We start from the raw sequence: 72089 nt of genomic DNA, 5'->3' as shown, positions 1-72089 counted from the left end.
CGACCTCCACCCGGGAGAGTGGGGACTTCATCCAGAAGTCTTACAGCTGATTGTAAACCGTTGGGAAAGGCCACAGGTGGACATGATGGCGTCCCGCCTCAACAAAAAGCTAAAAAGATATTGCGCCAAGTCAAGGGACCCTCAGGCGATAGCTGTGGATGCTCTAGTGACACCGTGGGTGTACCAGTTGGTTTATGTGTTCCCTCCTCTTCCTCTCATACCAAAGGTACTGAGGATAATAAGAAAGAGAGGAGTAAGAACTATACTCATCGTTCCGGATTGGCCAAGAAGGACTTGGTACCCGGAACTACAAGAAATGATCTCAGAGGACCCTTGGCCTCTGCCGCTCCGACAGGACCTGCTACAGCAGGGGCCCTGTCTGTTCCAAGACTTACCGCGGCTGCGTTTGACGGCATGGCGGTTGAACGCCGGATCCTGATAGGAAAGGGCATTCCGGTTGAAGTCATTCCTACGCTGATAAAAGCTAGGAAGGATGTGACAGCAAAACATTATCACCGCATATGGCGAAAATATGTTGCTTGGTGTGAGGCTATGAAGGCCCCAACAGAAGAATTTCAGCTGGGTCGATTTCTGCACTTCCTACAGTCAGGAGTGACTATGGGCCTAAAATTGGGATCCATTAAAGTCCAGATTTCGGCCCTGTCTATTTACTTTCAAAAAGAACTGGCTTCCCTGCCTGAAGTTCAGACGTTTGTTAAGGGAGTGCTGCATATTCAGCCCCCTTTTGTGCCTCCAGTGGCACCTTGGGATCTCAACGTTGTGTTGGATTTCCTAAAATCACATTGGTTTGAGCCACTTCAGACCGTGGAGTTGAAATATCTCACGTGGAAAGTGGTCATGCTTTTGGCCTTGGCTTCGGCTAGGCGTGTGTCAGAATTGGCGGCTTTGTCATGTAAGAGCCCCTATCTGATCTTCCATATGGACAGGGCAGAATTGAGGACTCGTCCCCAATTTCTCCCTAAGGTGGTATCAGCGTTCCATTTGAACCAACCTATTGTGGTGCCTGCGGCTACTCGGGACTTGGAGGCTTCCAAGTTGCTGGATGTAGTCCGGGCCCTGAAAATCTATGTTTCCAGGACGGCTTGAGTCAGAAAAACTGACTCGCTGTTTATCCTGCATGCACCCAACAAGCTGGGTGCTCCTGCTTCTAAGCAGACTATTGCTCGCTGGATCTGTTGCACGATTCAACTTGCACATTCTGCGGCTGGACTGCCGCATCCTAAATCAGTCAAAGCCCATTCCACGAGGAAGGTGGGCTCTTCTTGGGCGGCTGCCCAAGGGGTCTCGGCTTTACAACTTTGCCGAGCTGCTACCTGGTCGGGATCAAACACGTTTGCAAAATTCTACAAGTTTGATACCCTGGCTGAGGAGGACCTTGAGTTTGCTCATTCGGTGCTGCAGAGTCATCCGCACTCTCCCGCCCGTTTGGGAGCTTTGGTATAATCCCCATGGTCCTTACGGAGTACCCAGCATCCACTAGGACGTCAGAGAAAATAAGATTTTACTCACCGGTAAATCTATTTCTCGTAGTCCGTAGTGGATGCTGGGAGCCCGTCCCTAGTGCGGAATTCTGCAATGCTTGTATATAGTTATTGCGTAAGTATAGGGTTTTCTCTGACGTCCTAAGTGGATGCTGGGGACTCCATCAGGACCATGGGGAATAGCGGCTCCGCAGGAGACAGGGCACAACATTTAAAAGTTTGACCACTAGGTGGTGTGCACTGGCTCCTCCCCCTATGACCCTCCTCCAAGCCTCAGTTAGGTTTTTGTGCCCGTCCGAGCAGGGTGCAATCTAGGTGGCTCTCCTAAAGAGCTGCTTAGAAAAAGTTTTGTTAGGTTTTTTATTTTCAGTGAGTCCTGCTGGCAACAGGCTCACTGCAACGAGGGACTTAGGGGAGAAGATGTGAACTCACCTGCGTGCAGGATGGATTGGCTTCTTAGGCTACTGGACACTAGCTCCAGAGGGACGATCACAGGTACAGCCTGGATGGGTCACCGGAGCCGCGCCGCCGACCCCCTTGCAGATGCCGAAAAGAGAAGAGGTCCAGAAACCGGCGGCTGAAGACTTCTCAGTCTTCATGAGGTAGCGCACAGCACTGCAGCTGTGCGCCATTGCTCTCGGCACACTTCACACCAACGGTCACTGAGGGTGCAGGGCGCTGGGGGGGGCGCCCTGGGCAGCAATGAAAAGTACCTATTCTGGCTAAAATACATCACATATTGCCCCTGGGGCTATATGGATGTATTTAACTCCTGCCAGGTTTTCAGAAAAACCGGGAGAAGAAGCCCGCCGAAAAGGGGGCGGGGCCTATTCTCCTCAGCACACAGCGCCATTTTCCTACACAGCTCCGCTGCTAGGAAGGCTCCCAGGCTCTCCCCTGCACTGCACTACAGAAACAGGGTAAAAACAGAGAGGGGGGGCACTTATTTGGCGATATTAATAATATTTAAGCTGCTATAAGGGGAACACACTTATTGAAGGTTGTCCCTATATATTTATAGCGCTTGGGTGTGTGCTGGCAAACTCTCCCTCTGTCTCCCCAAAGGGCTAGTGGGGTCCTGTCTTCTATCAGAGCATTCCCTGTGTGTCTGCTGTGTGTCGGTACGCGTGTGTCGACATGTATGAGGACGATGTTGGCGTGGAGGCGGAGCAATTGCCTGTAATGGTGATGTCACCCCCTAGGGAGTCGACACCGGAATGGATGGCTTTGTTTATGGAATTACGTGATCGTGTCAGCACGCTGCAAAAGTCAGTTGACGACATGAGACGGCCGGCAAACCAGTTAGTACCTGTCCAGGCGTCTCAAACACCGTCAAGGGCTGTAAAACGCCCTTTACCTCAGTCGGTCGACACAGACACAGACACGGACACCGAATCCAGTGTCGACGGTGAAGAAACAAATGTATTTTCCAGTAGGGCCACACGTTATATGATCACGGCAATGAAGGAGGCTTTGCATATCTCTGATACTGCAAGTACCACAAAAAGGGGTATTATGTGGGGTGTGAAAAAACTACCTGTAGTTTTTCCTGAATCAGAGGAGTTGAATGAAGTGTGTGATGAAGCGTGGGTTACCCCCGATAGAAAACTGCTAATTTCAAAGAAGTTATTGGCATTATACCCTTTCCCGCCAGAGACGGCCGCCCTCAAGGATCCAGCTGATAGGAGGCTGGAGAATACACTAAAAAGTATATACACACATACGGGTGTTATACTGCGACCAGCAATCGCCTCAGCCTGGATGTGCAGTGCTGGGGTGGCTTGGTCGGAGTCACTGACTGAAAATATTGATACCCTGGATAGGGACAGTATTTTATTGACTATAGAGCATTTAAAGGATGCATTTCTTTATATGCGAGATGCACAGAGAGATATTTGCACTCTGGCATCAAGAGTAAGTGCGATGTCCATATCTGCCAGAAGAAGTTTATGGACGCGACAGTGGTCAGGTGATGCGGATTCCAAACGGCATATGGAAGTATTGCCGTATAAGGGGGAGGAATTATTTGGGGTCGGTCTATCGGATTTGGTGGCCACGGCAACAGCCGGGAAATCCACCTTTTTACCTCAGGTCACCTCCCAGCAGAAAAAGACACAGTCTTTTCAGCCGCAGTCCTTTCGTTCTTATAAGAACAAGCGGGCAAAAGGACATTCATATTTGCCCCGAGGCAAAGGAAAGGGTAAGAGACTGCAGCAAGCAGCTCCTTCCCAGGACCAGAAGCCCTCCCCGGCTTCTGCAAAGGCCTCAGCATGACGCTGGGACCTTACAAGCGGACTCAGGGGCGGTGGGGGGTCGCCTCAAGAATTTCAGCGCACAGTGGGCTCACTCGAAGGTGGACCCCTGGATCCTGCAGGTAGTATCTCAGGGTTACAGGTTGGAATTCGAGAAGTCTCCCCCTTGCCGGTTCCTAAAGTCTGCTTTGCCAACGTCTCCCTCCGACAGGGCGACGGTATTGGAAGCCATTCACAAGCTGTATTCTCAGCAGGTGATAGTCAAGGTACCCCTTTTACAACAGGGAAAGGGGTATTACTCCACGCTATTTGTGGTACCGAAGCCGGACGGCTCGGTAAGACCTATTCTAAATCTGAAATCTGAACCTGTACATACAAAAATTCAAGTTCAAGATGGAGTCACTCAGAGCAGTGATAGCGAATCTGGAAGAAGGGGATTTTATGGTGTCCTTGGACATCAAGGATGCTTACCTTCATGTCCCAATTTGCCCTTCACACCAAGGGTACCTCAGGTTCGTGGTACAAAACTGTCATTATCAGTTTCAGACGCTGCCGTTTGGATTGTCCATGGCACCCCGTGTCTTTACCAAGGTAATGGCCGAAATGATGATCCTTCTTCGAAGAAAAGGCGTATTAATTATCCCTTACTTGGACGATCTCCTGATAAGGGCAAGGTCCAGAGAACAGCTGGAGGTCGGAGTAGCACTAACCCAAGTAGTGCTCCAACAGCACGGGTGGATTCTGAATTTTCCAAAATCCCAACTGATCCCGACGACACGTCTGCTGTTCCTAGGGATGATTCTGGACACTGTTCAGAAAAAGGTATTTCTTCCGGAGGAGAAAGCCAGGGAGTTATCCGAACTCGTCAGGAACCTCCTAAAACCAGGAAAAGTGTCTGTGCATCAATGCACAAGAGTCCTGGGAAAAATGGTGGCTTCTTACGAAGCGATTCCATTCGGCAGATTCCATGCACGAATTTTTCAGTGGGATCTACTGGACAAATGGTCCGGATCGCATCTGCAGATGCATCAGCGGATAAATTTGTCGACAAGGACAAGGGTGTCTCTGCTATGGTGGTTGCAGAGTGCTCATCTGTTAGAGGGCCGCAGATTCGGCATACAGAACTGGGTCCTAGTGACCACGGATGCCAGCCTGAGAGGCTGGGGAGCGGTCACACAGGGAAGAAACTTCCAGGGCTTGTGGTCAAGCCTGGAAACGTCTCTTCACATAAATATACTGGAACTAAGAGCAATTTACAATGCTCTAAGCCTGGCAAAACCTCTGCTTCAGGGTCAGCCGGTGTTGATCCAGTCGGACAACATCACGGCAGTCGCCCACGTAAACAGACAGGGCGGCACAAGAAGCAGGAGGGCAATCACAGAAGTCTTCCACATGATTGTGGTCCATTGGGAAAGACCAATGGTGGACATGATGGCGTCCCGCCTCAACAAAAAACTGGACAGGTATTGCGCCAGGTCAAGAGACCCTCAGGCAATAGCTGTGGACGCTCTGGTAACACCATGGGTGTACCAGTCAGTGTATGTGTTCCCTCCTCTGCCTCTCATACCCAAGGTACTGAGAATTATACGGCAAAGGGGAGTAAGAACGATACTCGTGGCTCCGGACTGGCCAAGAAGGACTTGGTACCCGGAACTTCAGGAGATGCTCACGGAAGATCCGTGGCCTCTACCTCTAAGAAGGGACCTGCTTCAGCAGGGACCGTGTCTATTCCAAGACTTACCGCGGCTGCGTTTGACGGCATGGCGGTTGAACGCCGGATCCTAAGGGAAAAAGGCATTCCGGAAGAGGTCATCCCTACCCTGGTCAAAGCCAGGAAGGAGGTGACTGCACAACATTATCACCGCATTTGGAGAAAATATGTTGCGTGGTGTGAGGCCAGGAGGGCCCCGACGGAGGAATTTCAACTGGGTCGATTCCTACATTTCCTGCAAACAGGATTGTCTATGGGCCTCAAATTGGGGTCCATTAAGGTTCAAATTTCGGCCCTGTCGATTTTCTTCCAGAAAGAATTGGCTTCAGTTCCTGAAGTCCAGACTTTTGTAAAAGGAGTACTACATATACAGCCCCCGATTGTGCCTCCAGTGGCACCGTGGGATCTCAATGTAGTTTTGAATTTTCTCAAATCCCATTGGTTTGAGCCACTCAAATCGGTGGATTTGAAATATCTTACATGGAAAGTAACCATGCTACTGGCCCTGGCTTCGGCCAGGAGAGTGTCAGAATTGGCGGCTTTATCGTACAAAAGCCCATATCAGATTTTCCATTCGGACAGGGCAGAACTGCGGACGCGTCCTCAGTTTCTCCCTAAGGTGGTATCAGCGTTTCACCTGAACCAGCCTATTGTGGTGCCTGCGGCTACTAGCGATTTGGAGGACTCCAAGTTGCTGGACGTTGTCAGAGCATTAAAAATATATATTTCAAGGACGGCTGGAGTCAGGAAGTCTGACTCGCTGTTTATACTGTATGCACCCAACAAGCTGGGTGCTCCTGCGTCTAAGCAGACGATTGCTCGTTGGATTTGTAGCACAATTCAACTTGCACATTCTGTGGCAGGCCTGCCACAGCCTAAATCTGTTATTGCCCACTCCACAAGGAAGGTGGGCTCATCTTGGGCGGCTGCCCGAGGGGTCTCGGCATTACAACTCTGCCGAGCAGCTACGTGGTCAGGGGAGAACACGTTTGTAAAATTCTACAAATTTGATACCCTGGCTAAGGAGGACCTGGAGTTCTCTCATTCGGTGCTGCAGAGTCATCCGCACTCTCCCGCCCGTTTGGGAGCTTTGGTATAATCCTCATGGTCCTGACGGAGTCCCCAGCATCCACTTAGGACGTCAGAGAAAATAAGAATTTACTCACCGGTAATTCTATTTCTCGTAGTCCGTAGTGGATGCTGGGCGCCCATCCCAAGTGCGGATTGTCTGCAATACTTGTACATAGTTATTGTTACAAAAATCGGGTTATTATTGTTGGGAGCCTTCGTTTAAGAGGCTCTTTTCGGTTATCATACTGTTAACTGGGTTCAGATCACAAGTTGTACAGTGTGATTGGTGTGGCTGGTATGAGTCTTACCCGGGATTCAATATCCTTCCTTATTGTGTACGCTCGTCCGGGCACAGTATCCTAACTGAGGCTTGGAGGAGGGTCATAGGGGGAGGAGCCAGTGCACACCACCTAGTGGTCAAACTTTAAAATTTTGTGCCCTGTCTCCTGCGGAGCCGCTATTCCCCATGGTCCTGACGGAGTCCCCAGCATCCACTACGGACTACGAGAAATAGAATTACCGGTGAGTAAATTCTTATTTTTTGTTCTGAGCCATCAGTTTAATGAGGCTCAGTTGTTGTTCATACTGTTAACTGGGTATAGTTATCACGAGTTGTACGGTGTGATTGGTGTGGCTGGTATGAGTCTTACCCTGGATTCCAAATCCTTTCCTTGTAATGTCAGCTCTTCCGGGCACAGTTTCCCTAACTGAGGTCTGGAGGAGGGGCATAGAGGGAGGAGCCAGTGCACACCAGATGTAGTACCTAATCTTTTCTTTAAAGAAGTGCCCAGTCTCCTGCGGAGCCCGTCTATTCCCCATGGTCCTTACAGAGTACCCAGCATCCACTACGGACTACGAGAAATAGATTTACCGGTGAGTAAAATCTTATTTTTATAGGAACTGGCTTCCTGAGGGTATATGGTAGAATAAACCTACGACCATTTAGGGGCAGTTTTTTTTTTTTTTACATTTTTGTTTTTATGTTTTTATCTTTACACTTGTGTTTTTAGGGGCTGTGAATTTGTCACAATTTTGCATTTTTGCAATAAATGTCCTTTTTTGGATAAGAAAATGATGCCTCCCGATCCACATTATTCACTCCAACAACTGCGATGGTGGATTACATCCTGGATTCTGACTGAACCCGAGTGGTTATGCTGAAAAAGAAACCTTTCAAGGCACATAGGGAACAGAATGGAGGTGAGTGTCCCTTGTGAGGGATAGGTGAAAGTCCAGAAGTTGTGGTGTGAAATCACAAGAAGGGATTCAAAGAAACCTCTTGATGTACATCTCTTCCTAAGAGGTTAGTCCAGGTGCGAGTTCAATATATAAAGGAGGTGCCTTCTTGCTTGCATTTGAAAATCTCCCCTAAAGGAAAAGACATCTGGGAGACAAACTCAGAGAGAGTGATTTATACTGTCTAACAGCACTTGTGGACTACTCCAATTTTCTTTGTGCTGAGCTCACAGTGCCTGGAGGCGGGGTTATACAGGAGGCCCCAATGCATCCTGGGACAGCTAAAGCTTTAACCTATTGGTGCCTGGATCAAGATCCATCTCTACACCCCTGATGTATTCCCTGTGGAACATAGTGTACCCATACTTGCCTACCCTCCCGCATCTCGCGGGAGACTCCCGGTTGAATGCAGAGTCTCCCGCTGCCCCGGGAAGTTACATAAACCTCCCGGATTCCCCACTGCCCAGAACTAAAGTTGTGACAACAGGACACAAGGGGCCGGCCACTGCGAAGTGCGGATGTATGGGTAGCAGTGGGCGGAAGTTGTAACCCGGCGGCTCCAGCACTGTGATGATCGCGCCAGCTTCTCATCCTCCTCCTGGCATCTGTGCAGCAGCAACATTGAGTGGACGCCAGCCAGAGCTGCAGCGGCTGATTATCGGGGTCACGATGCTGTGGCTGCAGTGACAGGGCTGCGCAGGGATGTCTGGCACACCAGTAGTGGAGTAGAGCTGTGACCTACCAAGGACGTCAGCAAGGCGGAAGCACATAGAAAGATGACCAGGAAGGAGAAGGTAAGAGGTGCAGGGACTCGGGCTGGGAACTCAGCAGAGCTACAGACTTTCCTCCTCTTCTCCTACCTCACGCTGATTGACCCTGCTGCTGTCAGCCTGAGTTTCACTTTCAACTCCTCCTGCCCTGCAGTACTCCCAGTCCTCCGAGCCCTTGGTGATATCACTGGGCCCATTGGAAGCACCTCCTCCCCTCACAGTTTAACATCACAGGGAGGCTAAAACACTTAATTTAATAGACAGAGCAGGCTTGGTCAGGGGACCTCATGGGCATGTGCCATGGAACCCCCTGTCTGAAAGGCTTTCCACCTGTTGCTGTTACTTAACTAGCTGATGGCACTTTAGTTTTTATTTAGTTCTAGAAAAAATTAACATGGGCAGAATCCACAGAAGTAAACTCCCTGGTTATTGCTGTGTGCAATATCATTGACAGCCTGGTCCCTTCCAGGGATGTAGACATCTTACTGCATACAGTCCATCCCTACCCCCCTCTGTGAGTCTGTGTCCCTGCCCCCTAACAGCAACACACTCTCTCCCCCCTCTCTCCCCCCCTTCCCACCTTCTCCCCCCTTTTCCTCCCCATCTCAGTCTCTCTCACACTTGTGTGGGGACTCACACAAAAAGAATTGCACTGGGACGGTTAAAGGTTGACAGAATGGAGCCTAATCAAATCAAATTTAACAAATTGACCTTTTAAATAATAAATGAATAAAACACTACAACCTGCCATGCAGTAGCGGATTTTGCCACGGGCAAGCGGGACTTTTGCCCAGGGCGCCGCTTTCCGGAGGGCGCCGGCGCCATCACCACATGCGCCGGCGCCGCACCATGGCAAGATCCGCCACTGTGCCCCCCGCAGTGCCCTCCGCTGCGAAGGGAACCAGACACTACGCGTCTAGTTTCCCTTCGTTGAAAGGACCTTTGCTGTGCGGTGCGCGATGACGTCATCGCGCACCGCACAGCATTGTGGCACAGACGCTAGGGGTCATAATTGACCTCTAGTGTCTATGCTGTGCTATGGGAGAGAACCGAGGAGAGGAGAGAAGAAGAGCGGCGCCGGCGGAGGTCTGCAGCGGTCTGGAATCAGGAGCGGGATCGTAAGTATAATTTTTTCTTTTTTTTTTTCTTTCAGCGGCGCTTCAAGGGGGAAAAATGGGGGCGTAACTGACCACGCCCCCATATGAAGCCACGCCCGTATATTTTTGCGCCACAAGGGCAAATAGCGACCTATATCTCAAAACCATCCCCACATGTAATTTATGGAACAGGTGTCTCATTAGTGATAAACCTGCAACCCAGTAGTATTAAGCGACATACACATTTAGAGTAAATACAATATTTGGAAAGTCAATTGAAGATATGTTTGTGTCTTTTTGGTTATATACAGTAGGTTCAAGTATAATGGTTGTGTAGGATGTTTGGTTATCATTTGTGTGGAGTTTGTATGTTCTCCACATATTCTAGGGGTCTCTTCCAGGTGCTTCAGTTTCCTCACACACTCCAAAAACATACTGGGACATGTCCTCTCAATGTATTGGACAGAAAAGAGTCATTCCTCATTAGACAGAAACTACTCCATTTAACCCAAAAAAATCAGTTATTTTTTTATATACAAAGATATTGCACACTGCCTGTCATTCTCATATCAAACAATTTAGTTAAAACCCCAATGGTGTCTGAGAATTAAAACTGGGCACCTATGGTATCAGTCCTGCATTGCACACAGTATATGTGTTACCGTTATGATGGCCATCTATGGAATCACTCCCGCATTGCACAGAGGGTCTAATTCTTACTTGATCGTAAAAGCAAAACCTTCCTCTAATGAGCAAAACCATGTGCACTGCAGGGGGGCAGATATAACATATGCAGAGAGAGTTAGATTTGGGGGGTTATATTGTTCCTGTGCAGGGTAAATATTGGCTGCTTTATTTTTACGCTGCAATTTAGATTTCAGTTTGAACACACCCCACCCAAATCTAACTCTCTCTGCACATGTTACATCTGCCCCACATGCAGTGCACATGGTTTTCCCCATTAGAGGAAGATTTTGCTTTTGCGATCAACCTTGAATTAAGCCCTTGTGTGTTACCATTATGATGGCCACTGCAAGCTGCCTGTGGTATTGCTTCCACTGGGTCCATGTTTTCACACGGCACCTGCCATAAATAGACACTACGGTGTGCTGCTAGTGGACTGTCTAGAACCACTGAATGGGGTGACAGCAGGCAGGGGCGCAGAAAGTGGCCATCACAGGGCTTGCACATTGAGGCGAACACTAGTACACAAGGGGTAGGCTGATACTAGCATTTTCAATTGCTCCAGCAACAGGTACTTGAATGAATGTAGCAACGTCCATCTATAGGTCAAGCACAGAATGTTACTGAGCTAAGCCACAGCTATTTCCGGATAAATCACAGATTTTCTGATGTAGATGAGTTGTGGAATCTCATGTCTGGAGAGACACCCTTACACAAACCCCCTTTGGCAGCATGCTGCACATGAGGGTCTAGTCATGAAGCAGTGAAAAAGTGGAGAAGTGAGCTAGTGGAGAAGTTGTCCATGGCAACCAGTCAGCTGCTCTCTATAATTTTATAGTATGCAAATTATAAATGTTACTTCAATGCTGATTATTTGCCATGGGCAACTTCTCCACAGGTTCACTTCTCCACGCTTTTCACTGCTTCATGAATAGATCCCTTAGTACTTTAGTTATAACCTGCCACTGCAGGACACACCCCTTAGTGATAAGATACGCCCATAGGTGGAGTTAGACACGCCCTTTGGACGGAGCATGACGCGCCCTCTCAGCAGCGCTGCACATTTTACTACCAGTTAAAAATAAGATTTTACTCACCGGTAAATCTATTTCTCGTAGTCCGTAGTGGATGCTGGGGACTCCCTAAGGACCATGGGGAATAGACGGGCTCCGCAGGAGACTGGGCACTCTAAAGAAAGATTTAGTACTATCTGGTGTGCACTGGCTCCTCCCTCTATGCCCCTCCTCCAGACCTCAGTTAAGGAAACTGTGCCCGGAAGAGCAGACATTATAAGGAAAGGATTTTGGAATCCCGGGTAAGACTCATACCAGCCACACCAATCACACCGTATAACTTGTGATACACTTATCCAGTCAACAGTATGAACAACAACAGAGCATCAACAATGGATGCCAACATAACATAACCCATTATTAAGCAATAACTATATACACGTATTGCAGAAAGTCCGCACTAGGGACCACTACGCACCCAGCATCCACTACGGACTACGAGAAATAGATTTACCGGTGAGTAAAATCTTATTTTCTCTAACGTCCTAGTGGATGCTGGGGACTCCGTAAGGACCATGGGGATTATACCAAAGCTCCCAAATGGGCGGGAGAGTGCGGATGACTCTGCAGCACCGAATGGGCAAACTCAAGGTCCTCCTCAGCCAGGGTATCAAACTCGTAGAATTTTGCAAATGTGTTTGAACCCGACCAAGTAGCAGCTCGGCAAAGCTGTAAAGCCGAGACCCCTCGGGCAGCCGCCCAAGAAGAGCCCACCTTCCTTGTGGAATGGGCTTTCACTGATTTTGGATGCGGCAATCCAGCCGCAGAATGAGCCTGCTGAATCGTGTTACAGATCCAGTGGGCAACGGTTTGCTTTGAAGCAGGAGCACCCAACTTGTTGGGGGCATACAGGATAAACAGCGAGTCAGTTTTCCTGACTCCAGCCGTTCTGGCTACATAAATCTTCAAAGCCCTGACTACATCTAGTAACCTGGAATCCTCCAAGTCACGAGTAGCCGCAGGCACTACAATAGGTTGGTTCAAATGAAAAGATGACACCACCTTTGGCAGAAATTGGGGACGAGTCCGCAATTCCGCCCTGTCCATATGAAAAACCAGATAGGGGCTTTTACATGACAAAGCCGCCAATTCTGACACACGCCTAGCCGAAGCTAAGGCCAATAGCATGACCACCTTCCACGTGAGATACTTTAGCTCCACGGTCTTAAGTGGTTCAAACCAGTGGGATTTTAGGAAACCCAACACCACGTTGAGATCCCAAGGTGCCACTGGTGGCACAAAAGGGGGCTGAATATGCAGCACTCCCTTAACAAACGTCTGAACTTCAGGAAGAGACGCCAGTTCCTTTTGAAAGAAAATGGATAGGGCCGAAATCTGGACCTTTATGGATCCGATTCCCAACTTCAAGCCCATAGTCACTCCAGACTGTAGAAAGTGCAGAAATCTGCACAGTTGGAATTCCTCTGTAGGGGCCTTCCTGGCCTCACACCAAGCAACATATTTTCGCCATATGCGGTGATAATGCTTTGCTGTCACGTCCTTCCTAGCCTTTATCAGCGTAGGAATAACTTCCTCCGGAATGCCTTTTTCCGCTAGGATCCGGCGTTCAACCGCCATGCCGTCAAACGCAGCCGCGGTAAGTCTTGGAACAGGCAGGGCCCCTGTTGCAACAGGTCCTGTCTGAGAGGCAGAGGCCATGGGTCCTCTGTGAGCATTTCTTGCAGTTCTGGGTACCAAGGCCTTCTTGGCCAATCCGGAACAATGAGTATTGTTCTCACTCCTCTTCTTCTTACGATTCTCAGCACCTTGGGTATGAGAGGAAGAGGAGGAAACACATAGACCGACTGGAACAACCACAGTGTTACCAGGGCGTCCACAGCTATCGCCTGAGGGTCTCTTGACCTGGCGCAATACCGTTGTAGCTTTTTGTTGAGACGGGACGCCATCATGTCTACCTGTGGCAGTTCCCATCGATTTGTAATCTGAATGAAGACTTCGTGATGAAGTCCCCACTCTCCCGGGTGAAGGTCGTGCCTGCTGAGGAAGTCTGCTTCCCAGTTGTCCATCCCCGGAATGAACACTGCTGACAGTGCTTGCACGTGATTCTCCGCCCACCGAAGAATCCTGGTGGCTTCCGCCATCGCGACTCTGCTTCTTGTGCCGCCCTGGCGGTTTACATGAGCCACCGCGGTGATGTTGTCTGACTGAATCAGCACCGGTTGGTTGCGAAGCAGGGGCTCCGCTTGACTCAGGGCGTTGAATATGGCCCTTAGTTCCAGGATATTTATGTGCAGACAAGCCTCCTGACTTGACCACAACCCTTGGAAGTTTCTTCCCTGAGTGACCGCCCCCCACCCTCGGAGGCTCGCATCCGTGGTCATCAGGACCCAGTCCTGTATGCCGAACCTGCGGCCCTCGAGAAGGTGAGCACTCTGTAGCCACCACAGAAGAACACCCTGGCCCTGGGGGACAGGGTGATCAGCCGATGCATCTGAAGATGCGATCCGGACCATTTGTCCAACCGATCCCATTGAAAGATCCTCGCATGGAACCTGCCGAAGGGAATGGCTTCGTACGATGCCACCATCTTTCCCAGGACTCGCGTGCAGTGATGCACCGACACATGTTTCGGTTTTAAGAGGTCTCTGACTAGAGTCACAAGCTCTTGAGCCTTCTCCGTCGGGAGAAACACCTTCTTCTGGTCTGTGTCCAGAATCATGCCCAGAAAGGGCAGACGCGTCGTAGGAATCAGCTGCGACTTTGGGATATTCAGAATCCAGCCATGCTGTTGCAATACTTCCTGAGAGTGCGCTACGCTGATCTGCAACTGCTCCCTCGACCTCGCCTTTATGAGGAGATCGTCCAAGTATGGGATAACTGTGACTCCTTGCTTTCTCAGGATCACCATCATTTCTGCCATTACCTTGGTAAATATTCTCGGTGCCGTGGAGAGCCCAAACGGCAACGTCTGGAATTGGTAATGACAGTCCTGTACCACAAATCTGAGGTACTCCTGATGAGGCGGATAAATGGGGACATGCAAGTAAGCATCCTTGATGTCCAGAGACACCATAAAATCCCCCTCTTCCAGGCTTGCAATGACCGCTCTGAGCGATTCCATTTTGAACTTGAATCTTTTCAGATAAATGTTCAGGGACTTTAAATTTAATATAGGCCTGACCGAACCTTCCGGTTTCGGTACCACAAACATTGTGGAATAGTATCCCTTTCCCTGTTGAAGAAGGGGAACCTTTACCACCACCTGCTGGAGAAATAGCTTGTGAATTGCCGCTACCACTACTTCCCTTTCTATGGGGGAAGCTGGCAGGGCCGATTTTAGGTAACGTTGAGGGGGCATCACCTCGAATTCCAGCTTGTATCCCTGAGACACAATCTGTATAGCCCAGGGATCCACCTGTGAGCGAACCCACTGGTGGCTGAAATGTCGGAGACGCGCCCCCACCGCTCCTGGCTCCACCCGTGGAGCCCCAGCGTCATGCGGTGGATTTAGTGGAAGCCGGGGAGGACTTCTGTTCCTGGGAACTAGCTGTAAGGTGCAGCTTTTTTCCTCTACCCCTGCCTCTAGCAAGAAAGGAAGCACCTCTGACCTTCTTGCTTCTTTGTGCGCGAAAGGACTGCATTTGGTAATACGGTGCTTTCTTAGGTTGTGAGGGAATATATGGCAAAAAGTTTGACTTCCCAGCAGTAGCTGTGGAAACCAGGTCCGAGAGACCGTCCCCAAACAATTCCTCACCCTTGTAAGGTAACACCTCCATGTGTTTTTTGGAGTCGGCATCACCTGTCCACTGCCGAGTCCACAGGACCCTCCTGGCAGAAATTGACATTGCATTAATTCTAGATCCCAATAGGCAAATGTCCCTCTGGGCATCCCTCATATATAGGACGGTGTCTTTTATATGCCCCAGGGTCAGCATAATGTCCAAGGTATCCCTGTCCAAGGTATCCATTTCCTCAGACAGATTATCTGTCCACGCTGCTACAGCACTACACATCCACACCAACGCAATTGCCGGCCTCAGTAGAGTCCCTGAATGTGTATAAACAGATTTCAGGATACTTTCCTGCTTTCTATCTGCAGGATCCTTTAGGGTGGCCGTATCCTGCGACGGCAGGGCCACCTTCTTAGATAAGCGTGTGAGAGCTTTATCTACCCTAGGGGAGGATTCCCAGCGCACCCTGTCCTCTGGCGGGAAAGGGTACGCCATAAGTAACCTTTTGGAAATCAGGACTTTCTTATCTGGGGAATCCCACGCTCTTTCACATAACTCATTTAACTCATGTGAAGGGGGAAAAGTCACCTCTTGCTTTTTCTCCCCATACATATAAACCCTCTTGTCAGGGACAGGGTTTACCTCTGATATGTCTAAAACATCCTTCATCGCTATAATCATGTAACGTATAGCTTTTGTAATTTTCGGTTGCAATTTTGCATCATCGTCGTCGACACTGGAGTCAGAATCCGTGTCGACATCTGTGTCAACCATTTTGGATAGTGGGCGCTTTTGAGACCCTGAGGGCCTCTGCGCTGTAGGATCAGGCATGGGTTGAGACCCTGACTGGCCCGAGGTATCAGCTTTATCCAACCTTTTATGTAAGGAGTTTACATTATCATTTAACACCTTCCACATATCCATCCAATCAGGTGTTGGCACCGTCGGCGGCGACACGTCAGTCAACTGCACTTGCTCTGCCTCCACATAGCCCTCTTCGTCAAACATGTCGACACACGCGTACCGACACACCACACACACAGGGGAAGCTCTAAATGAGGACAGGACCCCCACAAGGCCTTTTGGAGAGACAGAGAGAGAGTATGCCAGCACACACCCCAGCGCTATATAACCCAGGGATTACACAGTAACTTAGTGTTTACCCAGTAGCTGCTGTATTATGATTAATGCGCCTAAATTTATGTGCCCCCCCCCTCTCTTTTTTACCCTTCTACCGTGATTCTGCAGGGGAGAGCCTGGGGAGCTTCCTCTCAGCGGAGCTGTGGAAGGAAAATGGCGCTGGTGAGTGCTGAGGAAGAAGGCCCCGCCCCCTCAGCGGCGGGCTTCTGTCCCGCGATTTTTTGTAAAATAAATGGCGGGGGCTCATACATATAACAGTGTCCCACTGTCTATATGCAGCTTTCGCCAGGAGGTATCAATTGCTGCCCAGGGCGCCCCCCCCCTGCGCCCTGCACCCTACAGTGACCGGAGTGTGTGGGTTAGTGTGGGCGCAATGGCGCACAGCTGCAGTGCTGTGCGCTACCTCATGTGAAGACAGGAGTCTTCTGCCGCCGATTTCAATGTCTTCTCCGCTTCTGCCGGCTTCTGTCTTCTGGCTCTGCGAGGGGGACGGCGGCGCGGCTCCGGGAACGGACGACAAGGTCAGGTCCTGTGTTCGATCCCTCTGGAGCTAATGGTGTCCAGTAGCCTAAGAAGCGCAACCTAGCCGCAGTTAGTAGGTTTGCTTCTCTCCCCTCAGTCCCACGTAGCAGAGAGTCTGTTGCCAGCAGAAGCTCTCTGAAAAAAAAAACCTAACTAAAATACTTTCTTATTAGCAAGCTCAGGAGAGCTCACTAAAAGCACCCAGCTCTGTCCGGGCACAGATTCTAACTGAGGTCTGGAGGAGGGGCATAGAGGGAGGAGCCAGTGCACACCAGATAGTACTAAATCTTTCATTAGAGTGCCCAGTCTCCTGCGGAGCCCGTCTATTCCCCATGGTCCTTCCGGAGTCCCCAGCATCCACTAGGACGTTAGAGAAATCTCCCTGAAACTAGTTTTCAAAAGTAGGCAAGTATGAGTGTATCCCGCTGCAGAATTTTTTTACATTTTTTCTGTAGGGTGTCAGGGACACGGAGCATAGCTCCAACCCAGACACCCATGAAGCCACGCCCCCGGGCTCTGATTGGCCCGCATCTACCTCAATGCTAACGTAATGGGAACCATCAATGGGCAAAACCATCGATGGTTCCCTTACAGATGGTTGCCCACCATCGAGGTTACCCACCAATGGATAACACACCGATAGCCATTCCTAGTGTTTGTGTGAAATTGCATGCAGTTGATGGAGGGGGGCCCCAAAATGATATCTTGCTTAGGACCCCATGAGATCTAAATCCGCCTCTGCACATGCGCATTAAACAGCAGCCCGTTGCTGGCAACGGCAGCAGTAGGTGGATGGTGCTGAGGAGCAGAATGTCAGTGGACCTGGCCAGAGAGGTAAGAATAATATTAAACAAAATACGCCATTAGTAATAAATATTGTTCAAAGTAGCCCTAAAATCCGCCTTTGTGAGTCTGTGTAAGTAACTGCAGCAGAGCAGGAGTCCCATAGGGGTGTATGCTGCTGAGAGCATAGAATAGATGCTTCCACCACAGTGCTGCAACACCCGGAGAGGCACAGGCTGCACATTGTGTACATACAGTAACACACTGTGTAGACTCAGGGGAGGGGCCGGGGGGGCGAGTCTCCCGCCTCCTGCGTGTGCGCAAGCGCGGGGCGGGCACAGTAGCGCCATCAGCACGGGCACACGCAGGCAGCAGGTCCCGCCTTTTATACACAGCGTCGCGTCTCTCTCACACACACACACGGGCCCAGGAGTGATTGCTGCACCGTGACTGAGGTGAGATGCATGCAGGAGATGGGGGGGACCTTATCGTGTTCAGCTGGTGGCACTGTGCGTCCATCACCCGCCACAGCGGACAGGCCGCCCGTGTGCTCGGTATCAGCCCGGTGTCGTGTGTAGGCCGCAGGCTGTGCTCTTAGCTGTGCGGCGCCCGGCTCTCTCCCACACCTCATGGGGTCGTTATTATCGCTGTTCCGTGCTCGCTATGTTTTATTGTTACCCCTGTGAGGTGCTGCTCGGGCGGGCTGGCTGCTAGGGGACGCCGCACAGCGACCGCGTCACGTCTACGCTTTATTCCGTGCGCGAGTGTAACGGCGGGGCCGCCCGGGTGTGGTAGCGAAAGCTCGTGTATCGTGGTGTTTATACATTTGTCGAGGACCGTGCTGGGGTGTCTCGGTCCGGTGGCCGCCGGGTGTTCGGGCTGCCCATTGAGGCGCGTTGCCGCCGCCATTTTGTCTTTGTGTGACGGAATCCTTCCCCGTGGTCACGTGTTTCTCCCTCCCCGCAGCCTCCAGAGCCCCGCCCCCACCAGCCATCACAGCCGGAACCCCGCCCCCCCATCAGCCAGTCCAGCCAGAGCGAGAAGATGTCGGAAGCCGGAGAGGGCTACGTGGTGAAGATCCGGGGGCTGCCCTGGTCCTGCAATGCGGATGAGATAGAGAGCTTCTTCTCTGGTGAGTGCGGGGACCGATGTAACCTCCGGTCTCTGTAATACGACATACCTAGATATAATGTAATAGTGTGTATAGAATTGGGACCCCTGGGCTACGAGTTTCACTAGCCACGTGGGCATGTTATGGGAATAGTAACCTGCGGGGAGCCAAGTTCTGAATAAGTTTAATGATCTGAAGCAGGTTAGTGACCTTAATCCAAGGGCTTCCATGTTTTGAGCTTGAACCAGCTATCTGTATAAACTGTTTAATTAAAAAAAAATATATATTTTTTTTTTGTTCCCAGAATCCAAAATCTTAAATGGCTCTTGTGGAGTTCACTTCATCTACACCCGGGAAGGGCGGCCGAGCGGGGAGGCCTTTGTGGAGTTTGATAGTGAAGAAGACCTAAATATAGCACTGAAAAAAGACCGGGAGACCATGGGACACAGATACGTGGAAGGTACAGGCTACGTATTGGGATACTGTTACTGCCAGGCTACATGATGACCTGTTTATACTAATTGTGTCTCTGTATAACACTGGAAAGATGGTGCTATTGATGAAGGTTAAAGCCAGATCCCTACTAACATACGTGTGTGTGGACAGAAGGAATCGGTTCACATTTATGTTTCCCACAAATGCATTGCAGATGCTGGGGCCACACCAAAAACGTTTCAGTATGGATCCGGCTTTACCCATGTACTTTGCATGGATTTGGCTGTTAGGCATCACCTTGTATTAGTGATACTGGAAGCTACACTCTTTGGTGCATACAGACATTGCTTGCAGTTCACTTGCTCTGTGGAAGCACCATGGGGGCGGGGGGTACCTATGACTATAATGTAACTATAATTCGATGGTTATGTAGGTGGTTGGCTGAAATTTGTGAAGAACACAAAATTGTAAAATCCACATTATGGTGATCCAATGTAGGCTTGTTAGTATGGTGGATGAATGTGCGGCCCTGGAGCTGTTGTGTAATTACACATACCAGTGTGCCCTTCCACAATTTTTCTGTTAGAGAGTGCTAAAACTGGTAAGGCATACTGAGATGTGTAATTCCACAACAGCTCCAGGGCCGTATGTCGACCATCTCTGGTTTATTGGATGATGATCAGTAACATTCATACAGTACTGAATATAAAAATTTACATTGACAGGAAGTGAAATTATAAAATGAAACTAAAAGTAATGCATGTCAGTTCCCAAAATGATTCTCTGATTTTTGTGCGGATGCACAGGCTTCTCAGACCACGTTGTATTATCCGTAGGATAGATGTGCTATGTCAGCAGCTAATAAGCCATACAATACTCTCTGTAGCAGCCAAGAAAAGGTTGCGATTAACAGATTAAAATTTTCTTTAGAATGTTAGGTTTCAGTTGAGTTTATCGATGCAGATATCAATGTACAAATCACTTATTATAGTGGTAGGATGTTTCTTGTTTTACATGGCTTTGTATCTTGCAGTTTTCAAGTCCAACAGTGTTGAGATGGACTGGGTTCTGAAGCACACTGGTCCTAACAGTCCTGATACTGCAAATGATGGCTTTGTGCGTCTGAGAGGCTTGCCATTTGGCTGCAGCAAGGAAGAAATTGTGCAGTTTTTCTCAGGTATGTGTCACAGCTAAGGATATAATAGTTGTTCGGGGCTCTTTTTTGTAACAAGTACTTTTTGAGGTTGAGATGTTATATAAAATGATATATTATCATGTGGGGTGTTTTTTTTTTTTTTTTTTTTTTTTTTTGGTGTGTGATCACTGTGATCCCACTCGTGGCATTAATTTGTTTAAAATTTTTTTTTTTTTTTTTTTTCTTGGTGGACAACTGTCTCATAGCAGTAACATCCCAAATGGCTTTTTTTTGTCTTCCCACAAACAATTTGTTTTGAACCTCAAATCTCAAATTACTTGTAGAGCACAGAGGTTCAGGTTCATTTGCACATGAAATTGTGTATGGCTTCTACAAAACCTTGCTTATTTTTGCAGTGTGAACAAAAAACAGTTTTCTTTATCTGAATTCCTGTAAGTGCACACAGCAGTAATTCAGATCTTTTCATTTAATGTAAACCTTATCCTTATACGCTTGTTGTGCCCAATTAGACTGGGTTTATCCCATGTATAGCTGCTAAACCCATCTAAACTCATGGTCAGGGTGCCCAAACAGCTGTGGGGGCTCCCGAACCATGGAAACTTTGCCCTTATCACCAACTCAAAATGTCCTCGTCAACCGTGTGGCACACGTGCCCGATGGAGCAACAATTGAATTGCTTTCTTGGGTGTCATCAAGTAGTGGCAGCTATGGAAGAAACAGTTGAATCGCACCCTTAGAGAAGAGCGCTTCTGCCTTAAAGAATACTATTGAATTTTTTTTTTGTTTTTTAGGCCTGTGATCCTATATTGAAATGTGTCTTAATGTATGTGCATTTTATTTTTTTTTTATTTTTATCCCCTCCTTTTTAGATCATTGGTTAACATGTTTATTTACTGCCGTATGATTTCTGGTGTATGAAAAAAAAAAAAAATCAAACAAAAACAAACAAACCGAAAAAGATGTCTTGTCTGGGCTTGTAAATTTTTAATGTTAACCCCCCACTGGGGTTATTTGTCCTTGGGTTGAAGGGTTGGAAATCGTGCCAAATGGGATAACATTGCCGGTGGACTTCCAGGGGAGGAGTACGGGGGAGGCCTTCGTGCAGTTTGCTTCACAGGAAATAGCTGAAAAGGCTCTAAAGAAACACAAGGAGAGAATAGGGCACAGGTGGGGATGGATGGTTGGATGTCACTTTTCTTATGGTATAGTTGCATATCATTAACAAAGAATATTCGCCTAGTTAATGTTAATCTATAAGACCTGTAAGTTAAAGCACTAAAGTGGATTCAGACTGGCTTAAAATGTATTCTAGGATTAGTATTGCCATAAGAAAATGTGATGCTTTAACTGTTTTTGTTTACTTCTAATGTGTATGGTATAAAATATAAATTGATCACTAGACACAACGCTTCTTTGCACATATGGTTTAAATGCTGTATACAGACTGAAAAAAAAAAAAAAATATTCTACTTGTGCGTTAACGTTCATTATATAAGTGGATGACATACCACGTAGACAGACCACACAATCCACAAGGTTGATTTAATAGTAGTATAACTGTTAGGCTTTAATAAATAAGAGAATTGTAATGAAATTTCGCAGTTCCCATAAACTAATGGCTTAGTGTTCTTAGGGAGTATGTATGGTCTTTGTACTTATTTAAATTACTTATATTTTTTTCATTACCCTTTTAGATACATAGAGATTTTTAAGAGCAGTCGTGCAGAGGTTCGTACACACTATGATCCTCCCAGGAAGCAATTTGGTATGCAACGCCCAGGCCCCTATGACAGACCAGGTGTTGGAAGAGGTTACAATAACATGGGAAGAGGGTTTGACCGTATGAGGCGTGGTGCTTATGGAGGAGGTAAGTCTCTGTGCTTAATGCAGGTTTGTCCCCCGTCCTGCATGTTTACTGCGTAGAAGGGAAGGCTCTTCCTGAAACTTTTCCCAATTGTATGAGTCTAAAACCTTCACCACAAAGTTTTGTATCATAACTGTACAAAAACCTACGTTTTCTCTTTTGCAGGCTACAGTGGCTATGAGGAGTATAATGGATATAATGAATATTCTTTTGGAACAGACCAGAGGTTTGCAAGAGGTATACAAGCGTTCCTGTTCTAGCTTTGTCTTGTGAGATGTGGTGTTCTCTTGACCTGACTGTGGTTTCCCCCCACAGTGTCTGACCAAAGGTATGGTGATGGCAGTAGTTTTCAGAGCACGACTGGGCACTGTGTACATATGAGAGGTCTCCCTTATAGGGCAACAGAAACTGACATCTATACTGTGAGTACACTTCTACTATCACAACTTTATATGTATTGCTCTTCTCCACTGAAGTGCTCTGATAACTTGCCTATGGGGGTCTTCCGAGTTGTTAGTTCGTTATTTTTTTGTCGCAACGGAGCGATTAGTCGCTAATGCGCATGCGCAATGTCCGCAGTGCGACTGCGCCAAGTAAATTTGCTATGCAGTTAGGTATTTTACTCACGGCATTACGAGGTTTTTTTCTTCGTTCTGGTGATCGAAATGTAATTGACAGGAAGTGGGTGTTTCTGGGCGGAAACAGGCCGTTTCATGGGTGTGTGCGAAAAACGCTATAGTTTCTGGGAAAAACGCGGGAGTGGCTGGAGAAACGGAGGAGTGTCTGGGCGAACGCTGGATGTGTTTGTGACGTCAAACCAGGAACGAAACTGACTGAACTGATCGCAGATGCCGAGTAAGTGTGGAGCTACTCAGAAACTGCTAAGAAGTGTCTATTCGCAATTCTGCTAATCTTTCGTTCGCAATTTTGATAAGCTAAGATTCACTCCCAGTAGGCGGCGGCTTACCGTGGGCAAAGCTGCTAAAAGCAGCTTGCGAGCGAACAACTCTGAATGACCCCCTATATGCGTTCAGTAACTACAGGTCTTTGGTGTGGCCACTATGCTAAATAACTTAATGATTTTCTGGGGCAGAGCATATACTCCTAATGCAGCTTGAGAGAGGTAGGGTCAGGGGAAACTTGAGGGGAATAATGACTTTGCAGAAAGTGTAGTGAAATAGCCTCCCGTCAGAGGTGGTAGAGGCTAAGATGGCAATTTTAATCCTGCTTGGGATAGTCCTAAATATTTTCCTACAAAGAAATAAGGATCTACTTGGGTTTGAGGTAATATGGTTAAACAGGGGCACATTAGATGGGCCCAAGTTTTTTTTCGTCAAATCTAGGTTTAGCAAGAACTGTGGTGACATAGCCATCATTTGTAGTAAAGAAGTAGTGTCAAGTGTATTCCTATGGGGGATTAGCACATGCAAAACAGTCCAGTGTTTGGACTGTTTGCCATTTCTCTGTAAGACTAAGTGGAATATCCTTAAATTGGTCGCACCACTGTCTATGCAGTGTATATGGGACATGATTATTAAAGAATATTTGCAGGAGATCAACTGAATGTAGTTTTTGAGTAACAGCAAATACCTTTGCATAAATGCCAATTTCTCTATCGTCCTAGTGGATGCTGGGGTTCCTGAAAGGACCATGGGGAATAGCGGCTCCGCAGGAGACAGGGCACAAAAGTAAAGCTTTCCGATCAGGTGGTGTGCACTGGCTCCTCCCCCTATGACCCTCCTCCAAGCCAGTTAGATTTTTGTGCCCGGCCGAGAAGGGTGCAATCTAGGTGGCTCTCCTAAAGAGCTGCTTAGAAAAGTTTAGCTTAGGTTTTTTATTTTACAGTGAGTCCTGCTGGCAACAGGATCACTGCAACGAGGGACTTAGGGGAGAAGAAGTGAACTCACCTGCGTGCAGGATGGATTGGCTTCTTGGCTACTGGACATCAGCTCCAGAGGGACGATCACAGGTACAGCCTGGATGGTCACCGGAGCCTTGCCGCCGGCCCCCTTGCAGATGCTGAAGTAAGAAGAGGTCCAGAATCGGCGGCAGAAGACTCCTCAGTCTTCTAAAGGTAGCGCACAGCACTGCAGCTGTACGCCATTTTCCTCTCAGCACACTTCACACGGCAGTCACTGAGGGTGCAGGGCGCTGGGAGGGGGGCGCCCTGGGAGGCAAATGAATACCTATTTTGGCTAAAAATACCTCACATATAGCCTCCGGAGGCTATATGGAGATATTTAACCCCTGCCAGAATCCGTTAAGAGCGGGAGACGAGGCTGCCGAAAAAGGGGCGGGGCCTATCTCCTCAGCACACAGCGCCATTTTCCCTCACAGAAAGGCTGGAGGGAAGGCTCCCAGGCTCTCCCCTGCACTGCACTACAGAAACAGGGTTAAAACAGAGAGGGGGGGCACTAATTTGGCGTTAGAAATATATAAAAAAGATGCTATAAGTTAAAACACTTATATAAGGTTGTCCCTATATAATTATAGCGTTTTTGGTGTGTGCTGGCAAACTCTCCCTCTGTCTCTCCAAAGGGCTAGTGGGTCCTGTCCTCTATCAGAGCATTCCCTGTGTGTGTGCTGTGTGTCGGTACGTGTGTGTCGACATGTAGGAGGACGATGTTGGTGAGGAGGCGGAGCAATTGCCTGTAATGGTGATGTCACTCTCTAGGGAGTCGACACCGGAATGGATGGCTTATTTAGGGAATTACGTGATAATGTCAACACGCTGCAAGGTCGGTTGACGACATGAGACGGCCGACAAACAATTAGTACCGGTCCAGACGTCTCAAAAACACCGTCAGGGGTTTTAAAACGCCCGTTTACTTTAGTCGGTCGATACAGACAGGGACACTGAATCCAGTGTCGACGGTGAATAAACAAACGTATTCCTTATTAGGGCCACACGTTAAAGGCAATGAAGGAGGTGTTACATATTTCTGATACTACAAGTACCACAAAAGAGGGTATTATGTGGGATGTGAAAAAACTACCATAGTTTTTCCTGAATCAGAAAAATTAAATAAAGTGTGTGATGATGCGTGGGTTCCCCCCGATAGAAAATTATGGGCGGTATACCCTTTCCCGCCAGAAGTTAGGGCGCGTTGGGAAACACCCCTTAGGGTGGATAAGGCGCTCACACGCTTATCAAAACAAGTGGCGGTACCGTCTATAGATAGGGCCGTCCTCAAGGACCAGCTGACAGGAGGCTGGAAAATATCATAAAAAGTATATACACACATACTGGTGTTATACTGCGACCAGCGATCGCCTCAGCCTGGATGTGCAGAGCTGGGGTGGCTTGGTCGGATTCCCTGACTAAAAATATTGATACCCTTGACAGGGACAGTATTTTATTGACTATAGAGCATTTAAAGGATGCATTTCTATATATGCGAGATGCACAGAGGGATATTTGCACTCTGGCATCAAGAGTAAATGCGATGTCCATAACTGCCAGAAGATGTTATGGACACGACAGTGGTCAGGTGATGCAGATTCCAAACGGCACAAAGGTGTATTGCCGTATAAAGGAAGAGGAGTTATTTGGGGTCGGTCCATCGGACCTGGTGGCCACGGCAACTGCTGGAAAATCCACCGTTTTTACCCTAAGTCACATCTCTGCAGAAAAAGACACCGTCTTTTCAACCTCAGTCCTTTCGTCCCTATAAGATCATATCTGCCCAGGGATAGAAGAAAGGGAAGAAGACTGCAGCAGGCAGCCCATTCCCAGGAACAGAAGCGTTCCACCGCTTCTGACAAGTTCTCAGCATGGCGCTGAGACCGTACAGGACCCCTGGATCCTTCAAGTAGTATCCCAGGGGTACAGATTGGAATGTCGAGACGTTTCCCCTTCGCAGGCTCCTGAAGTCTGCTTTACCAAGGTCTCCCTCCGACAAGGAGGCAGTATGGGAAAAAATTCACAAGCTGTATTCCCAGCAGGTGAAAATTAAATTACCCCTCCTACTACAAGAAAAGGGGTATTATTCCACACTATATTGTGGTACTGAAGCCAGAAGGCTAGGTGAGACTTATTCTAAAAAAAAAAAAAAAAAAAAAAAATTTTTGAACACTTACAAAGGTTCAAATCAAGATGGAGTCACTCAGAGCAGTGATAACGAACCAGGAAGAAGGGGACTATATAGTGTCCCGGGACATCAGGGATGCTTACCTCTATGTCCCAAATTTGCCCTTCTCACTAAGGGTACCTCAGGTTCGTGGTGCAGAACTGTCACTATCAGTTTCAGACGCTGCCGTTTGGATTGTCCACGGCACCCCGGGTCTTTACCAAGGTAATGGCCGAAATGATGATTCTTCTTCGAAGAAAAGGCGTCTTAATTATCCCTTACTTGGACGATCTCCTGATAAGGGCATAGTCCAGGGAACAGTTGGAGGTCGGAGTAGCACTATCTAGGATACTGCTACAACAGCACGGGTGGATTCTAAATATTCCAAAATCGCAGCTGATCCCGACGACACGTCTGCTGTGCCTAGGGATGATTCTGGACACAGTCCAGAAAAAGGTGTTTCTCCCGGAAGAGAAAGCCAGGGAGTTATCCGAGCTAGTCAGGAACCTCCTAAAAACAGTGCATCATTGCACAAGGGTCCTGGTAAAAATGGTGGCTTCCTACGAAGCAATTCCATTCGGCAGATTTCACGCAAGAACTTTTCAGTGGGATCTGCTGGACAAATGGTCCGGATCGCATCTTCAGATGCATCAGCGGATAACCCTATATCCAAGGACAAGGGTGTCTCTCCTGTGGTGGTTACAGAGTGCTCATCTTCTAGAGGGCCGCAGATTCGGCATTCAGGATTGGATGCTGGTGACCACGGAGCCCAGCCCGAGAGGCTGGGGAGCAGTCACACAAGGAAAAAATTTCCAGGGAGTGTGATCAAGTCTGGAGACTTTTCTCCACATAAATATACTGGAGCTAAGGGTAAATTTATAATGTTCTAAGCTTAGCAAGACCTCTGCTTCAAGGTCAGCCGGTATTGATCCAGTGGGAAAAACATCACGGCAGTCGCCCACGTAAACAGACAGGGCGACACAAGAAGCAGGAGGGCAATGGCAAAAACTGCAAGGACTTTACGCTGGGCGGAAAATCATGTGATAACACTGTCAGCAGTGTTTCATCCCGGGAATGGAAACTGGGAAGCAGACTTCCTCAGCAGGCACGGCCTCCACCCGGGAGAGTGGAAACTTCATCGGGAAGTTTTTTCCACATGATTGTAAACCGTTGGGAAATACCAAAGGTGGACATGATGGCGTCCCGTCTGAACAAAAAACGGGACAGGTATTGCGCCAGGTCAAGAGACCCTCAGGCAATAGCTGTGGACGTTCTGGTAACACCGTGGGTGTACCAGTCGGTGTATGTGTTCCCTCCTCTGCTTCTCATACCTAAGGTGCTGAGAATTATAAGACGTAGAGGAGTAAGAACTATACTCATGGCTCCGGATTGGCCAAGAAGAACTTGGTACCCGGAACTTCAAGAGATGCTTACAGAGGTCTTATGTCCTCTGCCGCTAAGAAGGGACTTGCTTCAGCAAGTACCATGTCTGTTCCAAGACTTACCGCAGCTGCGTTTGTCGGCATGGCGGTGGAAAGCCGGATCCTAAGGGAAAAAGGCATTCCGGAAGAGGTCATTCCTACCCTGGTCAAAGCCAGAAAGGAGGTGACCGCACAACATTATCACCACATGTGGCGAAAATAAGTTGCGTGGTGTGAGGCCAGGAAGGCCCCACAAAGAAATTTCAACTCGGTCGTTTCCTGCATTTCCTGCAAACAGGAGTGTCTATGGGCCTCAAATTGGGGTCCATTAAGGTTCAAATTTCGGCCCTGTCGATTTTCTTCCAGAAAGAATTGGCTTCAGTTCCTGAAGTCCAGAAGTTTGTCAAGGGAGTATTGCATATACAAACCCCTTTTGTGCCTCCAGTGGCACTGTGGGATCTCAACGTAGTTCTGGGATTCCTCAAATCACATTGGTTTAAAACCAGTCAAATCTGTGGATTTGAAGCATCTCACATGAAAAGTGACCATGCTCTTGGCCCTGGCCTGGACCAGGCGAGTGTCAAATTGGTGGTTTTTTTCTCAAAAAAGCCCATATCTGTTTGTCCATTCGGACAGGGCTGAGCTGCGGACTCGTCCCCAGTTCTCTCCCTAAGGTGGTGTCAGTGTTTCACCTGAACCAGCTTATGGTGGTGCCTTGCACCTACTAGGGACTTGGAGGACTCCAAGTTGCTAGATGTTGTCAGGGCCCTGAAAATATGTTCCAGGACGGCTGGAGTCAGGAAAACTGACTTGCTGTTATCCTGTATGCACCCAACAAACTGGGTGCTCTTGCTTCTAAGCAGACTATTGCTAGTTGGATGTGTAATACAATTCAGCTTGCACATTCTGTGGCAGGCCTGCCACAGCCAAAATATGTAAATGCCCATTCCACAAGGAAGGTGGGCTCATCTTGGGCGGCTGCCCGAGGGGTCTCGGCTTTACAACTTTGCCGAGCAGCTACTTGGTCAGGGGCAAACACGTTTGCTAAATTCTACAAATTTGATACCCTGGCTAAGGAGGACCTGGAGTTCTCTCATTCGGTGCTGCAGAGTCATCCGCACTCTCCCGCCCGTTTGGGAGCTTTGGTATAATCCCCATGGTCCTTTCAGGAACCCCAGCATCCACTAGGACGATAGAGAAAATAAGAATTTACTTACCGATAATTCTATTTCTCGGAGTCCGTAGTGGATGCTGGGCGCCCATCCCAAGTGCGGATTATCTGCAATACTTGTACATAGTTACAAAAATCGGGTTATTATTGTTGTGAGCCATCTTTTCAGAGGCTCCGCTGTTATCATACTGTTAACTGGGTTTAGATCACAAGTTGTACGGTGTGATTGGTGTGGCTGGTATGAGTCTTACCCGGGATTCAAAATTCCTCCCTTATTGTGTACGCTCGTCCGGGCACAGTATCTAACTGGCTTGGAGGAGGGTCATAGGGGGAGGAGCCAGTGCACACCACCTGATCGGAAAGCTTTACTTTTGTGCCCTGTCTCCTGCGGAGCCGCTATTCCCCATGGTCCTTTCAGGAACCCCAGCATCCACTACGGACTCCGAGAAATAGAATTATCGGTAAGTAAATTCTTATTTTCTCTAACGTCCTAAGTGGATGCTGGGGACTCCGTAAGGACAATGGGGATTAGCGGCTCCGCAGGAGACTGGGCACAAAAGTAAAGCTTTAGAACTACCTGGTGTGCACTGGCTCCTCCCCCTATGACCCTCCTCCAAGCCTCAGTTAGATTTCTGTGCCCGAACGAGAAGGGTGCACACTAGGTGGCTCTCCTGAGCAGCTTAGTGAAAAGTTTAGTTTTAGGTTTTTTATTTTCAGTGAGACCTGCTGGCAACATGCTCACTGCATCGAGGGACTAAGGGGAGAAGAAGCGAACTCACCTGCGTGCAGAGTGGACTGGGCTTCTTAGGCTACTGGACATTAGCTCCAGAGGGACGATCGCAGGCCCAGCCATGGATGGGTCCCAGAGCCGCGCCGCCGGCCCCCTTACAGAGCCAGAAGACAGAAGAGGTCCGGAAAATCGGCGGCAGAAGACGTCCTGTCTTCAACAAGGTAGCGCACAGCACTGCAGCTGTGCGCCATTGCTCTCCGCACACTTCACACTCCGGTCACTGAGGGTGCAGGGCGCTGGGGGGGGGCGCCCTGAGACGCAATAAAAACACCTTGGATGGAAAAAAATGCATCACATATAGCTCCTGGGCTATATGGATGCATTTAACCCCTGCCAGAATACTTAGAAAAACGGGAGATAGGCTCCGCCCCCTTATCGGCTGCCTTATCTCCTCAGCACACTGGCGCCATTTTCCCTCACAGCTCCGTTGGAGGGAAGCTCCACTACAGTACAGAAAGGGTTAAAAAAGAGAGGGGGGCCACTAATTACGCGCAGTATAAAAGATACAGCAGCTATAAGGGGAAAAACACTTATATAAGGTTATCCCTGTGTGTGTGTGTATGTATGTATGTATATATATATATATATATATATATATATATATATATATATATATATATATATACACACACATATATACACACACATATATATATATATATATATATATATATATATATATGTGTGTGTATATATGTGTGTGTATATATATATATATATATATATATATATAGCGCTCTGGTGTGTGCTGGCAAACTCTCCCTCTGTCTCCCCAAAGGGCTAGTGGGGTCCTGTCCTCTATCAGAGCATTCCCTGTGTGTGTGCTGTATGTCGGTACGTTTGTGTCGACATGTATGAGGAGAAAAATGATGTGGAGACGGAGCACATTGCCTGTAATAGTGATGTCACCCCCTAGGGGGTCGACACCTGAGTGGATGAACTGTTGGAAGGAATTACGTGACCGTGTCAGCTCTGTATAAAAGACAGTGGTTGACATGAGACAGCCGGCTACTCAGCTTGTGCCTGTCCAGACGTCTCATAGGCCGTTAGGGGCTCTAAAGCGCCCGTTACCTCAGATGGCAGATATAGACGCCGACACGGATACTGACTCCAGTGTCGACGGTGAAGAGACAAATGTGACTTCCAGTAGGGCCACACGTTACATGATGGAGGCAATGAAAAATGTTTTACACATTTCTGATAATACGAGTACCACCAAAAAGGGGTATTATGTTCGGTGAGGAAAAACTACCTGTAGTTTTCCTGAATCTGAGAAATTAAATGAAGTGTGTGATGATGCGTGGGTTTCCCCCGATAACAACTGATTTCTAAAATGTTATTTGCATTATATCCTTTCCCGCCAGAGGTTAGGGTGCGTTGGGAAACACCCCCTAGGGTGGATAAAGCGCTCACACACTTGTAAGGGCTCTACCCTCTCCTGAGATGGCTGCCCTTAAGGATCCTGCTGATAGAAAGCAGGAGGGTATCCTAAAATGTATTTACACACATACTGGTGTTATACTGCGACCAGCAATCGCCTCAGCCTGGATGTGCAGTGCTGGGTTGGCGTGGTCGGATTCCCTGACTGAAAATATTGATACCCTAGATAGGGACAGTATATTTTTGCCTATAGATCATTTAAAAGATGCATTTCTATATATGCGTGATACACAGCGGAATATTTGCCGACTGGCATCAAGTCTAAGTGCGTTGTCCATTTCTACCAGTAGAGGGTTATGGACACGACAGTGGTCAGGTGATGCGGATTTCAAACGGCATTTGGAAGTATTGCCTTATTAAGGGGAGGAGTTATTTGGGGTCGGTCTTTCAGACCTGGTGGCCACGGCAACAGCTGGGAAATCCACGTTTGTACCCCATGTCGCCTCTCAACATGAGAAGACGCCGTATTATCAGGCGCAGTCTTTTTGTGGACAAGCGGGCAAAAGGTTCCTCATTTCTGCCCGTGACAGAGGGAGAGAAAAAAAGGCTGCAGAAATCAGCCAGTTCCCAGGAACAGAAACCCTCTCCCGCCTCTGCCAAGCCCTCAGTATGACGCTGGGGCTTTACAAGCAGAATCAGGCACGGTGGGGGACCCGTCTCAATGAATTTCAGCGCGCAGTGGGCTCACTCGCAAGTAGACCCCTGGATCCTTAAGGTGATATCTCAGGGGTACAAATTGGAATTCGAGACGTCTCCCCCTCGCCGTTTCCTAAAATCGGCTTTACCGATGTCTCCTTCTGACAGGGAGACAGTTTTGGAAGCCATTCACAAGCTGTATTCCCAGCAGGTGATAATCAAGGTACCCCTCCTGCAACAGGGAACGGGGTATTATTCCACACTGTTGTGGTACCGAAGCCGGACGGCTCGGTGAGACCGATTCTAAATCTAAAATCTTTGAACACTTACATACAGAGGTTCAAATTCAAGATTGAGTCACTCAGAGCAGTGATTGCGAACCTGGAAGAAAGGGACTACATGATGTCTCGGGACATCAAGGATGCTTACCTTCATGTCCAAATTTACCCTTCTCACCAAGGGTACCTCAGGTTTATGGTACAGAACTGTCACTATCAGTTCAGACGCTGCCGTATGGATGGTCCACGGCACCCCGGGTCTTTACCAAGGTAATGGCCGAAATGATGATATTCCTTCGAAGGAAGGGAATTTTAGTTATCCCTTACTTGGACGATTCCCTGATAAGGGTAAGATCCAGGGAACAGTTGGAGGTCGGTGTAGCACTCTCAGGTAGTGTTGCGGCAGCACGATTGGATTCTCAATATTCCAAAATCGCAGCTGGTTCCGACGACTCGTCTTCTGTTCCTAGGGATGATCCTGGACACAGTCCAGAAAAAGGTGTTTCTCCCGGAGGAGAAAGCCAGGGAGTTATCCGAGCTAGTCAGGAACCTCCTAAAACCGAGCCAAGTCTCAGTGCATCAATGCACAAGGGTTCTGGGTAAAATGGTGGCTTCCTATGAAGCAATCCCATTCGGCAGATTCCACGCAAGAACTTTCCAGTGGGACCTGCTGGACAAATGGTCCGAGTCGCATCTTCAGATGCATCAGTGGATAACCCTGTCACCAAGAACAAGGGTGTCCCTCCTGTGTTGGTTGCAGAGTGCTCATCTTCTAGAGGGCCGCAGATTCGGCATTCAGGACTGGGTCCTGGTGACCACGGATGCCAGCCTGCGAGGCTGGGGAGCAGTCACACAGGGAAGGAATTTCCAGGGCTTATGGTCAAGCCTGGAGACATCACTTCACATAAATATCCTGAAGCTAAGGGCCATTTACAATGCTCTAAGCTTAGCAAGACCTCTGCTTCAAGGTCAGCCGGTGTTGATCCAGTCGGACAACATCACGGCAGTCACCCACGTAAACAGACAGGGTGGCACTAGAAGCAGGAGGGCAATGGCAGAAGCTGCAAGGATTCTTCGCTGGGCGGAAAATCATGTGATAGCACTGTCAGCAATTCCGGAAGCAGACTTCCTCAGCAGACACGACCTCCACCCGGGAGAGTGGGGACTTCACCCAGAAGTCTTCCACATGATTATAAACCGTTGGGAAAAACTCGACAGGTATTGCGCCAGGTCAAGGGACCCTCAGGCAATAGCTGTAGACGCTCTGGTAACACCGTGGGTGTACCAGTCAGTGTATGTGTTCCCTCATCTGCCTCTCATACCCAAGGTACTGAGATTGATAAGATGGAGAGGAATAAGCACTATATTCGTGGCTCCGGATTGGCCAAGAAGGACTTGGTAACCGGAACTTCAAGAGATGCTCACGGAGGATCCGTGGCCTCTACCTCTAAGAAGGGACCTGCTCCAGCAAGGACCCTGTCTGTTCCAAGACTTACCGCGGCTGCGTTTGACGGCATGGCGGTTGAACGCCAGATCCTGAAGGAAAAAAGGCATTCCGGATGAAGTCATCCCTATCCTGATCAAAGCCAGGAAGGATGTAACCGCAAAACATTATCACCGCATTTGGCGAAAATATGTTGCGTGGTGCGAGGCCAGTAAGGCCCGACGGAGGAAATTCATCTGGGTCGATTCCTACATTTCCTGCAAACAGGAGTGTCTATGGGCCTGAAATTGGGGTCCATTAAGGTTCAAATTTCGGCCCTGTCAATTTTCTTCCAAAAAGAACTAGCTTCAGTCCCTGAAGTTCAGACGTTGTAAAAGGGGTACTGCATATACAGCCTCCTTTTGTGCCTCCAGTCGCACCTTGGGATCTCAATGTAGTTTTTGGGTTCCAAAAGTCACATTGGTTTGAACCACTTAAATCTGTGGAGTTAAAATATCTCACATGGAAAGTGGTCATGCTGTTGGCCCTGGCCTGGGCCAGGCGCGTGTCAGAATTGGCGGCTTTATCCTGTAAAAGCCCTTATCTGATTTTCCATTCGGACAGGGCGGAATTGAGGACTCGTCCTCAGTTTCTCCCTAAGGTGGTTTCAGCGTTTCACCTGAACCAACCTATTGTGGTGCCTGCGGCTACTAGGGACTTGGAGGACTTCAAGTTGCTAGACGTTGTCAGGGCCCTGAAAATATATATTTCCAGGACGGCTGGAGTCAGAAAATCTGACTCGCTGTTTATCCTGTATGCACCCAACAAGCTGGGTGCTCCTGCTTCTAAGCAGACTATTGCTCGTTGGATTTGTAGTACAATTCAGCTTGCACATTCTGTGGCAGGCCTGCCACAGACAAAAATCTATAAATGCCCACTCCACAAGGAAGATGGGCTCATCTTGGGCGGTTGCCCGAGGGGTCTCGGCTTTACAACTTTGCCGAGCAGCTACTTGGTCAGGAGCAAATACGTTTGTAAAATTCTACAAAATTGATACCCTGACTGAGGAGGACCTGGAGTTCTCTCATTTGGTGCTGCAGAGTCATCCGCACTCTCCCGCCCGTTTGGGAGGTTTGGTATAATCCCCATGGTCCTTACGGAGTCCCCAGCATCCACTTAGGACGTTAGAGAAAATAAGAATTTACTTACCGATAATTCTATTTCTCGTAGTCCGTAGTGGATGCTGGGCGCCCATCCCAAGTGCGGATTGTCTGCAATACTGGTACATAGTTATTGTTACCAAAAAATCGGGTTATTGCTGTAGTGAGCCATCTTTTCTAGAGGCTCCTCTGTTATCATGCTGTTAACTGGGTTTAGATCACGAGTTGTACGGTGTGATTGGTGTGGCTGGTATGAGTCTTACCCGGGATTCAAAATCCTTCCTTATTGTGTACGCTCATCCGGGCACAGTGTCCTAACTGAGGCTTGGAGGAGGGTCATAGGGGGAGGAGCCAGTGCACACCAGGTAGTTCTAAAGCTTTACTTTTGTGCCCAGTCTCCTGCGGAGCCGCTAATCCCCATGGTCCTTACGGAGTCCCCAGCATCCACTACGGACTACGAGAAATAGAATTATCGGTAAGTAAATTCTTATTTTATCTTTGCATATCTGAGTTTTTTCATCCAGTAGCCACCGCTGTCTTCCAATGGTGTAGCCTATTGGCTTCAGATCATAATAGTTACTGGGAGAGTTTGTGAATATTGGGTCATGCTGGTGATCTTTGTCATTAAAAAAATAATAAAATAAAAAATTGAGTCTAAAACTCAATAGGCCCCTGAATGTGAAACGTGTAACTTGTGATTCTAATGTAATCTGCTAAATGCTGACTGGTCAACTATCTGCAAAATACAATTACCTTCAAAACCGCTATGTAAACAAGTAAATCTGACATGGCTTATGTGGCTGTGCATAATGTTGAGGCAGTTACAGCTATTCAGGTACTTGTTACAGCTGTTCTGAATTTCTGAAGAAGAAAAAAATAATTCTCCACATTAAACTATGGTTTAGCTGTTTTTAAGTTTTTATGTCGCCTGCTGCTCATTTGTGTGTGCTTAAAGTTTTTTTTTTTTTTTTTTGTGGGTTTAGTTCTTTTCTCCTTTAAATCCGGTGAGAGTTCACATTGAAATTGGAGCAGATGGCAGGGTAACGGGAGAAGCCGATGTTGAATTTGCAACTCATGAGGATGCTGTGGCTGCAATGTCTAAAGACAAAGCTAATATGCGTAAGAAAACTTAATACCATAGTCTGCAACTATAAAATGTCTTGTGACGTCCTTTGCTTTTGTTTTGGAAGTAATTGGTTAAGAATGTAGGTTAGTCTGTAGAGATAAAACACATTGCCAGTGAATGATTAAAAACATAGCAGCTTCTGTGCATTGCAGTAACACTTACACTCCTCCCTTAGGTATTGCACGAACGTGTTCACATAGAGGCCATTTCCAAAATGTTCAAAGGACACTACATACCAGCTTAGAAATGTATACACAGTATGAAAGCACAGGACAGCTGAGTATACTAAGAGCCCCATCTCCCCTTCTTGAGCCAGTAGTAGTCCTTTTTCAAGTTGCTAAGTGGGCTCAACTGCAATTTGTGTACATCCTTGTATTTTTAATCTTTAAAATAAATGATTTATTACAAAATACACTCCCAGATGCTGCACAAACCATTTCAGCTTTATAACACTGTTACAACCCCTATATAAACCAGGACCGTGGAGCAAGCTAAAAGCTGAAATGTCAAACAGCAGGAGAACACTCGGCAAAATGACACATGCAGGCATGCTCAAAGCAAACTAAGACCAAAATCTTATTGGGCACCTGTGTTTCAACTACAGAGATACCACTGATATCACATAGGCTGCAGATAAATGGGCTGCCTGTTGGGTAGGGATGCAGTGTAATCTGGGGGGGGGGGGGGGGGGGGGGGTAAATGAGACAGGAGGTAAGAGGAGCAAAGTCTTGTGGAAGAGTTGGGGGGAGAATGTGTGAGCAGTGTAGTCGAGACAGAAGGAACTATATGTACGAAGACCATTGTGTGGGCATTTATGATGTAGTGAAGCTTTGTTACAGGGGTGCGGCTACCTGCCAGCCATATTAATGCCTTTATGGCACAGGTGCTTTTTAGCTAAAAGTTGCCAATGGTTAAATCACCATCTACTTTGTTCCGTTTCTCTAGTTACATTCTCAAGTGTTTTGCTAGGACTCACAATATGTGTAAAATTATTTTATCACATCTTACACTTCACAGAGCACAGATATGTGGAACTATTTCTTAATTCAACAGCTGGAGGATCAAGTGGTGTCTATGGCAACCAAATTATGGGTGGGCTCGGTATGTATCTAGTTACCTTGTTTCTATCTGTCATGAATTTATAATTTGTACTGTGCTAACCTTAAAGGTTTAATAAATTACAATCCCCACTGTCACTGCAGTAAATAACACCATATTGTAGCTCTTAATCATCATGTGATCTTTGGTGTCCTCCCTTTTTTCCTTCACAGCACCCCATGAATAGTAGCTTCCTGTTTATATCACCCGAAAAACTTAATATCAAACTCTAACTTGTTCAGACCTGCCATCCTTATGTTCAGTTATGTGGTGCTAGACATTACTACACGTAGGAGAGGCTTGCAAGAGGGCTGTGGGAGCAGATGGCTGAAAGAGGAACAGATGGGATGAGGGGACAATGGGAGACAGAAGCAAACTGTTTGAAAGACCTGTTGGGACAAATTTGGGTACAGGAGTGAACAACTGAGTCTCGGTAGAAGGGACCCTGCTTATATTAAAGTGGGCCAGAAGCCTGCACTATAGAATAGGCAGGGAGTTGGTGCACAGATGCAGCCTTTCTAAATGACCATGTTTTCTCTCTCCATTTAACACCCAGTGATCTGCCTTTAACCACTTAACTGGCATGGTCAGATCTCTTGTGACTGCGCCGTCCCATCCTGTCCCCCCGTTTTTGATAAGATCCTTTCTGCAGATGTGCATAATGTTTAAATACTTTTTAAACTTTATTAAATAAGTTTTAAATTGTATTTCTCTAACGTCCTAGAGGATGCTGGGGACTCCGTAAGGACCATGGGGAATAGACGGGCTCCGCAGGAGATAGGGCACTTTTAAAAAAGCTTTGGATTCTCGGTGTGCACTGGCTCCTCCCTCTATGTCCCTCCTCCAGACCTCAGTTTTACACTGTGCCCAGAGGATGAAGGGCGCACTGCAGGGAGCTCTCGAGTTCTTTGCTACAGAAAGCATTTTTGTTTGGATTTTTACTTTTTCACAGGGAGCACTGCTGGCAACAGGCTCCCTGCATCGAGGGACTGAGGAGAGAGGGGCAGACCTACTTAGCTGATAGGATCTGCGGGGGTGAACACAGGTTCGTCCTGGGCGTCCACCCCCGGAGCCACGCCGCTGTTCTCACAGAGCCAGAAGAACAGAAGCAAGAAGACGTCTCAGGCGGCAGAAGCCTTCAGCTTCACAGAGGTAACTCGCAGCACTGCAGCTGTGCATCATTGCTCCACATCACCTCACACACTCCGGTCACTGTATGGGTGCAGGGGGGGAGCGCCCTGGGCAACAATAACACCTCTTAGATGGCAAATAGGTATATAGATGTACAGCTGGGCACTGTACATGTGTATAATTGAGCCCCCGCCATTTTACGCGATTTTGAGTGGGACAGAAGCCCGCCGCCGAGGGGGCGGGGCTTCTCACTCGGCACTCACCAACGCCATTTCTCTCTCCACAGAACGCTGAGAGGAAGCTCCCCGGACTCTCCCCTGCTTACACACGGTGAAGGGAGTTTAAAAAGAGAGGGGGGGGGGCACATAATTGGCGGAATAAAGTATAATACAGCGCTGCTGGGGAAAAGCATTCTGTGTTGGTCTCCAGGTTGTTGCGCTGGGGTGTGTGCTGGCATACTCTGTCTCTCCAAAGGGCCTTTCAGGGGATACTGTTTTCAGAAAGTTTCCCTGGGTGTGTACAGTGTGTCGGTACGTGTGTCGACATGGTTGAGGAAGGCTCGCTTAATGTGGAGGGGGAGTGCTTGAATGTCAGGTCGGCAACGCTGACACCGGACTGGGTGGATATGCTGAATGTCTTGAATGCAAATGTAAATCTCCTGCATAAAAGATTAGACAAGGCTGAAGCTAGGGATCAGTCAGGTAGCCAGTCCGTGCCTGTCCCTGTGGTGCCAGGACCTTCAGGGTCTCAAAAGCGCCCCATATCCCAGGTCGCTGACAGATACTGACTCGTGTCGATTATGAGGATGCAAAATTACAGCCGAAGGTGGCAAAAGGTATTGGGTACATGATTGCCATAAAAGAGGTTTTGCATATCACGGAGGAACCCCCTGTCCCTGACACGAGGGTTCACATGTATAAAGGGAAAAAGCCTGAGGTCACGTTTCCGTCCTCATTTGAGCTAAGCGAATTATGCGAAAAGGCTTGGGAATCTCCGGATAGGAGACTCTATGTTCCCAAAAGGATTCTCATGGCGTATCCTTTTCCACAGAAGGATCGGATACGATGGGAATCTGCGCCTAAAGTAGACAAGGCGCTGACACGCTTATCCAAGAAGGTGGCACTGCCTTCTCCGGATACTGCTTCCCTCAAGGATCCTGCTGATCGCAGGCAGGAAATTACCATGAAGCACATTTACACTCATTCAGGTACTATTGTTAGACTGGCTATGGCGTCGGCCTGGGTTTGTAGTGCGGTTGTGGCATTCTAAGCTCTAGAATAAACGCTATGTCTATTTCTGCTAGGCGGCTCTTGTGGACCCGATAGTGGACTGGAGACGCCGGCGGCATATGGAATCATTGCCTTACAAGGGGGAGGAGTTGTTTGGAGAAGGCCTCTCGGACCTAGTCTCTACTGCTACGGACGGTAAATCGAATTTTTTTACCTTATGTTCCCCCGCAGCATTCTAAGAAGGTACCACATTATCAATTGCAGTCCTTTCGTTCCAATAAAAACAAGAAGGTACGAGGATCGTCCTTCGTTGCCAGAGGTAAAGGCAAGGGAAAAAAGCTGCACTCAGCTAGTTCCCAGGAGCAGAAGTCCTCCCCTACTTTCGCAAAGTCCACAGCATGACGCTGGGGCTTTCCGGGGGGGGGGGGGTCAGATCAAGTGGGGGCACGTCTTCGTCTTTTCAGCCACGTCTGGGTTCAATCACAGGTGGATCCCTGGGCAATAGAGATTGTTTGTTTCCCAGGGATACAGACTGGTATTTGAAGACATGCCCCCTCGTCTGTTTTTCAAATCTGCTCTGCCGGCTTCCCCATCAGAGAGGGAGCTAGTGTTAGCGGCAATTCACGAATTGTCCATTCAACAGGTGATGATCAAGGTTCCTCATCTCCAGCAAGGAGAGGGTTATTTTTCATCCCTGTTTGTGGTACCAAAACCGGAAGGTTCGGTCAGACCCATTCTAAATCTAAAATCCCTGAACCTGTACTTGAAGAGGTTCAAGTTCAAAATGGAATCGCTCAGAATGGTCATCGCCAGCCTGGAGGGAGGGGATTGGATGGTGTCCCTGGACATAAAGAATGCGTACCTTCATGTTCCGATACCCCCCCCCCCTCACCAGGCGTTTCTGAGATTTGCAGTACAGGATTGTCACTACCAATTTCAGACGTTGCCGTTTGGGCTTTCCACGGCCCCGAGAATTTTCACCAAGGTAATGGCGGGAATGATTGTGCTCCTGCGCAAGCAGGGAGTCTCAATTATCCCGTACTTGGACGATCTCCTTATAAAGGCGAGATCTCGGGAGAAGTTGCTGAACAGCGTGTCTCTGTCCGTAAGAACGTTGCAGATGCATGGCTGGAATCTCAATTTACCGAAATCCCAGCTAGTACCTGCAACGCGTCTGACCTTTTTGGTCCTGATTCTAGACACAGACCAAAAAAAGAGTTTTTCTTCCGGTGGAGAAGGCTCAGGAGCTCATAGACCTGGTCAGGAACCTTTTTTAAAGCCAAAAAAGGTTTCTGTGCATCATTGCACAAAGGTTCTGGGGAAGATGGTGGCTTCATAAGAGGCCATCCCCTTCGGCATGTTCCATGCGAGGACTTTCCAATGGGACCTATTGGACAAATGGTCCGGGTCCCATCTACATATGCAGAAACGGATCACCCTGTCTCCCAGGGCATCTCTCCTGTGGTGGCTGCACAGTGCTCGCCTCCTAGAGGGTCGCAGGTTTGGCATTCAGGACTGGATCCTGGTGACCACGGACGCGAGCCTCCGAGGTTGGGGGGCTGTCGCACTGGGAAGAAATTTCCAAGGTTTCTGGTCAAGCCTAGAGACTTGTCTCCACATCAGTGTCCTGGAGTTAAGGGCAATTTACAACGCCCTACGCCAGGCGGAGGAGTGGCTTCAGAACAAACCGGTTCTGATTCAGTCGGACAATATCACGGCAGTGGCTCATGTAAACTGCCAAGGCGGCACAAGGAGTAGAGTGGCCATGGCAGAGGCGACCAGGATTCTGCGCTGGGCGGAAGGCCATGTAAGCGCACTATCAGTAGTGGACAACTGGGAGGCGGACTTCCTCAGCAGGCACGACCTGCATCCGGGAGAGTGGGGACTTCATCAAGAAGTCTTCACACAGATCGTGGATCGGTGGGGACTGCCTCAAATAGACATGATGGCGTCCCGTCTCAACAAAAAGCTAAACAGGTATTGCGCCAGGTCAAGAGACCCTCAGGCGGTAGCGGTAGACGCTCTGGTGACACCATGGGTGTTCAGATCGGTCTATGTGTTTCCTCCTCTGCCTCTCATACCCAAGGTGTTGAGATTAATAAGACTAAGAAGGGTCAGAACAAATCTCATTGTTCCAGATTGGCCAAGGAGGACTTGGTATCCGGATCTGCAAGAGTTGCTCACAGAAGATCCATGGCCTCTTCCTCTAAGGCAGGACCTGCTGCAGCAGGGGCCCTGTCTGTTCCAAGACTTACCGCGGCTGCGTTTGACGGCATGGCGGTTGAACGCCGGATCCTAGCTGAAAAAGGGATTCCGGAGGAGGTCATTCCTACCCTGATCAAGGCTAGGAAGGATGTGACATCGCAACATTATCACCGTATATAGCTGAAATATGTTACTTGGTGTGAGGCCAGAGCTGCTCCTACGGAGGAGTTCCATTTGGGCCGTCTGCTTCACTTCCTTCAAACGAGAGTGAATTTGGGCCTAAAATTAGGGTCCATAAAGGTCCAAATTTCGGCCTTATCCATTTTCTTTCAAAGAGAATTGGCCTCTATTCCTGAAGTACAGACTTGTGAAGGGAGTGCTGCATATTCAGCCTCCCTTTGTACCTCCGGTGGCGCCTTGGGATCTTAACGTGGTATTAAGTTTCCTCAAGTCACCTTGGTTTGAACCACTCAAGACAGTGGAGTTGAAATACCTCACTTGGAAAGTGGTCATGTTGGCCTTAGCTTCTGCAAGGCGTGTTTCGGAATTAGCGGCTTTATCATATAAAAGCCCATACCTGATTTTTCATGTGGATAGGGCAGAGTTGAGGAATCGTCCTCAATTTCTCTGTCCTCCATCTGGGGGACGCTGCGCCGTTACTTGTGGGTTAGAGGTGTGTGGTAGTGGAGTTTGGCACAGAATCTAAAGCTGACTCCTCCCCCCTCTAACCCCTCCCATCTCCTTCCTGCTCAGCCATATTCAGTTTTTATTTTGTGCCTGTGGAGTACAGACACAGTTTTTATTTCTCCTAGATTTTTTTTTTTTTTTTTTTTTAGTTTGTTTACAGGATGCCTAGTCCCTGTTTACGGGTGACAGGTATTGATGGAGTGGACTCGAGGATGCTGTCTAGAAAGGCCACCATACCTGGGTCACTGGGACCTTTGTACATTAACGACGACAGAGCAAGGTAACGGACAGCCACAATCTGTCACCGACAGTATTGGGCTGTCCCTATTTATTTCACTTATTTATTACACCGGCCCCCCCCCGCCCCCGCCAGCGGGAGCGGCGCCGGAGATTTCTCCCCTACAACCGCAGTGAGAGACCTGGAGGGTTGTGGGGACAGATGGCAGACTGGTCCGGGAGAATCTTCTGACCTCCCGGGGACCAGCTAGAAGCCGCCGCGGACGCTGTGAGTAGCGGCGCGCGGCGGCCCTAACTTCCGGTTTTAGCGCGGGGTGACGTCAGCAGTGCAGGGACGGCTTCCCGCCCTGCTCTGCCCGCGCACCAATCTGCCTGACGCCATCTTCTTCTGCACGGAGACAGGGGGACGCTGTGCGCTTCACACACGGAGCCTGCCAGGGGGAGAATTTTAACATAATCGCAAGTATAGAGGGGGCTGATCAAAGGGGGGATTACAGGCCATATTGGAATCCACCTAGGGATTAACCTAATAAGGAGAGTCTCTGATTTGCACTCAGTTATCCTGGATTAGGTCCCACTCTATCCTTAATGTACATTGTTAACACAGCTCATTAGTCAGAAGGTTTAGGGTGATTTTATTTTAGTGTATACCTTCAGAATGGAAAAAGTGACTAGTAAACCGGACAGACCTACAAAGGGAAAAACGGCCTCGGTAGTTTATTTTTCCTGCTCTCAGTGTGGCTCAAAGCTGGCTAAAGGTAGTTCTGACGCAGGTACCTTATGTGCTTCATGCTCTGGTGCATCAGTGACAGATCAGCAGGGAGGTTCCGCAGATCAGCCGACGCCCCCATGGGTTAAAAACATGGTGGACGCCATTTCAGATTTACGTCAATCTAGGGAGACTGAATCTGCTCGGACTCAGGTGGAGCCTTTATGGGCCCAAAATATGGGAAAGTGCCTCACTGATTTAACTCAATCTTTGAATAAGTTTGTAAATGCTGCCAGCAGTTCGACTGCTACTAAACGATCGCAGCCGTTACCCGCTATAGCATTTCCAGGTGAGGAGGCGGACACCCTGGCATCTCCATTGGAGGAGGGGGAGGTAGATCCTGAATGGGATGAAGTTTCGGCTTGGGAAGATGAGGAACCTTCTACTAGTTCAGGTGTTAGATTGTTAATAGAAGCCATTCGTCACTCTTAATATTCAGGACACGGTGGTAGAGGAAACTCCTTCCCCCTTCTTCAAACGACAAAAGAGACAGGTTACGGCCTTCCCTTCTTATTCTCACTTTGCGGATATTTTAAAAGAACCCTGGCTTAAACCGGATTCTCGTTTTCAGGCGCCTAAAAAGTTAAGATTTCTATATCCTTTTACAGAGGAAGATACGAAATTTTGGGAGACGGCCCCTAAGGTAGATGCTCCTATTTCACATCTAGCAAAAGCTACGGTTATTCCGTCGGTACAGTCTGTGACCTTAAAAGACGCTACCGATAGAAAGATTGAAGCATTACTAAAATCTATGTTTTCTTTATCAGGTGTTTCTCTCCGTCCAGTACTGGCGAGTGCCTGGGTACTTAAGGCCGTGGATGAATGGCTTGCACAGGTGGTATCGGGAATGCAGTCGGATGATCCGTCGGAAGCCATTCACGTAGCGGAACAGATTTCGGAGGCACTCACTTATGTGGGTGAAGCCTTGTTGGATTCGGTTGCACTACAGACCCGGGTTTCAGCCTTGACAGTATCTGCAAGACGCTCTTTGTGGCTTAGAGTTTGGAATGCTGATTCTGACTCAAAGCAAACATTGACGGCTGTGCCTTTTGAAGGTGAGTTCCTTTTTGGATCAGAGTTAAAGAAGATTATTTCAGATTCTACTGGAGGAAAGAGCCCTTTCCTTCCATCTGCACCTCACAAACCAAAACCTACAAGGTTTCGGTCCTTTCGTACGCAGGGCAGAGGTAACTTCCAATCCTTTCGTGCTTCCTCCAGATTCCCAAGAAGGGGCTCTTTCAGAGGAAGAGGATATCAGGCTATTCGCAGACCGGCCAGTAAGCCTGCCGACAAACCTGAGGCATGACGTCTCAGGTCTCCTGGAGGGATCAATGAAGGTTGGGGCCCGGTTACTTCAGTTCAGGGAAGTGTGGCTCCTATCGAAACCGGATCGGTGGGTAATGGGGGTCATTTCCAGAGGATATATGTTGGATTTCGAAGAGACGGTCCCAACCCGACTATTCATAACCTCTCCCAGACGATCCCTCCAGACGGCAAGCTCTTCTTCAGGCAATCACAACCCTCTTACAGAATGGAGTAATCATTCCGGTTCCCTCTCATCAAAGGGGGCGGGGATTTTACTCAGGTCTTTTTCTTGTGGACAAGCCGGATGGTTCGTTTCGGCCCATTCTGAATCTGAAGGCTCTCAACCCGTATCTCTCAACCCAAAAATTCAAGATGGAATCCATTCGCTCAATTATCGCCGCCATGGAGCCAGGGGAATATTTGGCTTCAATAGACATAAAAGACGCCTACTTACATGTCCCGATTTGGATAGGACATCAGTCTCTGCTGAGATTTGCAATCGGGCCGGAGCATTTTCAGTTTCAAGCTCTTCCCTTTGGTCTTTCTACGGCTCCCCGAGTTTTTACAAAGGTCTTAGGCCATGTAGTCGCAGTTCTTCGTTGCCAAAAGGTCAACATCACTCCATATTTGGACGACCTGTTGGTCAAGGCACCGTCAGCGGAGATTCTCACTCAGAACCTGCAGTTAACAATGGAGACTCTACAATCGTTCGGGTGGATAATCAACTTTCCAAAGTCATCTCTACTCCCTTCTCAGAAGATGATTTTTCTGGGACTTTTATTCGACACCAACAGCCAGAAGGTGTTTCTTCCTGCGGACAAGATTCAGGATCTGCAGTCGAGAATCCGAACCCTGTTACACTTACCAGTAGTGTCGGTCCTCAGATGTATGCAGGTGTTGGGCAAAATGGTATCCTCCTTCGAGGCAGTTCCATATGCCAGATTTCATGCCCGTCCTCTTCAAACGCAGATTCTCAACTGTTGGACTCGGACGGAACCACGTCTCGAATTGCAGTTGATCCGCTTGTCGATAAAGACTCGTCAGTCTCTTCACTGGTGGCTTCACAGTCACAATTTGAAAAAGGGTGCACCGTTCACAATCTGGTCTTGGATGATGGTCACCACGGACGCAAGCCTCAGTGGTTGGGGGGCAGTTTTCCAGACTCATCACTTCCAGGGACGCTGGAGCAATCAGGAGTCAAAATTGCAAATCAACATTCTGGAACTAAGGGCGATTCGGTATGCACTCATTCGCATTCAAACCATGGTGCAGGGTCAACCAGTTCGGGTGCAGTCCGACAATGCCACCGCAGTGGCTTACATCAACAAACAGGGAGGAACTCGCAGTTGGTCCACAATGAGAGAGGTCGCTCAGATCCTCGCGTGGGCGGAACGCTGGGTTCCGGTGATCTCCGCGATCCACATTCCAGGAGTCGAAAACTGGGAAGCAGACTTTTTGAGTCGTCACACGATTCATCCGGGGGAATGGGAACTTGGACTTGGAGGACTCGGGAGTCCCTGGATGTTGTCAGGGCTTTGAAGATTTACGTGACCAGAACAGCTAGGATCAAGAAGACTGAAGCTCTGTTTGTTCTGTATGCGACCAACAAGGTTGGCGCTCCTGCTTCAAAGCAGACAATTGCTTGCTGGATCTGTAACACGATTCAGCAGGCGCATTCTACGGCAGAATTGCCATTGCCTAAATCGGTTAAGGCCCATTCCACTAGGAAGGTGGGCTCTTCTTGGGCGGCTGCCCGAGGTGTCTCTGCACTACAACTGTGCCGAGCTTATACTTGGTCGGGGTCAAACACCTTTGCAAAGTTCTATAAGTTTGATACCCTGGCTGAGGAGGACCTCCTGTTTGCTCAATTGGTGCTGCAGAGTCATCCGCTCACTCCTGTCCGTTTTGGTATAATCCCCATGGTCCTTACGGAGTCCCCAGCATCCTCTAGGACGTTAGAGAAAATATAGATTTACCGGTAAGTAAAATCCTTTCTCGTAGTCCGTAGAGGATGCTGGGCGCCCGTCCCAAGTGCGGACTTCTGCAAGACTTGTATATAGTTATTGCTTACATAAGGGTTATGTTATAGTTGGTTGGTCTTGAACCGAGGCTATGTTACTTGTTCATACTGTTAACTGGGTAGTTTATCACAGGTTATACGGTGTGGCTGGTATGAATCTCTCCCTAAGGTTACATAAATCCTTTCCTCGTATTGTTCATATCCACTGGGCACAGTTTCTCTAACTGAGGTCTGGAGGAGGGACATAGAGGGAGGAGCCAGTGCACACCCAGAATCCAAAGCTTTCTTAAAGTGCCCTATCTCCTGCAGAGCCAGTCTATTCCCCATGGTCCTTACGGAGTCCCCAGTATCCTCTACGGACTATGAGAAATAGATTTACCGGTAAGTAAAATCCTATTTTTAACAGTTTTGAAGGGAACAATTGTCAGTTAAGTAGTTAAAAAGATTCTACCCAAATTTTTGTTTAGGACGCAACGGCCTTCCCTGTTCGCACCATTTATGGGGCCACTAGTCTAAATGATTAAGCCCCTTCATTTATTTTGGTACAGTTTAGATTTCTTGTCTACATCATAGAATTAAATAGGTTTTATTCAGTGTATTGATGTCTGCAAATTAGTAATCTAAAGATAATACATTCATATTTAGTGTTTACTGAAGCAAGCAAATCCTTTTTATTCATTGCTCTGGAAACCTAAATGTAAATTATGTATGTTTTGTAAGGAATACACAAGTCTTGTTAACATTCATGATGTTGACAATCGGGTTATGGGCCCTGGAACATTCCAGATGTCGACGAGTATAATGAAACCATTTTAGTGCCAGCGCATGTGAAACGCTTTAAAGAGCATTACTTCATCTCCGGGGTCGACCTATATCAACAAGACCACTACAGAACGTTCTGTAGGTTTGAGGGTCTATAACCAGTTTGTTGCTTTCTGCTCTTGCTTGTGTTCTATCCTGATTTAAGAGCATGGTGGAATACAGGCACACAACATCTACATGGACTTCTTCCATCTAGCGTCTACTCCACTAACATGTGCCTCTGTATAAATACAAGTAGGTACCAACTTTCCGCAGATCACTTTTTCCTATAGTTTGCCCTGTAAGTGTGGCATGTGCCTCTTTCATTGAGCCCCACAATTTAAAGGTGTAACTACATGTACTGTGCCTGCCCTGGAGCTTGAGGCTAATATGAAAGTTGGTCAAGACCTAATGAATACCTGGTGTGCACCAGCATCAAAGTTATGAGAGGTCGTCTACTTTTAAACAAACCTGTATTGCTGTAATACCTCATGCAGCAATATACAAAAGCTGTGAGAATGGAAATACCCTTTTAGGTGAAATGTCTCATAGCCAGTGAGAACTGGTTACAGTCCAGGGCCATATGTAACCGGGGTCTGAGCTTGCTGGAGGTGCGGTATGCCGGACGATCTGACATTTATTTAAAGTGGCAATCCTGTACAAGGCGCGCACTATTTAGTGAGACAAGTGCAGGTTTGGTGTTTTGAGTTTATCACCTTTTTACACAGAAACAAATACTCTATTACAGGGGTATATAACACGCAGCCCTCTAGCTGCTGTGGATACCAGCATGCCTAACTGCAAAGGTGGACTGGGCATGCTGGGATGTGTAGTACCACAGTAGCTGGAGGGCCACTTGTTGAACCTGCTCTTAGTATCGGTATAGAGTTTTTCTACTACAGGTTGAGTATCCCATATCCATATATTCCGAAATACGGAATATTCCGAAATACGGACTTTTTTGAGTGAGATAGTGAAATCTTTGTTTTTTGATGGCTCAGTGTACACAAACTTTGTTTAATATACAAAGTTATTAATAATATTGTATTAAATGACCTTCAGGCTGTGTATACAAGGTGTATATGAAACATAAATGAATTGTGTGTATGTACACACACTTTGTTTAATGCACAAAGTTATAAAAAATATTGGCAAAAATGACCTTCAGGCTGTGTGTATAAGGTGTATATGAAACATAAATGCATTCTGTGCTTAGATTTAGGTCCCATCACCATGATATCTCATTATGGTATCTAATTATTCCAAAATACGGAAAAATCCGTTATTCAAAATACCTCTGGTCCCAAGCATTTTGGATAAGGGATACTCAAACCTGTACTTGTTTTTTATATTTATACGTTTTCTCTTTATTATACAGCAGGTACACAAACAAACTATGGTAGTCCTGGATCCCAGGCACTGACTGGAGGTTACGGGGCAGGATATGGAAGTCAAGCCAATTTAAGTGGTTATGGTAATTACTAAATCTCTTTCCTATGTTCATAAGTGGGCTAAATGAAATCTCTAGGATATGCTACACAGAATAGTAAGTTATTTAAAGTGAGCATGTAAAATAGAAGGTACCTACTGGGCATGTGTTTCAGTGACTCATCTACCTCCCACCTTGTCCCATAGTCCTGTTGCAGCAACTGGGCTCCAGTGTGGATGTGTAATTCATGGATTATTGTAGCCTTGTAGCCTTATTGTAGCACTATGCAGTCAAACTTGTCCGTTTGTGGCGGTTCTCTAAAATAAAAACTTGACCAATACTTTATGCAATGTAAATGGTTATGCTCAGAAATGTGTTTTCTGTGTAAAACAAGGCGTTAAAAAAAAAAAAAAAACGTAACATTTTGAACGCAATTTTTTTTCTTGTCTTTTTCTAGGTAGTCAGAGTGGACTAAATAACAGCTATTACAGCAGTGGGACACGAGGATCATTGGGAGTAAATGGAATTGCGGGGATGTCTAGCAACATGAATATGAGTGCTGCTTGGGGGATGTAAATACAGCATTTGGATTGTGGCCTGACATTGCGGGGATTTTTTTTTTATTTTATTTTTTATTTTATTTCTAAGCTGTTGCTTACTGTGAGACCATTTTTAATAACTTAATATTTCAGTATTCGAACTTTCAACAATATTAAATATTGTTATTATTAAACATGTTTAAACTACAATTTTGTGTTTGTAGGACACCTGTAAAATGGCATTTGTATTTGCTTCTGCAGTGCTTGGTAAGGGAAACATGCCAACTACTGCAGACTTGACTCAATTTGACCAGTTTATTTTTTTTTATTTTTATTTTGACTTGGAATATGTATAGGTGTTGCTCAAAGTATATCTTGTTCAATAAATCTGAAAATCAAAGCTTTAAGTCTTCTGTGCGCTCTGATCAGACTGCTACTGTACTTATCACTAGCCCCTTTGCCACATGGAGATGAGTAGTAGATCATCTTGGACGCAGTATAGCTATTCCTGGACAGGAGCTGAAAGGTTCATCAGACCACAGGCAGCCCACTTCACCAGTCCTTATGCAAAGCAATATAATGCAAATATTATAAATGCTGGGGAAGGTATGAACCTACCAGGTGCCATAGGCTAATGCTGTTCATTCCACTGTTTATCAAGATATAGCTCTTTCTTTGACAGGCAGAGGTGGTAGCTTGGCGGGATGAGGGGGAAGGGCACGGTGGTGGTTGGCTGCCGTTTTGTGAGCATGGTTTGGCCAACGCAGGTGTGGCCGGACTGTGCGGGGGGCGGGCTGCAGTGGCATGCGACGATCACAGCGATAAGTAACTCCCGGCCAGCACGCAGGAGCTGTACTGGCTGAGAGTTACTCTTAAAGTACAAAAGCATCGCTGCTTTTGTACTTGTGCGGTGGGGCCAGGCCTGACATGCTGGGCGTCCATCTGCATGTCAGTGTGGATGATTGTAGCGGTGCTGAATTTTTATAAATGTAATTAGCTGCAGTGTATTAACCGCACTCCCGTTGCTGTCTAAAATGCCCAAAATACAGAGTATCCGGAATACAGCCGGAAGATACCTCATGGAAACATAGAATTTGACGGCAGATAAGAACCACTTGGCCCATCTAGTCTGACCATTTTATTTATTTTTTATCCTTTAGGTAATCGCAACCCTCTTTGAACCTTAATTCCTTGTAAGGATATTCACATGCCTATCCCAAGCATGTTTTAAACTGCTCCACAGTCTTAGCCTCTACCACCTCTGATGGGAGGCTATTCCACTTATCCACTACCCTTTCTGTGAAATAATTTTTCCTTAAATTTCCCCTGAACCTGCCTCCCTCCAGTTTCAGTGTATGTCCTAATACTTCTCTTCCTTTGAAAAATGTTTCCCTCCTGAACTTTGTTAAAAACTTTGGTATATTTGAAAGTTTCTATCATGTCTCCCCTTTCCCTTCTCTCCTCCATACTATACATGTTAAGATCTTTTAGCCTTTCCGGTTAAGTTTTGTGATGTAGGCCATGGTGATGTAGGCCATGCACCATTTTAGTTGCCCTTCTTTGTACACTCTCATGTATTTATATCCTTCTGGAGATATGGGGGTATATGCAATTAGCGGCGAATCGCGGCAAATTATCACTGTTTTTAAATTCGACCGTCCAATTTCGGCAAGTGGTTGCCGAAATTCACCATATTCAATGGAAAACTGATTCGACAGTCCCGCGGGCAAAAAACGTCCGATTTGACGGATTTTGCCGCGATTTAAAAAAAACAGGAAAAACCCGAAAAAAAAATGTCGTGGGGTCCCCCCTCCAAAGCATAACCAGCCTCTGGCTCTTCGAGCTGGTCCTGGTTCTAAAGATCCGGGGAAAAATTGGACAGGGGATCCCCCGTATTTTTAAAACCAGCACCGGGCTCTGCGCCTGGTGCAAAAAAAACGGGGGACAAAAAGAGTAGGGGTCCTCCGTATTTCTTTATCATCCACTAGGGGTCACTGGAGTACTCTTGGGATATGGACGGGCTTCCGTAGGAACAGCACTGAATATTTAAATTTAGAAACACTCCACCCCTCCATATCCCCGAGCACTTCTCAGTGTTTTTTCTGTGCTGCACGTGGCAACAGCTTGGTAACTGAAGTCACGGTTACTTGATTTTTATTTTTCATTTTTTATTTTTTCTACTATTTGACATCCCTTTCCCCCTTCCAAAAGGCAGGGTCAGGGATAGTGCAGCTGCTGATAGCAGCACGGGCGTGTCGGGCCTCTCTGAAAGAGCTCCCTCACAGCCACACACGCACACAGCCTCCTGCACAGGCTGGCCGGCGCTTGTTTAAGAAGCCCCGTCGGAGCCTCCGCACAACTGCAGGATTCAGGTATGTGAAAGACGGGGCGGTCAGCTCCCGCTGCCGCCCCGAGGTGTGGGGACATTGTTAGTGCTTAGCGCTCCAGGCGTCTGTCCACGCCGCTGCTCTCCCCACTCAGCGCCCTCCCAACGGCCACAGCAGACCTCCGTGCAGGCGCTGATCTCCTCTCAGAGGCCGCCGGCCGCCGCAGCTCTCTCGCTCACGGGGCTGGCCGCCGCTATTACTCCGGGTCCCATGACACGCGGCTCACTCGGGCTCACAGCGCTCTACGATAACCGCGGGGGCCCCACACGCTGCGCTGCCGCAGCTCTAAGTCGAAAAGAGCAGGCAGCCATTACAGGGGGGACAAACAATAATAAATACAGGGGCATATGAAATACTGCAGCAGCAGATAAGAGGCTGCAGGGATTGTTGCATTATAATCAGTGAATGTAACCAGCACTAAGATTATATGTATAAGATAGCATGGCAGCCATGTTTAACCATGCTTCCTGTGTCTTCCTGCTGTGATTCCAGAACGTTCCTGTCCTACATCTCTACTCCACCAGAGGCGCAGGGGTGTTAGAGGGAATTTGGGATCACATTTCATAGTACTGGCCACGTGTACTGCACTTGGCCAGATATATATACAGAGACACCTTATTGCTATTTTACTGAGTCGTGCAGGTGTCTGTTTTTTGTGTATTGTCTGTCGCCATAATGAGTAAGGCACCAGCAAAAACTAAAAAACATAATTGCAAAGTATGTGGCAGTGTGTTACCGGATGCATCTACCACATGTACAGTATGTTTTGTGGATTCCGTTCAGAATACCATTTCTGCGCCAGTTTTACAACCAATGTCCTCACCGGACCCTCCGTGGGGTATGTTGGTAAATGTACTGGATAGATTACAGACAGAAATGACCGCTGCTCGTCTGGAGCGAGAAACGATAAGATCTGAGTCTAGGGTGAGACCGCCAGAACTACCGGAGGCATCTCAGCCTTGCGTAAGGTCCAAATCCATTTTGGGCAAACGGGATAATTTTCATATGTCTTATGATTTTCCAGTGTCTGCTATGTTGCATTCTGACGATTCCATGCCAGACCTCACGGAACACGATGAGGGTGAGGAGGGCGAAGTGGAGTCAGATGGCGAGGATGTTAACAGTTCCGGCATTGATGATCTCATCAGAGCGGTACGTCAGTCTCTAAGGTTTCCTGAAGCTGAGCAGCCTCTCACCAATGATCAGGTCGTATTTACTAAACGACGGAAGACGCCAGTAAGTTTCTCTATCGTCCTAGTGGATGCTGGGGTTCCTGAAAGGACCATGGGGAATAGCGGCTCCGCAGGAGACAGGGCACAAAAAGTAAAGCTTTTCCAGATCAGGTGGTGTGCACTGGCTCCTCCCCCTATGACCCTCCTCCAGACTCCAGTTAGATTTTTGTGCCCGGCCGAGAAGGGTGCAATCTAGGTGGCTCTCCTAAAGAGCTGCTTAGAAAAAGTTTAGCTAGGTTTTTTATTTTACAGTGATTCCTGCTGGCAACAGGATCACTGCAGCGAGGGACTGAGGGGAGAAGGAGTCAACTCACCTGCGTGCAGGATGGATTGGCTTCTTGGCTACTGGACATCAAGCTCCAGAGGGACGATCACAGGTACAGCCTGGATGGTCACCGGAGCCGCGCCGCCGGCCCCCTTGCAGATGCTGAAGTCAAAAGAGGTCCAGAATCGGCGGCTGAAGACTCCTGCAGTCTTCTAAAGGTAGCGCACAGCACTGCAGCTGTGCGCCATTTTCCTCTCAGCACACTTCACACGGCAGTCACTGAGGGTGCAGGGCGCTGGGAGGGGGGCGCCCTGGGAGGCAAATGTAACCTATATAAAGGCTAAAAATACCTCACATATAGCCCCCAGAGGCTATATGGAGATATTTAACCCCTGCCTGATTTCTCTAAATAGCGGGAGACGAGCCCGCCAGAAAAGGGGCGGGGCCTATCTCCTCAGCACACGGCGCCATTTCCTCTCACAGCTCCGCTGGTCAGGACGGCTCCCAAGTCTCTCCCCTGCACTGCACTACAGAAACAGGGTAAAACAGAGAGGGGGGGCAAATTTATGGCGATATTTTGATATAACAAAGCAGCTATAAGGGAGCACTTATTATAAGGCTATCCCTGATAGATATATATATATATATAGCGCTTTTGGTGTGTGCTGGCAAACTCTCCCTCTGTCTCCCCAAAGGGCTAGTGGGTCCTGTCTTCGTTAGGAGCATTCCCTGTGTGTCTGCTGTGTGTCGGTACGTGTGTGTCGACATGTATGAGGACGATATTGGCGTGGAGGCGGAGCAATTGCCAAATATGAGGATGTCACCCCCTAGGGAGTCGACACCAGAATGGATGCCTTTATTTATGGAACTACGGGATAGTGTCAACACGCTAAAGCAGTCGTTTGACGACATGAGACGGCCGGACAATCAATTAGTGCCTGTCCAGGCGACTCAAACACCGTCAGGGGCTGTGAAACGCCCTTTGCCTCAGTCGGTCGACACAGACCCAGACACAGGCGATGACTCCAGTGGTGACGGTGACGAATCAACCGTATTTTCCAGTAGGGCCACACGTTATATGATTTTGGCAATGAAGGAGGCGTTACATTTAGCTGATACTACAGGTACCACTAAACAGGGTATTATGTGGGGTGTGAAAAAACTACCTATAGTTTTTCCTGAATCAGAAGAATTAAATGACGTGTGTAATGAAGCGTGGGTTGCCCCTGATAAAAAGCTGATAATTTCAAAGAAATTATTGGCATTATACCCTTTCCCGCCAGAGGTTAGGGAGCGCTGGAAAACACCTCCTAGGGTGGACAAGGCGCTAACACGCTTATCTAAACAAGTGGCGTTACCCTCTCTTGAGACGGCCGCACTTAAAGATCCATCAGATAGGAGGATGGAAAATATCCAAAAAAGTATATACACACATGCAGGTGTTATACTACGACCAGCTATAGCGACTGCCTGGATGTGCAGTGCTGGGGTAGTTTGGTCAGAGTCCCTGATTGAAAATATTGATACCCTGGACAGGGACAATATTTTACTGTCATTAGAACAAATAAAGGATGCATTTCTTTATATGCGTGATGCACAGAGGGATATCTGCACACTGGCATCATGGGTAAGTGCTATGTCCATTTCGGCCAGAAGAACTTTATGGACGCGACAGTGGACAGGCGATGCGGACTCAAAACGGCATATGGAAGTTTTGCAGTATAAAGGGAAGGAGTTATTTGGAGTCGGTCTATCAGATTTGGTGGCCACGGCTACAGCCGGGAAATCCACCTTTCTACCTCAAGTCACTCCCCAACAGAAAAAGGCACCGACCTTTCAACCGCAGCCCTTTCGTTCCTTTAAAAATAAGAGAGCAAAGGGCTATTCATATCTGCCACGAGGCAGAGGTCGAGGGAAGAGACAGCAACAGGCAGCTCCTTCCCAGGAACAGAAGCCCTCCCCGGCTTCTACAAAAGCCTCAGCATGACGCTGGGGCTTCTCAAGCGGACTCGGGGACGGTGGGGGGTCGTCTCAAAAATTACAGCGCGCAGTGGGCTCACTCGCAAGTAGATCCCTGGATCCTGCAGATAATATCTCAGGGGTACAGGTTGGAATTAGAGACAGATCCACCTCGCCGTTTCCTGAAGTCTGCTTTACCAACGTCCCCCTCCGAAAGGGAGACGGTTTTGGAAGCCATTCACAAGCTGTACTCTCAGCAGGTGATAGTCAAGGTACCTCTTCTACAACAAGGGAAGGGGTATTATTCCACTCTTTTTGTGGTACCGAAGCCGGATGGCTCGGTAAGGCCTATTCTAAATCTGAAGTCCTTGAACCTGTACATAAAGAAGTTCAAGATGGAGTCACTCAGAGCAGTGATAGCGAACCTGGAAGAGGGGGACTTTATGGTATCCTTGGACATCAAGGATGCGTATCTCCACGTTCCAATTTACCCCTCACACCAGGGGTACCTCAGGTTCGTTGTACAAAACTGTCACTATCAGTTTCAGTCGCTGCCGTTCGGATTGTCCACGGCACCTCGGGTCTTTACAAAGGTAATGGCCGAGATGATGATTCTTCTTCGAAGAAAAGGCGTATTAATTATCCCATACTTGGACGATCTCCTAATAAGGGCAAGGTCCAGAGAACAGCTAGAGATGGGATTAGCACTGTCTCAAGAAGTGCTAAAACAGCACGGGTGGATTCTGAATATTCCAAAATCCCAGTTAATGCCGACAACTCGTCTGCTGTTCCTAGGGATGATTCTGGACACGGTTCAGAAAAAGGTTTTTCTCCCGGAGGAAAAAGCCAAGGAGTTATCCGAGCTTGTCAGGAACCTCCTAAAACCAGGAAAGGTGTCTGTACATCAATGCACAAGAGTCCTGGGAAAAATGGTGGCTTCTTACGAAGCAATTCCATTCGGCAGATTCCACGCAAGAATTTTCCAAAGGGATCTGTTGGACAAATGGTCAGGGTCGCATCTTCAGATGCACCTACGGATAACCCTGTCTCCAAGGACAAGGGTGTCTCTTCTGTGGTGGTTGCAGAGTCCTCATCTATTGGAGGGCCGCAGATTCGGCATACAGGATTGGATCCTGGTGACCACGGACGCCAGCCTGAGAGGCTGGGGAGCAGTCACACAAGGAAGAAACTTCCAGGGAGTATGGACGAGCCTGGAAACGTCTCTTCACATAAACATATTGGAACTAAGAGCAATATACAATGCTCTAAGCCAGGCAGAACCTCTGCTTCAAGGAAAACCGGTGTTGATCCAGTCGGACAACATCACGGCAGTCGCCCATGTGAACAGACAGGGCGGCACAAGAAGCAGGAGTGCAATGGCAGAAGCTGCAAGGATTCTTCGCTGGGCAGAGAATCATGTGATAGCACTGTCAGCAGTGTTCATCCCGGGAGTGGACAACTGGGAAGCAGACTTCCTCAGCAGACACGATCTTCACCCGGGAGAGTGGGGACTTCATCCAGAAGTCTTCCACATGCTGGTAACCCGTTGGGAAAGACCGATGGTGGACATGATGGCGTCTCGCCTCAACAAAAAACTGGACAGGTATTGCGCCAGGTCAAGAGATCCGCAGGCAATAGCTGTGGACGCGCTGGTAACGCCTTGGGTGTACCAGTCGGTGTATGCGTTTCCTCCTCTGCCTCTCATACCAAAAGTATTGAGAATTATACGGCAAAGAGGCGTGAGAACGATACTAGTGGTTCCGGATTGGCCAAGAAGGACTTGGTACCCGGAACTTCAAGAGATGATCACGGAAGATCCGTGGCCTCTACCTCTAAGGAGGGACTTGCTTCAGCAGGGTCCCTGTCTGTTTCAAGACTTACCGCGGCTGCGTTTGACGGCATGGCGGTTGAACGCCGGATCCTAAAGGAAAAAGGCATGCCGGAAGAAGTCATTCCTACTTTGATTAAAGCGAGGAAGGAAGTAACCGTGCAACATTATCACCGAATTTGGCGAAAATATGTTGCGTGGTGCGAAGATCGGAGTGCTCCGACGGAGGAATTTCAACTGGGTCGATTCCTACATTTCCTGCAATCAGGATTGTCTATGGGTCTCAAATTGGGATCTATTAAGGTTCAAATTTCGGCCCTGTCGATTTTCTTTCAAAAAGAATTGGCTTCAGTCCCTGAAGTCCAGACCTTTGTTAAGGGAGTGCTGCATATACAGCCGCCTGTGGTGCCTCCAGTGGCACCGTGGGATCTCAATGTGGTTTTGGAATTTCTAAAATCTCATTGGTTTGAACCACTAAAAAAGGTGGATTTGAAATATCTCACATGGAAAGTGACCATGCTTCTAGCCCTGGCTTCGGCCAGTAGAGTGTCAGAACTGGCAGCTTTATCTTACAAAAGCCCATATCTGATTTTCCATTCGGACAGGGCAGAACTGCGGACTCGTCCGCATTTTCTCCCTAAGGTGGTGTCAGCATTTCATCTGAACCAGCCTATTGTAGTGCCTGCGGCTACAAGTGACTTGGAGGACTCCAAGTTACTGGACGTTGTCAGAGCATTAAAAATATATATTGCAAGGACAGCTGGAGTCAGAAAATCTGACTCGTTGTTTATATTGTATGCACCCAACAAGATGGGTGCTCCTGCGTCTAAGCAGACGATTGCTCGTTGGATCTGTAGCACAATCCAACTTGCACATTCTGTGGCAGGCCTGCCACAGCCTAAATCTGTAAAGGCCCACTCCACAAGGAAGGTGGGCTCATCTTGGGCGGCTGCCCGAGGGGTCTCGGCATTACAACTCTGCCGAGCAGCTACGTGGTCAGGGGAGAACACGTTTGTAAAATTTTACAAATTTGATACTCTGGCTAAGGAGGACCTGGAGTTCTCTCATTCGGTGCTGCAGAGTCATCCGCACTCTCCCGCCCGTTTGGGAGCTTTGGTATAATCCCCATGGTCCTTTCAGGAACCCCAGCATCCACTAGGACGATAGAGAAAATAAGATTTTACTTACCGATAAATCTATTTCTCGGAGTCCGTAGTGGATGCTGGGCGCCCATCCCAAGTGTGGATTATCTGCAATAATTGTACATAGTTATTGTTAACTAATTCGGGTTATTGTTGAAGGAAGCCATCTTTTAGAGGCTCCGCTGTTATCATACTGTTAACTGGGTTTAGATCACAAGTTGTACGGTGTGATTGGTGTGGCTGGTATGAGTCTTACCCGGGATTCAAAATCCTCCCTTATTGTGTACGCTCGTCCGGGCACAGTACCTAACTGGAGTCTGGAGGAGGGTCATAGGGGGAGGAGCCAGTGCACACCACCTGATCTGGAAAAGCTTTACTTTTTGTGCCCTGTCTCCTGCGGAGCCGCTATTCCCCATGGTCCTTTCAGGAACCCCAGCATCCACTACGGACTCCGAGAAATAGATTTATCGGTAAGTAAAATCTTATTTTTCCTGTGTCGGATTCTCTAAATCAGATGTTAGTAGAAACACGACAGAATCCAGATAAACGGTTTTCTATACCTCGCAGATTTAAGTCTAGTTATCCGTTTCCAGACTCGGTAACGTGTACATGGGAGAATCCACCAATAGTTGATTCTTCAGTGTCAAAGCTTACCAAGAAATTAACCATACCAGTGCCAGCAGCTACTACGCTTAAAGATCCTTCAGATCGCAAGATAGAAACTATGCTAAAATCCATGTATGTAGCAGCAGGTGTGATGCTAAGACCTCTGGATTGGTTGGCATTTGGGTAACTAAGGCGCTCATAATATGGCTTACAGAACTCAAATCTTCTCTACATGATGAAAACCTAATAATTCTTGTAAATCAAATGATTGAGGCTGGAGAGCAGGCCTGGCCAACCTGTGGCTCTCCAGCTGTTGTAAAACTACAAGTCCCATCATGCTTTGCCACAGTTTTGCTATTAAGGAATGCTAAAACCATGGCAGGGCATGCTGGGATGTGTAGTTTTACAACATCTGGAGAGCCACAGGTTGGCCAGGCCTGCTGTAGAGTATCTCTGTACAGCGTCTACTGACGTCTGTCAGCTCACTTCTCGTATTTCATCGTCGCTAGTTACGGCACGAAGAGCACTCTACCTGCGTACTTATCAGGCGGAGGCAGAGGTCAAACGAAGTATAGAGGCGTTGCCTTACGATGGCAAGAAGTTGTTTGGTCCAGAATTGGACGCATGGATTGCGGAGGCTATGGGAGGTAAGTCTGTTTTCTTACCATTGCCTCCACCGGCTCCAAGAAGAAGGTACGCTGGACCTTCGTTCAAATCCTTTAGACCTCAGCCCTTTCGAGGACGTGGCAGAGGAACAGCCACGTCTGCTAGACGTGGTTTCCATCAAACCAACACAACTCGCCAAGACGCTAAGGTTACCGACAAGCCAGTGGCATGATGGGTTACCAGCCCATCTCGGTTCTCCAATTGTGGGAGCACGCCTTCAGACGTTCCATGTGGCGTGGTTCCACACATCCGCGGAGGGCTGGATCCGCAATTTAGTGTTAAAAGGTTACAAAATAGAGTTCGACTGTCTTCCGCCTCTGCGGTTTTTCAAGACAGGATTGCCTCTGTCGGACGACAAGAGGACGGTTTTGCAAATTGCCATTCAGTCCTTACTGGATTCGGCAGTGTTGATTCCGGTCCCTGTACACCAACAGGGTCAGGGTTATTATTCAAGTCTGTTTGTGGTCCCGAAGCCGGATGGCTCAGTCAGACCAATATTGAACTTAAAGGGGCTCAATCAGTACGTAACTTACTACAGATTCAAAATGGAGTCTCTACGTTCGGTGATTGCGGGGTTAGAGACCAAGGAATTTATGATTGCGCTAGACCTCAAGGATGCGTACTTACACATTCCAATTTGGCAGCCTCATCAGAAATTCTTGCGGTTTGCAATACGCCAGAACCATTACCAGTTTCAGGCTCTACCGTTTGGCCTGTCATCAGTGCCTCGGGTATTCACCAAAGTGATGTCTCTGATGATAGCTCACCTCAGATCCCTGGGAGTGACAATAGTTCCGTATTTAGACGATCTGCTCATCAAAGCTCCGTCTCAACAGATACTTACCCAACATGCGCTGCTAACATACAATGTACTGGTTCACCACGGTTGGATTGTAAATTTCAAGAAATCACATCTAATTCCGTCTCAACGCCTTCAGTTCCTAGGTATGATTCTCGATACGGTCAATCAAAGAATTTACCTACCACAACAGAAAGTACAAATGCTACGCCATCTAGTACAATTAGTGCTCAAGCCACGCACAGTGTCGGTACACTTGTGCATTCGCCTTTTAGGCACAATGGTGGCAGCTTTCGAGGCGCTTCAGTTCGGAAGATTTCACTCTCGTCCATTTCAGCTGAACGTGCTTGCCCAGTGGTCGGGCTCGCATCTGCAGATTCACCACCACAGAGGCTATGTATGTGATAAATACCCCTGCCAGATTCCATAAAAAAGTGGGAGAAAAGTCAGCCGAAAAAGGGGCGGAGCTATCTCCCTCAGCACACTGGCGCCATTTCTCCCTCACAGCTCCGCTGGAAGGAAGCTCCCTGGCTCTCCCCTGTAGTTTTCAGGCTCGAAGGGTTAAAAAGAGAGGGGGGGCACTAAATTTAGGCGCAATATTGTATATACAAGCAGCTATTGGGGAAAATTCACTCAGTTATAGTGTTAATCCCCACATTATATAGCGCTCTGGTGTGTGCTGGCATACTCTGTCTCCCCAAAGGGCTTTGTGGGGTCCTGTCCTCCGTCAGAGCATTCCCTGTGTGTGTGGTGTGTCGGTACGGCTGTGTCAACATGTTTGATGAGGAGGCTTATGTGGTGACTGAGCAGATGCCGATAAAGGTGATGTCGCCCCCTGTGGGGCCGACACCAGAGTGGATAGATAGGTGGAAGGTATTAACTGACAGTGTCAACTCCTTACATAAAAGGCTGGATGACGTAACAGCTTGGGACAGCCGGCTTCTCAGCCCGCGCCTGCCCAGGCGTCTCAAAGGCCATCAGGGGCTCAAAAACGCCCGCTCCCTCAGATGGCAGACACAGATGTCGACACGGAGTCTGACTCCAGTGTCGACGAGGTTGAGACATACACAATCCACTAGGAACATCCGTGACTTGATCCCGGCAATAAAAAAATGTGTTACACATTTCTGACATTAACCCAAGTACCACTAAAAAAGGGTTTTATGTTTGGGGAGAAAAAGCAGGCAGTGTTTTGTTCCCCCATCAGATGAGTGAATGAAGTGTGTGAAAAAGCGTGGGTTCCCCCGATAAGAAACTGGTAATTTCAAAAAGTTACTGATGGCGTACCCTTTCCCGCCAGAGGATAAGTTACGCTGGGAGATATCCCCTAGGGTGGATAAGGCGCTCACACGTTTGTCAAAAAAGGTGGCACTGCCGTCTTAGGATACGGCCACTTTGAAGGTACCTGTTGATAAAAAGCAGCAGGCTATCCTGAAGTCTGTATTTACACACTCAGGTACTAGACTGAGACCTGCAGATATTGCTGCTGCAGCGTGGTCTGTGACCCTGTCAAACAGGGATACTAGTTTGCTAACAAGAGCATATTAAAGACGTCGTCTTATATATGAAGGATGCACAGAGGGATATTTTACCGGCTGGCATCCAGAATTAATGTAATGTCCATTCTGTCAGGAGGGTATTAGAGACCCGACACTGGACAGGTGATGCTGACTTTAAAAGGCACATAGAGATTCTGCCTTATAAGGGTGAGGAATTGTTTGGGGATGGTCTCTGGGACCTCGTATCCACAGCAACAGCTGGGAAGAAAAAATTTTACCTCAGGTTTCCTCACGGCCTAAGAAAGCACTGTATTATCAGGTACAGTCCTTTTGGCTTCAGAAAAGCAAGCGGGTCAAAGGTGCTTCCTTTCTGCACAGAGACAAGGGAAGAGGGAAAAGGCTGCACCAGTCAGCCAGTTCCCAGAATCAATATTCTTCCCCCGCTTCCTCTGAGCCCACCACATGACACGGGGGCTCCACAGGCGTAGCCAAGTACGGTGGGGGGCCGCCTCAAAAATTTCAGCGGGCTCGCTCACAGGTGGATCCCTGGATCCTTCATGTAGTGTCTATGGGGTACGAGATGTCCCCCCCCCCCCCCCCCCCCCGCCCGCCGTTTTCCTCAAATCTGCCTTGCCGACAGCTCCCTCAGGCAGGGAGACTGTACTAGAGGCAATTCACAAGCTGTATTCCCAGCAGGTGATAGTCAAGGTGCCCCTACTTCAACAAGGAGGGGGTTACTATTCCACACTGTTTGTGGTACCGAAACCGGACGGTTCGGCGAGACCCATTTTACATTTGAAATCCTTGAACACATACATAAAAAGATTCAAGTTCAAGATGGAATCGCTCAGGGCGGTTATTGCAAGCCTGGACGAGGGGGATTACATGGTATCCCTGGACATCAAGGATGCTTACCTGCATGTCCCCATTTACCATCCTCACCAGGAGTACCTCAGATTTGTGGTACAGGATTGCCATTACCAATTCCAGACACTGCCGTTTGGACTGTCCACGGCACCGAGGGTGTTTACCAAGGTAATGGCAGAAATGATGATACTCCTTCGAAAAAAGGGAGTTTTAATTATCCCGTACTTGGACGATCTCCTTATAAGGGCGAGGTCCAAGGAGCAGTTGTTGGTCGGAGTAGCACTATCTCGGGAAGTGCTACAACAGCACGGATGGATTCTAAACATTCCACAGCTGGTTCCTTCCACACGCCTACTACTGTTCCTGGGGATGGTTCTGGACACAGAACAGAAGAAGGTGTTTCTCCCGGAGGAGAAGGCCAAGGAGTTGTCATCTCTGGTCAGAGACCTCCTGAAACCAAAACAGGTGTCGGTGCATCACTGCACGCGAGTCCTGGGAAAGATGGTAGCTTCTTACGAGGCAATTCCATTCGGCAGGTTCCATGCAAGGATCTTTCAGTGGGATCTGTTAGACAAGTGGTCCGGATCGCATATTCAGATGCATCGGTTGATCACCCTATCCCCGAGGGCCAGGGTGTCTCTGCTGTGGTGGCTGCAGAGTGCTCATCTTCTCGAGGGCCGCAGATTTGGCATACAGGACTGGGTCCTGGTAACCACGGATGCAAGCCTCCGAGGTTGGGGGGCAGTCACGCAGGGAAGAAACTTCCAAGGACAATGGTCGAGTCAGGAGACTTCCCTACACATAAATATTCTGGAACTAAGGGCCATTTACAATGCCCTAAGTCAGGCAAGACCCCTGCTTCAAAACCAGCCGGTGCTGATTCAGTCAGACAACATCACGGCGGTCGCCCATGTACACCAACAGGGCGGCACAAGAAGCAGGATGGCGATGGCAGAAGCCACAAGGATTCTCCGATGGGCGGAAAATCACGTGATAGCACTGTCAGCAGTGTTCATTCCGGGAGTGGACAACTGGGAAGCAGACTTCCTCAGCAAGCACGACCTCCACCCGGGAGAGTGGGGACTTCATCCAGAAGTCTTCCAAGTGATTGTAAACCGTTGGGAACGGCCACAGGTGGACATGATGGCGTCCCGCCTAAACAAAAAGCTAAAAAGATATTGCGCCAGGTCAAGGGACCCTCAGGCGATAGCTGTGGACGCTCTAGTGACACCGTGGGTGTACCAGTCGGTTTATGTGTTCCCTCCTCTTCCTCTCATACCAAAGGTGCTGAGGATAATAAGAAAAAGAGGAGTAAGAACTATACTCATCGTTCCGGATTGGCCAAGAAGGACTTGGTACCCGGAACTACAAGAAATGATCTCAGAGGACCCTTGGCCTCTGCCTCTCAGACAGGACCTGCTACAGCAGGGGCCCTGTCTGTTCCAAGACTTACCGCGGCTGCGTTTGACGGCATGGCGGTTGAACGCCGGATCCTGATGGAAAAGGGCATTCCGGAGGAAGTCATTCCTACGCTGATAAAGGCTAGGAAAGACGTGACAGCAAAGCATTATCACCGCATATGGCGAAAATATGTTGCTTGGTGTGAGGCTATGAAGGCCCCCACAGAAGAATTTCAGCTGGGTCGATTTCTGCACTTCCTACAGTCAGGAGTGACTATGGGCCTAAAATTGGGATCCATTAAAGTCCAGATTTCGGCCCTGTCTATTTTCTTTCAAAAAGAACTGGCTTCACTGCCTGAAGTTCAGATGTTTGTTAAGGGAGTGCTGCATATTCAGACCCCTTTTGTGCCCCCAGTGGCACCTTGGGATCTCAACGTGGTGTTGGATTTCCTAAAATCACATTGGTTTGAGCCACTTCAGACCGTGGAATTAAAATATCTCACGTGGAAAGTGGTCATGCTTTTGGCCTTGGCTTCGGCTAGGCGGGTGTCAGAATTGGCGGCTTTGTCCTGTAAAAGCCCCTATCTGATCTTCCCTATGGACAGAGCAGAATTAAGGACGCGTCCCCAATTCCTCCCTAAGGTGGTATCAGCGTTTCACTTGAACCAACCTATTGTGGTGCCGGCGGCTACTCAGGACTTGGAGGCTTCCAAGTTGCTGGACGTAGTCCGGGCCCTGAAAATCTATGTTTCCAGGACGTCTAGAGTCAGAAAGACTGACTCGCTGTTTATCCTGCATGCACCCAACAAGTTGGGTGCTCCTGCTTCTAAGCAGACTATTGCTCGCTGGATCTGCTCCACGATTCAACTTGCACATTCTGCGGCTGGACTGCCGCATCCTAAATCAGTCAAAGCCCATTCCACGAGGAAGGTGGGCTCTTCTTGGGCGGCTGCCCGAGGGGTCTCGGCTTTACAACTTTGCCGAGCTGCTACCTGGTCGGGATCAAACACGTTTGCAAAATTCTACAAGTTTGATACCCTGGCTGAGGAGGACCTTGAGTTTGCTCATTCGGTGCTGCAGAGTCATCCGCACTCTCCCGCCCGTTTGGGAGCTTTGGTATAATCCCCATGGTCCTTACGGAGTTCCCAGCATCCACTAGGACGTCAGAGAAAATAAGATTTCACTCACCGGTAAATCTATTTCTCGTAGTCCGTAGTGGATGCTGGGCGCCCATCCCAAGTGCGGATTGTCTGCAATACTTGTATATAGTTATTGCCTAACTAAAGGGTTATTGTTATGAGCCATCTGTTCGTGAGGCTCAGTTCTTATTCATACTGTTAACTGGGTATAGTATCACGAGTTGTACGGTGTGATTGGTGTGGCTGGTATGAGTCTTACCCGGGATTCCAAATCCTTTCCTTATTGTGTCAGCTCTTCCGGGCACAGTTTCCTTAACTGAGGTCTGGAGGAGGGGCATAGAGGGAGGAGCCAGTGCACACCAGTTGATCTAATTCTTTCTTAGAGTGCCCAGTCTCCTGCGGAGCCCGTCTATTCCCCATGGTCCTTACGGAGTTCCCAGCATCCACTACGGACTACGAGAAATAGATTTACCGGTGAGTAAAATCTTATTTTTATACTTTTTTTTTTTTTTTTTTTGATTAGAATCCCTTCCCAGTTTACATAAAAGCTATGGGTCCGGGATTACAGAAGCTGCTGCGTGCAGCTCTTGGCGTGTCGGGCTTCACAATAGGAGCCCCCTCACAGCCACAAGCAGCTCAGCTAACTTCAGCTGAGGCTGCAGGAAGGACTGGATGGAGCTTGCTGCAGAAGCCCCGTCAGAGCCCAAGAGCACAGGTCAGCTACCTTCAGCTGAGACTACAGAACGGAGCTTGCTAAAGAAGCCCCGTTTGAGCACAGGATCACAGGTATTTATGACTGGGGCGGTCAGCTCACTTTGCTGCCCTGCCGGGTGGGGGGATTGCTATGTGCGTTGCCTCACTCTCAGGTCCCGCTGCTCCGCTCCCCGCCACCGCTGATAAAGCTCCCCGCGCCGCTCCCCTACTCCCAGCCGCCGCTCAGAGGGACGCACTGAACGGCCGCTACAAGCGCCGTTGTCAGCGCTCCCTGCCTGTTGTACACAATCAGACCGTGGACAGCGTTCAGTGCTGCCGCGGTCTGTCCCTGTAATGACCGGAGGCTCTGTCACTTAGGGTAAAGAAGCTGCCGGCGTCTCTGCTCACTCAGACCGCGGACAGCGTTCACTGCTGCCGCGGTCTGTCTCTGTAACGGCCGCCAGCTCAGCGTAACAGTCGCTGCCAGCGCTCCCTGCACACGATAAGGGGGAAAGCGGGGGGGGGGGGGAAGATGCCGCCACCTCTGATCACTCAGACCGCGGACAGTACACACAGTCTGTCCCTATAAAACAGCCCTCTAGTAGCTAGTGGGCTCATGCTGGGCAGTCAGGAGTTTTCCCTGTCCCTATTACATGCAGCACAGCTGCAGGGGGGGAAGGGGGGAGAGATTATGCCACAGCAGCAGCAATAGACAGCCTCTGCTAAACAAAAGGCTGCATTGTGTTATATATGCACAAGGACTTATACCATAGAAAATGTATATAAAATGGTCACGTAAGGAAATAGGGTTCACTACGATATGCCGGCGGTCGGGCTCCCGGCGACCAGCATACCGGCGCCGGGAGCACGACCGCCGGCTTACCGACAGTGTGGCGAGCGCAAATGAGCCCCTTGCGGGCTCGCCACGCTACGGGCACGGTGCGCTACGCATGCCACACTATTTTATTCTCCCTCCAGGGGGGTCGTGAACCCCACGAGGGAGAATAAGTGTCGGTATGCCGGCTGTCGGGCTCCCGGCGCCGGTATGCAGGTCGCCGGGAGCCCGACCGCCAGCATACTGAAGACCACCTAGGAAATATGCTCTATGTTCTTTGACTATAAGCACATGGCTGGAGGCCATTTTAATCATACTTTCTGTTTCTTTTCCAGAACGTTCCTGTCCTACAACACTGCTCCACCGGATGGCGCAGGGGTGTTAGTAGGAATTTTTGGGTCAGGTTTCTTATAGTCTGCCCATGTGCTCTGCACTTTGTCCATATACATTTTAGTAATTTTACTGAGGTGGAATTTGTCTGGTTACATGATGAGTAAGTCACCAGCAAAATACGAAACAGTGGTTTCACTGCAATGTCTGTAAGGGTGGGTTCCCAGAGGGTTCTACCACTTGCACAGTATATTTAATACTCCCATTTCATCTCCGGTTTTGCAAAGATAGTTATCATTTGCCTTATAAATTCCCAGTTTCCGCTATGTTGCAGTCCTGACGATTCTATGCCAGGCCTATCTGCGCAAGATGAATATGAGAAGGGTGCATAGACCAGCAGTCACATAGTGTGGGTGCGTCAGTCTCTGACGTTTACAGAGACTGAGGAAACTCTGACAAATTATAAGGGGTCTTTCCTAGAACATCTCCAGTGTGTTTCTTATTTTTTTCTCGGAATCTCTAAATAAGATGTTAATATAGAATCCTGATACACAGGTTTCTAAACCTCGCCGATTTAAGTCTAGTTTCCAGAGTCAGTGACATCTCCATGGGAGCTATGCTAAAGTCAATGTATACAGCAGCAGGGGTGTTGCTTCGACCGCGTTTGGTTGGCATTTGGGTAACTACGGCGCTGCTTGTATGGATAACAGGACTCCGCCCTACAAGACGACCACCTTATACTTCTCGCTGATCGAATCTGCGAAGCTGCTGATTATCTACGTACAGCTTCTATGGACGTTTGATTAGTCAGTTCTCGCCTTTCAGCGTCACTAGTTGCGTCACGACGAGCGCTCTGACTGCGTCCTTGGCAGGCGGAGGCAAAGGTCGAGAGAAGAATAGAAGCATTACCTTACGCGAAAGTTGTTTGGTCCTGAATTGGACAAATGGATTTTCAGATGTACTCTGGACCAGCGTTCAAATCCTTTAGACCTCAGCCTTTTCGAGGCCGTGGTAGACGAGCAACCTCACCTGGTGGACGAGGCAGAGGACATGGTTTTAAACAAACCACCACCCGTCGTCAAAACGCTAAGGTCACCGACAAGCCAGTGGCATGATGGCCTTCCAGTCCATCTCGGATTCTCCAGTTGTGGGGGCACGCCTTCATACGTTCCATTTGGTGTGGTTCCAGACGTCCACGGATGGGTGGATCCGCAATTTAGTGTTAAAAGGTTACACAATAGAGTTAGACTGTCTCCCATCACTGTGGTTTTTCAAGACAGGACTGCCTGTGTCGGAAGATAAGAAGGCGGTTCTCCACATTGCCATTCAGTCTCTGCTGGATTCAGCAGTTTTGATTCAGGTCCCTGTTCACCAACAAAGTCAGGGTTATTGTTCCAGTCTTTTTGTAGGACCAAAGCCGGATGACTCGGTTAGACCAATATTGAACTTCAACGTCACTTACTACAGATTCAAGATGGAATCCCTGCAGTCCATAATTGCAGGTTTGGAGCCACAGGAATTCATGATATCGCTGGATCTCAAAAATGCGTACTTACACATTCCAATTTGGCCACTGCATCAGAGGTTCTTAAGGTTTGCGGTACGGCAAACCCATTACCAATTTCAGGCTCTACCGTTTGGCCTCTCGTCAGCGCCTCGGTTATTCACAAAAGTGATGTCTGTGATGATAGCTCATCTCAGATCCCTGGGAGTGATAATAGTTCCGTACTTGGACGATCTGCTCATCAAAGCTCCGTCTCAACGAAGGCTCCTCCAACATGCGTTGCTAACGTACAATGTACTAGTTCAGCAGGGTTAGATTGTCAACTTCAAGAGATCAGATCTACTTCCGTCTCAATACGGTAAATCGAAGAGTACAGATTATTCGTCATCTGGTACACTTAGTGCTCAAGCCACGCACAGAAAAAGGTACATTTGTGCATTCGCCTCTTAGGCACAATGGTGGCGACTTTGAAGCGCTTCAGTTCGGAAGATTTCACTCACGCCCTTTTCAACTGGATGTGCTCGCACAGTGGTCGGGCTCGCATCTGCAGATTCACCACAGGGTGAGGTTGTCGCCACGGCCCAGAGTATCTCTACTTTGGGGTTCAAAGTACACAATCTAACCGCAGGAAAACGGTTCGGCGCCTGGAATTGGATAATTCTAACGACGGACGCGAGTCTCAGAGGTTGGGGAGCTGTAGTTCAAAATTGTCAGCTCCAGGGTCTCTCGGCAGATCACGAAAGATTGCTGTCTATAAATGTCCTGGGACTCCGGGCAATTTACAATGTGCAACAACAAGCAGTGCACATGCTTCGGTCTCAGACTGTCCAGGTGCAGTCAGACAATGCGACGGCGGTCGCGTACACAAGGAGGAGCGAGAAGCCGCATGGCCATGCGGGAAGTAGCTCTAATCCTCAATTGGGACGAGCATCACCAAGTGATATTGTCGCCAGTGTTCATTCCGGGAGTGGACAACTGGGAGGCGGATTATCTCAGCCGTCGGGATTTTCATCCAGGAGCATGGGTATTAAATCCAGAAGTGTTTCACATGTTGGTCCGAAGGTGGGGTTACCCTCAAGGGGACCTGCTGGCATCTCGCCACAATCATCAAACGCCACAGTATGTGTCCACAACGAGAGATCCAAAGGCAGTGGCGGTGGATGCTCTCACAATCGCGTGGCCGTACAGCCTTGTGTACCTGTTTCCGCTGCTCCCTCTGTTGCTAAAACGGATCAAAAGAGAGTCCGCCACAGTCATACTAGTGGCGCCTCATTGGCCTTGGAGAGCTTGGTTCTCGGATCTCCGCGGTCTACTCGCAGACGATCCTTGGCCGCTCCCACTATGTCCGGACCTGTTACAACAGGGTCCGTTCCTTTACCCCGATTTAGCGCAGCTGCGTTTGACGGGGTGGCTGTTGAGACCGCCCTCTTAAGAAGAGAGGGCATTCCAGAATCGGTTATACCATCCATGATTACGTGCTAGGAAGCCAGTTACGGTAGCTCGTTATTACAGAATTTGACGTGCCTATATAGGTTGGTGTGAAGCTCGGAAGTTTCAGACATCTTTCAAGTTATCCTGTCTTTTGTTATTTCTACAGACGGGTTAGATGGAGGACTGCGTTTATCTACACTAAAGGTGCAGGTATCTGCTTTGTCAATTTACTTTCAAAGACGATTGGCTCTGTTGCCGTCTGTACACACCTTTCTGCAAGGTGTCCTCACAGTACAGCCTCCATTCATTCCACCTACAGCGCCATGGGACTTGAATCTGGTTTTAGATTTCTTACAGTTTTCATATTTTGAACCCTTACAACAAGTGGATATGAAGTTTATCACTTAGAAAACAATGTTTCTACTAGCCTTAACTTCGGCAAGGCGTGTTTCAGATTTGGGTGCCTTGTCATGCAAGCCACCGTATTTGGTGTTTCATGATGACAGAGCGGAACTTCGGACGAATCCCGCTTTCTTACCAAAGGTAGTGTCATCTTTTCACATCAATCAACCAATAGTAGTTCCTGTGTTACCAGGAAATTCTAGAACTTTGGATGTGGTATGCGCATTACGCGTTTATGTATCCCGAACGTCTACAGTTCGTAAGACGGATACGTTGTTTGTTCTCTATGATGCTGCCAAGATGGGTTGGCCAGCTTCTAAGCAGACCTTATCCAGATGGATAAAACTGACCATACGTCAGGCTTACCTTCATGCTAGGTTACAGCCGCCTACATCAGTAACAGCTCATTCCACACGTTCTGTGGGAACTTCTTGGGCAGCTGGTTGTGGGGCTTCTACGACGCAGCTTTGCCGTGCGGCTACATGGTCATCAGTGCACCCGTTTGTGCGCTTTTACAAGTTTGATACGTTTGCGGCATCAGCATCTAGCTTTGGCCGCCTAGTGTTACAGGTGCCAAACAGCTCTCCCGCTCACGGGGGAAACTTTGGTACGTCCCAAGAGTACTCCAGTGACCCCTAGTGGATGAAAAAGAAAATAGGATTTTGGTACTTACCAGGTAAATCCTTTTCTTTGAATCCATAGGGGGGCACTGGACGCCTACCCAGAGCAGTTTTACCTGGTTTGTGGTAAGTTCAGGGGATCTTATGGTAACACACTCTCACCGACTGGTTCAAATTATCAAGTTCTATCGGTTATGGGGGGTCATTCCGAGTTGTTCGCTCGGTAAATTTCTTCGCATCGCAGCTATTTTCCGCTTAGTGCGCATGCGCAATGTCCGCACTGCGCCAAGTAAATTTGCTATGCAGTTAGGAATTTTACTCACGGTTTTTTCCTCGTTCTGGTGATCGTAATGTGATTGACAGGAAGTGGGTGTTTCTGGGCGGAAACTGTCCGTTTTATGGGAGTGTGTGAAAAAACGCTACCGTTTCTGGGAAGAACGCGGGAGTGGCTGGAGAAACGGAGGAGTGTCTGGGCGAACGCTGGGTGTGTTTGTGACGTCAAACCAGGAACGACAAGCACTGAACTGATCGCAGATGCCAAGTAAGTCTCGAGTTACTCAGAAACTGCACAGAGATGTCTTATCGCAATATTGCGAATCTTTCGTTCGCAATTTTAAGAAGCTAAGATTCACTCCCAGTAGGCGGCGGCTTAGCGTGTGCAAAGCTGCTAAAAGCAGCTTGCGAGCGAACAACTCGGAATGACCCCCCTGGTGTCAACTGTTTAGTTGTCAGTTACGTTATGTGTCAACTTTATTGTTGTCCATTATGTTATAGGTAATTCTCCATTGTTCATCCTCTCTATCGCTCCTGTTCGCCTCAGGAAAAAACACTGAGGTATTCTGGGAGTATGGAAGGGAGGAGAGTTACTGAAATTTAAATATTCAGTGCCTATCCTTGCTAACACGGTCCATATCCCAAGAGTACTCCAGTGCCCCCTATGGATTCAAAGAAAAGGATTTACCTGGTAAGTACCAAAATCCTATTTCTCTATCGTCCTAGTGGATGCTGGGGTTCCTGAAAGGACCATGGGGAATAGCGGCTCCGCAGGAGACAGGGCACAAAAGTAAAGCTTTCCGATCAGGTGGTGTGCACTGGCTCCTCCCCCTATGACCCTCCTCCAAGCCAGTTAGATTTTTGTGCCCGGCCGAGAAGGGTGCAATTCTAGGTGGCTCTCCTAAAGAGCTGCTTAGAGAAAGTTTAGCTTAGGTTTTTTATTTTACAGTGAGTCCTGCTGGCAACAGGATCACTGCAACGAGGGACAGAGGGGAGAAGAAGTGAACTCACCTGCGTGCAGGATGGATTGGCTTCTTGGCTACTGGACATCAGCTCCAGAGGGACGATCACAGGTACAGCCTGGATGGTCACCGGAGCCGCGCCGCCGGCCCCCTTGCAGATGCTGAAGTAAGAAGAGGTCCAGAATC

The 72089-nt window shown here is 48.3% G+C and overlaps 1 protein-coding gene across 1 annotated transcript; it reads left to right on the top strand.

Moving 5' to 3' along the window:
* Positions 1-17507: 17507 nt before the first annotated feature.
* Positions 17508-49464, top strand: HNRNPH1 (heterogeneous nuclear ribonucleoprotein H1). The gene is made up of 12 exons (XM_063928325.1): positions 17508-17584; positions 18500-18665; positions 18949-19104; positions 20113-20256; positions 21264-21402; positions 21930-22102; positions 22265-22336; positions 22415-22521; positions 35472-35607; positions 36632-36715; positions 48475-48570; positions 48983-49464. Exons 1-12 carry the CDS (start codon positions 17543-17545, stop codon positions 49099-49101), a joined length of 1434 nt encoding a protein of 477 aa, XP_063784395.1. The 5' UTR covers positions 17508-17542; the 3' UTR covers positions 49102-49464.
* Positions 49465-72089: the final 22625 nt, after the last annotated feature.

The sequence above is a fragment of the Pseudophryne corroboree genome, chromosome 6, assembly GCF_028390025.1.
Source record: "Pseudophryne corroboree isolate aPseCor3 chromosome 6, aPseCor3.hap2, whole genome shotgun sequence".
Taxonomy (NCBI): Eukaryota; Metazoa; Chordata; class Amphibia; order Anura; family Myobatrachidae; genus Pseudophryne; species Pseudophryne corroboree.
This window is presented reverse-complemented; position numbering and strand designations above follow the sequence as displayed.

What these genes read in the sequence shown, in the direction of transcription:
- HNRNPH1 (XM_063928325.1), top strand. Translation starts at nt 17,543, where the DNA reads ATGGTGCTGAGGAGCAGAATGTCAGTGGACCTGGCCAGAGAG. An exon ending in GATAGAGAGCTTCTTCTCTG is followed by an intron (nt 18,666 to 18,948) that starts GTGAGTGCGGGG and finishes TTTTGTTCCCAG; the next exon opens with AATCCAAAATCTTAAATGGC. An exon ending in AATTGTGCAGTTTTTCTCAG is followed by an intron (nt 20,257 to 21,263) that starts GTATGTGTCACA and finishes CTTGGGTTGAAG; the next exon opens with GGTTGGAAATCGTGCCAAAT.